The sequence below is a fragment of the Furipterus horrens genome, unplaced genomic scaffold (genome assembly GCF_987537825.1).
Source record: "Furipterus horrens unplaced genomic scaffold, mFurHor1.1.pri manual_scaffold_2, whole genome shotgun sequence".
Classification (NCBI taxonomy): domain Eukaryota; kingdom Metazoa; phylum Chordata; class Mammalia; order Chiroptera; family Furipteridae; genus Furipterus; species Furipterus horrens.
The window spans coordinates 81,234,354-81,293,898 of NW_028327172.1; the positions used below are offsets into that span (position 1 = coordinate 81,234,354).

General features: G+C 39.9%; 3 protein-coding genes across 4 annotated transcripts; all 3 read left to right on the forward strand.

Annotated features, from left to right (window-relative positions):
* The first annotated feature begins 2,056 nt into the window (after positions 1 to 2,056).
* On the forward strand, positions 2,057 to 35,359 carry HOATZ (HOATZ cilia and flagella associated protein). Its single transcript, XM_090267338.1, has 6 exons — positions 2,057 to 2,282; positions 3,327 to 3,365; positions 3,842 to 3,900; positions 29,426 to 29,485; positions 30,072 to 30,124; positions 35,209 to 35,359. The coding sequence occupies exons 1-6, from the start codon at positions 2,057 to 2,059 to the stop codon at positions 35,357 to 35,359; spliced, it is 588 nt and encodes a 195-aa protein (XP_090123464.1).
* Positions 35,360 to 35,612: 253 nt separating this feature from the next.
* On the forward strand, positions 35,613 to 58,562 carry LAYN (layilin). 2 transcript variants are annotated; one of them, XM_090265909.1, is made up of 7 exons: positions 35,613 to 35,817; positions 39,034 to 39,331; positions 45,329 to 45,486; positions 53,001 to 53,033; positions 53,650 to 53,733; positions 55,188 to 55,290; positions 57,040 to 58,562. In XM_090265909.1, exons 1-7 carry the CDS (start codon positions 35,733 to 35,735, stop codon positions 57,401 to 57,403), a joined length of 1,125 nt encoding a protein of 374 aa, XP_090122035.1. In that variant the 5' UTR covers positions 35,613 to 35,732; the 3' UTR covers positions 57,404 to 58,562. The 2 variants fall into 2 exon arrangements, with proteins under 2 accessions (XP_090122035.1, XP_090122034.1); XM_090265908.1 differs by lacking the exon at positions 53,001 to 53,033.
* LOC150018906 (small nuclear ribonucleoprotein Sm D3) lies at positions 48,874 to 49,750 on the forward strand. The gene has a single exon (XM_090265907.1). It carries the CDS (start codon positions 48,983 to 48,985, stop codon positions 49,361 to 49,363), a length of 381 nt encoding a protein of 126 aa, XP_090122033.1. The 5' UTR covers positions 48,874 to 48,982; the 3' UTR covers positions 49,364 to 49,750.
* Positions 58,563 to 59,545: the final 983 nt, after the last annotated feature.

The following is a 59,545-nucleotide window of genomic DNA, read 5'->3' on the forward strand; positions in this document are numbered from 1 at the left end:
CTCCGGAGACCCTCGCCCCGGGCCTCGCGCCCAGGCACTGCGGGCGTCGTCCCGGGTGAAGAGTAGAGCCGATGTGGGTCCCGATCCCTGGCCCGCCGGCTGGGGACACGGCGTCGGCGCTGCGGACCGTCCGGGAGCTGCAGCCCGCGGGCGCCCGGTGCTCGGTTTGTAGGCAGTGTAATTAGCTGATTGTACTCTAGCGCTTGCAATCACTAACTCCACTGCCATCAAAACAAGGCACGGCATCACCCGCCGCCCCGCCGGCAGGAGGACGCTCGGCCGCCAACGGCCCACCTGAGGCGTTTGAGAGGAGAAAGCTGCGCTTCGAGATCCGATGCGTCAGTATTTGATGGGCCTCGCGCTGCCTCCGGAGCGCGTTGTCCAAGTGCGAGTAACCCCTGCAAATTTTCCGGCGGGCTGATGCCTCTAGATACACTTAAACTGCGCCCCTCTGTACGAGTAAAAGCAAGATTGTGCAGTCTCATGTAAGGAAAGCGAAATATGTGGGATTTAACGGCTTTAATGGTAACACACAGACTTTTAAACTGCTGGAAGGAGCCCCTATGTAACGTTTAATGCCGCATAGCTGTGATTCATCTTGCCTATTTTTCGTTATTTAGTAAGGCACTCACAAACCCACCAGCTAAGGTGAGCTACAGTGGAATCAATGATTTGCCTGTCGCGATGCATGGGGGCGCCTACCTGACACTGCAGTTTGTGATGAGTAAACTTTTTCTCCTGTGAGTCTAGTTACTAGGCAGTGTAGTTAGCTGATTGCTAATAGTACCAATCACTAACCACACGGCCAGGTAAAAAGATTTGAGAATTCATCCAAATGAGCTGCCCGTGTACGTCAGTGTTTGGGGGAGGCAGAATTGGAACACGCTAATATATCCGATGCCTATTTATCAATAGCTCAGACCAAAAAAATCAACATTTTAGCTGCTAAATAATGTTTGTAACATATATGTACTTCTACATATAAATTTTCAGTATTTCTTCAGACTCTTAGAACAATTTCAGATAGATTGGGGAATCTGATTTTCTTCTTACCTGATCTATGTCATTGTATAGACTTGTGACTATCAACTTTTGAACTATCTTTTCTATAAGGCTGTATTAATATTTTTAAAGAATAAAGTCCCATAACATAAACTGTGGTTATTACTATGTGTTCATTTCCTAAGTCGCCGCCTGTATGAGGATCATCTCAATTCCTGCCACAGTCATTAGTTTTCCTATAGCTGAAATGGTTAAATAGTTCCTGGATTAACAAAATCTCTCAGGAAAGCTATTCACAAACACTTGTTAATATTTTTATAAGACTGCATTAACAAAATTTTTCCTAAAATATTTTTCATGGAAGGATTGCCACTCCCCAAACGTATCCCTTCTTTCAAGTAATCATTTACATTGTTGCAGTCTAGGCAGCTTTTAGAGGGACCCACTGGTAAATGCAGTTACAATATAAATCCAGCTTCTTTCCTAAGATTTGTCTTAAAGGATTGGGGCGGGGCGGGGGGTGTTATAACATAAACTATATACATGGGTACCCATCGGCTCAGTTCAGACCTCTAGCTCCCAATAGGATGCTAACTGCCCTATTTAATTCACCAACCAAAGTGGGCCCAGAATTTCCCCCTAGGGGATGCTAAACTATGGCAATCTGGTGTGGAAGGGGGGTTGGGGCTGTGGGGCTAAGGAATTGAAAGCTTTATTCCGATATCTTTTGGGGGATGGAAACTAGAGAATGGGGAAGGTAGGTAGAAGGCTGACTGAAATAGAGCTGAAGTGCTTCACCACTGACTTCAACAAGACAAGACACGCCCCCAAATTGATGTTTTGACTCCCCAGTCTGGACTCCAAGGCTAAGACTGGTCTCAAAGCCTGTGATCACTGCAGAAGTGGGATTCAGAGAACCCACCAACGCGCGCTAGACCCCAACACGTACGGAGGAAACTGAGGGCTTCAGGCCCGGAATTGCCAACTTGACGGTTCTCCAAGGGGCGGGGCTGGTAGAGGAGCCAAGGAGCTTGGAGAAGCGTCCTCAGTTGCCATGGAAACGAGGCCCGGCTCAAACCCTAGCAGCGGAAAGGAGTCCTGTGAAATTTGTCCCCAGGGTGTACTGGTGTTCTGCGGCTCTTCAGAACAGGACACCAATTTGGCCAAGCAGTTCTGGATCGCAGCGTCAATGTATCCTCCTAACGAATCCCAGCTGGTCCTGTCCGGAAGTAGCGCTCAGCGTCTGCCCGTGGCCGGGTTCTCTAAGAGCAGTGCGCCTGGTGAGTAGCTGCCTCCTGTTGACCATTTCTACCTCCACCATGACCAACACTGAAGATACTAGAGCCCTTCCCGGGAGAAACTGTCAAACATAATTCTTTTAAAAATTTATTTTTTCAATTACGGTTGACATTCAATATTATAGTAGTTTCAGTTGTACAACATCGTGATTAGACATTTATATAACTTATGAAGTGGTCCCCCCACCCCCAAGTAAGTCTAGCACCCATCATACATACCTATTACAATATTATCGACTACATTCCTTGTGCTGTACTTTACATCCTGTGACTATTTTTTATAACTAGCAATTTGTAGTTGTCAATTCCTTCACCTTTTTCATCATTCCCTTAACCCCCTCCCATCTGGCAATCATCAGTTTGTTCTCTGTATCTATGAGTTGGTTTCTATTGTTTTTGTTCATTTGTTTTGTGTTTTAGGCTCCACATGTAAGTGATGTCATATGGTACTTGTCTTTCTCCGTCTGACTTATTTCACTTAGCATAATACTCTCTAGGTCCACCCATGTTGTCGCAAATGGCAATATTTCATTCTTTTTTATGGTTAATATACCATTACATATATGTACCACATCTTCTTTATTCATTTAGCTATCAAACCTAATTCTAAAATAAGAATCTTTCATTTGAAATGTCTAAAACCCTATACAAATACTTCTTAAAACTTCTCAGCAATCCCTCTACTCAAAAAAGGATCAGTGGTATCTTTGTTACATCTAAAAGTATATCTTAAAGTATCCCTTAGGCAATGCACCTACTTGATCAAAGGGACTAATCTGGGGAAATGTTATATCTTAGCTGAAAGGGTATTAAGAATAATTATTTACATAATTGAGTCTAAGCATGCAATCCCTAGAAAAAGTTGAAGGCAGAGTCAAAATTAGGAACCAAGTTCCCTGGCCTGTCAGACCTTAGTAAGGTCTAAAATGTGAAAACTGTTATTATGAAATTTTCATAGCTATAAAAAGCTCAAATACTTTTAGTGCTGTGGTTTTCCAATGATTTCTATTCTTTTGTAATTTTTAGAGAAAAGTTACTTGCAGTCTTTTTTCCTTGAGAAAAACAGTAAGTACCAAGTTTTATGCCTTTCAACATCCTGTTTCCCAGATTCTTCAGAAAATGGATAGTAAGTATAAGGATACAACTTTATGCTTTTGCATAACTTTCTAAATTGTATACCAAAATCCTGCCTCTGGAACCACCCTATTTATTTGGAGGAAAATGCCTAAATTCCTATAACATACTGAATAGAAATGTGGAAATTGGAATCTCTGATACTGCAAATATGGTCTTTTTAGAGACCTTTTTTGTCGATGGACTCAGGCTTTCTTATCTTCTAAAGAGATTAGAGGTTCCCTGCAGCCATAGCTAATTAATTCCATCTGGTTTATTGAATCTGGTTTGTAAAGTTTTAAGACACAGTACATATTTTGTTTATCTTCCTACTGTACATATTACCTTTCAATCTTTATGCAAATTTGATATTATTGTAAAATCATGATAAAATTACTTCAGATTGAATCTGACTTTATTTTCTTTAGAGGCTATAGATGTCATTGGTGAAAACCTAAAGACTGATAAGGAAAAGTTTCTCCAAAAGGTAGGCCAACATTTCAGAAGGTCATCTGATTTTCATTAAACTTTCTAAGTAATCCCAATTATTCTTTTTAAACATATGTATATAAAAATTTCCTTTTTCTGGTATGTCTGCTTGAGCAAATGGAAAACCTTTATTAGAATTTTAATTGAAGATTAAGAAATTCTATTACATTTTGGCTATTCTCAGTCTCTGCAAAAGCCCAAAAATATATAGAAACAACAGAATTAGAGGGAAATGGAGAAAAATGGGTTCACATACTTTCATCCAGTAAAGGCCCCAAACCACATACAATGTTCTAAGAGCAGAAATATTGTAAGATTAGGAAAAATTGAATATAACTGACCATCTTAATAGGTCAAAATTAAATTATCAGGGTACTGAGTCGGCCTTCTAGAGCGATTTTCATTAAGGGCTGAAACTAAACACATTGATGGTGTCAAATCAACTGAATACATCTATTTTCAGCAATATCCTTTGTTTGCTTTTCATGATACAAGTACAGTCTTTAACTCAGCAATTAATGTGGTGATTTATAGAAATATTTTGTTAATGGATAAATTCCATTTCTGTAACTGTTCCTGTCCTATAAAGGCGAAGACAGAGGATTCACTTTGGTTTAAATGTCTTTAATCATTGCACATATTGGCAAACTCTGAAAGACTTATCGGGAATTCTGCATAAATTACAGAACAATGCATTTGAATTTGCTGATTCCTCCAAACAAATTAGGTAATTAGAAATACTTCATCAGCATTTTTACTCTCATGAGTCTATTAAGTGTTATATATTTATACCAGGACTTAAAGGGAAGGAAAGAGCCTAATTTTCAGTGAGGCAAAAATCATTAAAAATCAACTTCATCAGTACTTTTGGAGTTAAAGTTTTATTTAATTTCATTTTTTAAAGTATATTTTATTGATTATGTTGTTACAGTAGTTCCAATTTTTTCCCCTTTGCTTCCCTCTGCCCAGTAACCGCCTTCCCTCCAGCAATCCCATCCCCCTTAGTTCATGTCCACGGGTCGTGCATACAAGTTCTTTGGCTTCACCCTTTCCTATATTATTCTTAACTTCCCCCTGTCTATTTAGTACCCATCGATTATGCTTCTTAGTCCCTGCACTGTTTCCCCATTTCTCCCCCTCACTACTCCCAGCTGATAACCCTCCAAATGATCCCCATACCTATGATTCTGTTCCTATTCTGATTTGCTTATTTGGATTTTGTTGTTATATTTTAGATTCAGTTGTTGATAGTTGTGACTTTGTTGTCATCTTAGTGTTCATAGTTTTGATCTTCTTTTACTTAAGTAAGTCCCTTTGACATTTCATATAATAATGGCTTGGTGATGATGAGCTCCTTTAGCTTTACCTTGTCTGGGAAGCACTTCATCTACCCTTCCATTCTAAATGATAGCCTTGCTGGATAGAGTAATCCTGGTTGCAGGTTGCCTTTTATCACATTGAATATTGCCTCCCAGTCCCTTCCTGCCTGCAAAGTGTCCTCTGAGAAATCAGCTGATAGTCCTATTAGGCATGCCCCTGTAGGCAACTCTCCACCTCTCTCTTGCTGCCCCCAGGACTCTCTCTTTATCTTTCACCTTTGGCATCTCAGTCATGATGCGTCCTGGTGTAGTACCCTCTGGGTCCAGCTCACCCGGGACCCTCTGTGCTTCCTGGACCTGTATGTCCATCTCCTTCGCAAAATTTGGGAAGTTTTCCTCACTTTTTTCAATTCTTGCTTCCTCATTCTGCACTGGTTGACTGTTTTTTTTCTTCCTTATGTTCCAAATCATTGATTTGAATCCCAGTCTCCTTCCCTTCACAATTGGTTTTGTATGGATTTTCCTTCATTTCACTTAGCATAGCCTTCACTTCTTCTCTTATGGGTTTGCCATACTCAAGCATATCTGTCAAGCCTGTGAGCATCTTTATCACCAGTGTTTTGAATTCTGCATCTGTTAGGTTGTCTATCTCCTCATCTGTGAGGTTGGCTATCTATCTCCTCATGGCTTAGTTCTCCCACTGGAACCTTGATCCATTTCCCCTTTTGGGCCATACTTCTCTGTCTCCTCATTCTGACAGGTTCCTGTGTTTGTTTGCCTCCGCGTCTCAGGTAGAGCTGTTGCTCCTGTTATGTTGTAAGGGGCGGAGCCTTAGGGGTTTGTCAGTGCAGGGCGACCTGTTTCACCACGTTGTAGTGCAGTATGTGGGGGAGGAGTCCGAAAGGGAACAATGCCACCTGCCCAGCACTTGTGCCTTTTTCAGGCACCTCTCCCACTTCCTTACTGGACTGGCACCCCTCCGGCTGCTGCCCTGACCGTCGTTTCCAGAGTGGGTGGGTCTGTGGACATTCTAGAACTGTGGGGGCCCTTTAAACAAGCAGACCCTGCTGAGAGGCCAGTAGCTTCTGCCTCCACCCCAACCCCCACTGGTTTGCACAGTCAGAAGCAATGAGGCTTGATTTTCCCCAGTGCTGGGACCATGGGCTGCGAGGTCCAGTGAGGAGCTTGGAATGCTCCCCAGGTGTCCTTCCTGACTTTTAAAAATGTGTTATTGTGCTTTCTGTTGGCCTGCCACTTCTGCCACTACTGCCGCCACCGCACTGCCTCCTCTCCGCCCTGGCTCTGCCCCTCCTACCTGTCTGGATGAGTATTTCTTCTTTATATCTTTGTTTGTTGGACTTCCATGCAGTTTGATTTTCTGGAACTTCTGGTTGTTTCTAGTTTTGAGGTAGTTGATTTTCTTCTTAGTTGTGGAGGAAGACACAGTGTGCCTGTCTACACCTCCATCTTAGCCGGAAGTCTCTAATTTCATTTTTTGAAGGGATTAGAAACAAAAAGTTAAACTTATCAAATTTTTTATCTTTTGTCAAACAGTTAGGAAATATGGAATGGATTATAGGCAGATATTCTGCTGACTATTACATCAGTAGTCTTAGAACTCATTACTTTGCCTCAGGTTCTTCTATTAACCTATGAACTGCTTAATTCCACAGATATTTATTGAAAACCTGCTGTGTGTCAAGGGCTGTATTAGATGCTTGGAATGCAAAGATAAGAATGTGGTTCCTGATCTCAAGGAGTTTACAGCTTAGTGGGGGAGATAGCCAATTAAAGTCAAGAATTATGAGACATTATTATGATAGATGTATGCGCATAATACTACGGGAGCATACTGAAGGATACTGAAACAAGCTTAAAGAATCAAGAACTCTTCTCAAAGGAGCTGGGTTTCAAAGAATGTATAGAGTTGACCAGACGAAGACTATGCAAAGCAATTCTCCACACTGCGCGAGTTCTCTTCCTAAATCCCACATCCAGTTATGCTGCTCTCCTACTATATTAGTCTGCTGGGGCTGCCATAACAAAATAGTACAGACTGTGTGGCTTAAACAACAGAATTTTATTTTCTCATAGTTCTGGAGGCTGGAAGTCTGAGCTCAAAGTGCCATCAGAGTTGGTTTCTGACGAAGCCTCTTTGCCTGTCTTATAGATGGCCACCTTGTCACTGTGTCCTCATGTGGCAGAGGGAGAGCACTGATGTCTTTTTATCTTCTTATAAGGGCACTGGTCTTATATTAGGGCCTCACCTTGATAACTTCACTTAACCATATTACCTCAAAATACAGTTACACTGGGAGGTTAGGGCTTCAGCATAGGGATTTGAGAAGGATACATTTCAGGCCACACACATACTGTCATTTTTTCCCCATGGCTCTCCATTTATGCAGGATCAAGACAAGACCTTCCAACGTGGCATTCAAGTTTCTTTCCAATCTGACCATGACCCAACTAACTGCTTCTACCACTCTCTTCCTTCCCTTATACCCCTCCCCACCCCCAATGTAACCTACTGTCTATAGTTGGTTCTCAACCACTAGGCTAGGCCACATTGTGTACCCCTCCCCATATGTGCTACCAAAGTTGAAAGGGTAAAGTATGTTTTTGCTAAATATAGACATACACATTATTCTGTGATATATGCCAAATTGTACATTAAGTCAAGTGGGTACTGCAATGCAGTATAGATGAAGATTATGTTTTTGAGAGTAGAAGAGGCCTTACAAAATAGCAAACCAGCAGGAAAGAAAGGCAATGTTATTGAAACTGTGCCTCATGAGTATATAGGAGAGTTTAGGCAGTTATATTCAAACAATGCCATGCGTAAAAAGCAACCAAGAGAATCCTGCAATAACTGAATACTCTTTAGATATCCTCAGATATTACTGTGAAGTAGTGTTCCTAACAGCCAATTTAGTAAGTCCAGGCCATGTACTAATATACTACTATGCTAAGCAGTTTACATCTACTCATATTCTCCTTAAAATAGTCTCACGATGCTTATCCCCATTTAATCAAACAAAACTTAAATGATTTTCCAAAGTTCCTACAGCTGGGAATTGACAGAGCCTAGATTCAAAGCCTGTATCCTAACCTCAGAGCCCATGTGACTCATTGTGTTGTAATGACTGCTGACCGTGGCATTGTTCAGGTACGAGGCCAAATATTCTAAAATTCAATACTGCAGTTTGAACGCAAGTATGAGAAACATCTTTGCCAGCCCTCGGGGACTATAAGCTGTTTCTTCAACCTGCAATGCACTTTTATGTCTCTGTCTATAATGCTCCTCCCTGTTTATCTTCAAGACTGAGCTCACATGCTACCTTCCCTGAGGTGATCTAGAGTCTAGCAGATGAACAGCTTCCTTCTCTGTGCTCCCATAACAAGTCTCACATACCTCTCTCCTAGTATTTATGACAGTTTCTTATCTGTCTTACAGGGAATGGGGTATGATTCTGTCTTTCCCACTAGATTACAAGCACCATAGCACAGTAGGCTTTGGAGATAAAGTGGGTTTGGAGGTCTAACTCTGCCACTTACTATTTGTGTGACTTTGAGCAACCTATTAAACACCTGTGAGGCTCAGCTTCATCAGATAAAAAAGGAGGAATGGTAAAAATATCTACCTCATAAAGCTGATATAAGATATAAAGCACCTGACCATAGTTTGCCCTCAACAAATGTTAATTTTCTTCTCCTCTATGAGTGCAGAGGTCATTTCTTACTTGCTTAACCTCCATGCCTTTCCAGTTACTGAAATTCAAATATTTTTTGATTGAGTAAATAAATGCATACTTGAATTAATGAACAAGTGAATGTATGTTCTCTATAATGATACTTCCCTTTTGTTTAGCCTTTCCACATATATCCATCTAGTAAATTTTCCAGGCTGATAATTTTTGCAAGAATACTCCCAAAAGCTAACTCATTTGCAGGTCTGCTTTAGAACCATTTTCAGCACTTCTCTTCTCGGTTTTGCTTTTATCTCATGGCTCTACATATAAGGAGAGGAAAGGTGACTCCCTGTAATTATTAAAACATAGAATCAATTTGTGGGTCCCACTGTTTTTCTAAGTCTATAGTACTCTCTGCATTACTACCACCACTATTTTAGAATTTTTAGCTTGATGGCAGAAAACAAATGAGAGTAATTCTTTTTAACTAATAAAACATTTACAATAATCTATTTAATTTAAGAGAATCTTCTACGTGTTTTGAACACATATGATAAATAAATTTCTGGAATAATTTTCATTTTAAAATGAGAAAAGATATTTCCCATCAATTCTCTTAATGGTTTTTTTCTTCCACTAACTCCTTAAAATTAATGAAAATCTAAAAATTTAGTTTCCATCTCTCCTAAAAGTACATTATAGCTTTCTCTCCTCAACTGATATTGATTTTTCAGTTGTTGAAATTTTTTTGAAACTTTAATATTACTCTCCATTTTGGAGTATTTTCCAGGTATACATTATAAATGCTTTTGGTTAGTGGACAAAATGTTATTAATCATAACTTCTATTTCTGTGATGGATAGCCATGGCAGAAAATCAAAAACAATTGAGTCTGTCAAGACTAGATGGCTTACTCTGTCCATAAAGGAAAACTTATAGCACTATACTGGACCATTATTCTTCCTCTGAGAGTTCTAAAGTAGTCTGAAAATATTATAATAAATGAATAGTCAGCTCATTCTTTGAAATCATAAAACTAATTTGCTTTCTAGTTTTGCCACCTTTCAGAAATCTCTTTAGATGATTATCTCTATGAAAAGAATTATAAATGATATATTTGTTGGGAGAAGGAAAAATCAGAGCAGTATTTTAAGGCATATTTATAGATGACATATTTGAAAATGTGCATCTGGAATCAAAGTTTTAACGTGAGTGAATATAAAATATTTTTACAAGGAAATTATGCAATCTGCATATCAACATCTCAGATAAACCTTTTATTGGGAATGGGTTATTAATCTGTCCTATCACACAACCTATACAACCCATACTGACCATAGTGTAAGTCTAAATCAGAAATGAGTTTGCTATATGTCACTGTCATGAACCAGAAACAAATTGTACTATGATAAGGACATTCTTAGAAGAAGAAGAATCTAAGAAGGTTGATAAGGTGTATTTTTAGGCACTGAATCATGAAAATGGATATAAAACTTTAATGTTGTCCTACACTTTCAATGTACAATAGTAAGAGGGATACGTAGAATCACTCTAAGTCGGTGTCCTAAAGCCAAACCAGAGATGTAGGAAACTCGGGTAAAGAAAATCCTCTTTGGGGTCAAATTCATCAGGATGGGCTTCCCAGACAAACCTAAATTTTCTCAGTGACAGTGTTATCTGGATTTTTTTTTAATTTTATTTTATTTTAGTTTAGTTTTGCTATAACACCTTGATGTAATATTAACAGAGTTCCTTTTCTCCCATAAAAGAAGTATCGTGAGGAAGTGGTGGATTTCTTCACCAACAAAATCTATTTAGTCATTTAAATTCTTGTTCCTAATTTATCAAAGAATTCAAGTGGAAGAATCATAAAAATAGACTGCATTCACAATAACAAGCAAATGGTAGTTAAAAGATTATATAGTATAATATTAATTACTCTTTTATACCATCTACAGTATCACTTTGTTTTTAAACATATCTAATCTTGGAGAACATGTTCAGTTGACAGATGAGGTTCCCCTCTTAACCTTCTTTAGTAACACCTGTAGTTCATGAAAACATACTTGGGGAAAGGAGTAAGATTTGGGGTCAAATAACTGAATTCATTGCCCCAGACAGACCCAGCCCCAGCGTTGGATAAGGCCATGACCCCAGATGCATCTCTTCCTTTTTTCCCCAAAGATCTGTATACTTTATCTTCTAGACAGATTCACCTTAAGAACTATATTAAAACCCTAAGGTGCAATTGGACAAGGACCCATACTAATTATCTATTTGCAATGATTGAATGAAACTATTAAATACAGAATTAAGTGTGGGGGGGGGGGATCATAGCCCTGACTGCTGTGGCTCAGTCTGTTTGACATCATCCCACAAACTGAAAGGTCACTAGTTTGATTCCCAGTTAGGACACAAGCCTGGATTGCGGGCCAGGTCTCTGGTTGGAGGCATTAAAGAGGCAACCAGTTAGTTTCTCCCATACATTGCTGTTTCTCTCCCTTTCTCCCTCCCTTTCCCTCTCTCTAAAAATTAATAAATAAAATCATAAAAAGGATCATGTATTATTTTTTCTAATCCTCACCTGAGGATATATCCATTATTTCTAGAGTGAGAGGAAGGGAGACAGAGAGAAACATCAATGTGAGAGAGAAACATCAATTGGTTGCCTCCCATGCATATCCTGACTGGGGATAAAATCTGTAAACGTTTTGTGGTAGAGAGACAATGCTCTAACCAACTGAGCCACCCAGCCAGGACAGGACCATGTATTTTTAAAATAAATGCAAAACTATTAATTTAATTTCACAGTTACATAAGCCTTGTTGTTCAAATTAGTAAATATCTTAAAAGCAGCAGGGCAAATCAAATAGAACTTATTAAAGAACTGGATTATTCTGCGGATCATATGACTCAGAAAAGAACCATGACATACCTGAAATCTAAAATATAACTGCCTTTTTCCCCTTTGTCTCTATCAAAGGCAAGATGAAAAATCTTGGGCAAGTTATAGTGTAGCCAGATAGTAAAGTTAAACAATTTATGTACCTATGTTTACTTCACCATTTTATCATTTTTCTGTGATAAGGTATGTTAGTCACCTGAAGTGCAGTCAAGAATGCCCTCAGAACTGGAGGTGATGCTGTCATTTGTCTCTTTGGCTCTTCAGATTTCACAGTTCCCCAAGCCACTGTGTTGGTAAAATTTGCACATTTCACTTACTATCTACAATGTATTTGTGATTCCAAAATCCATACTCATGGTGCTTTCATGATCAATGATGGACATTCATGGAACAGTGAAAATTTTGAGTTGCCCAAACACACACATTTCTGGCTGAGGATGAACAAGCTGTTGATGTTGTGCCGTCTTGTTTCAGCTCTCATACTGCAAACAGGTTTCCTTTGTGCAGTTCATTTAGTGCCACATTTTTAGGTTGTTGTTTTTTAAATAATTTTGCTATTTAAAAAAGTCTCCAAGTGCTCAATTGCTGTCTAATGTCCCAAAGTGCAAAAAATCATGATGTGTCTTATGGGAAAAATACATGCATTAGATAAGCTTTGTTCAGACATGAGTTATAAGTGATGTTGGCCTTGACATGAGTTCAATATTGATAAATCAACAATGTATTTTAAATAAGGTGTCTTTAAAGATAAACACACATAAGACACAGTTATATGTTGATCCATTGATGAAATGTACCCAAAAGCAGGCAGGAACCTAGGATCAATGGTTCAGCATTTGCTAATTCAGTGTTGGCAGCCACTTTATCAACCATAGCTACCGTGAATGAGAATTGACTGTACTCGAATTGGTTAAATTGTATTTTAATATACAAAGTCTTTCACTAGCTACTTCTTGCCACACCTCCCCAGCCTCATTTACCACCATTCTCCTTTAAGTGCAGTTCACACTGTAACCATTTTGAACCATCTGTAGTTTCAAGAACCCACATAGGTGTTTCATACTTCTGTGACATTGAGCCACCCATTTCTTCTACCTGGAAATGCCTTTCTCCCATTCTTCCCATTTAGCTAATGCCTCCTTTTACTTAAAAACTAGTCAATGTTCACATCCAAGTCTTTTCTTACCCTTACATATTCCCCAGTGTGAACAAATACCCCTTCCTCTGTGCTTCCCTAGGACCCTGTACTTTGCCCTGCCAAAATCATGACATATTGTGCTGTGGGGTAATTGATGTACTTCTCCTGCAGGCTCTATGTTCCTTAATGAAAAGGATCATGACTTCTTTGACTTTGTCATCACAGGGCCTGACAAATAGTAGCTGATCTCCTAACATGTCATCACAGGACCTGACAAATAGTAGCTGATCTCCTAACCTATCAAAAATGCTTACAAATGAATGAATGGATGATTTAACTTATCTGGACCAGGATCCTGCATGACAGCCTAGTTCCTTGACCTAGATGTTATATAAGGTACTCGTTTCATAGGAGGACAGTTCAAAATAAGATTGACCAAGGCTCAGAGGCCTCACAGACTCATAGGTACTAAACGCACATGTAGTCAGTTGTACAAAAGGATGTGCAAGCAACAGACAAGAGTGAAAATACAGTCTGTAGATAACAGAATAAAGTCACAGCAGATGATCATTGTTAAAGAAATGAAACCAGGAAAAGGCAATAGTTAGAAATTTAAGGTCATGCATGGTTCCAAGTTTCAACCACACATAAGAGAAACCTTGATATAGTACTTAGGATACAGGGTCAGGAGTGGAAAATAAGGCAGGACCACCGTCTCAGAGTAGCTGGGATACTAGACAAGGAAACACAACAAGGAATTAAACACAGGGGACAAGACAATATTCCATATGCTACAACTTTGGTACAAGTGAGAGACTTGGCTATATGAAAGGAAGCAAAGTACTAGAAGTGTATACTCTTCCCCCAAACTACAGTCACATCGCTAAACAATTGTGTTATTCCCTGAAAACTACTTTAGAGCCATTAATATATAAGACAAACAAATTGACATGACTGTGGTAATTTTTGGTGGGGGGACAGAGCAAGCCAAAAAATATTATTCAAAAATCATTCTACAAAGAGTTGATTCTGTTACTGAGATAAATTCCTTTGAATAATTTTTTAAAGGCATATTGTCATTGTAATAGTAATTCAGTAATTTATTTTTAAAAAACCTTGAAGTTATTTAAGACAGTACAATAGTCCCCCCTTATCCACAGAAGATGTGTTCCAAGACCCCCGGTGGATGCCTGAAACCACAAATAGTACTGCGCTCTATCTATACTGTTTTTTTCCTATACATGCATACCTATCATAAAGACTAATTTAAAAATTAGGAACAGTAAGAGATTAGCAGCAATAATTATAATTATTAATAAAACAGAACATTTATAACTATACTGTAAGAAAACATGTGAATGTGGTCTCTCTCAATATATCTTTTTTTGGAAGAGGCAACTGGATCAAAATATATTATTGTACTATCCTTATCTGTCTTGTGATTTTGTGAAATGATACAATGCCTATGCGATGAGATAAACTGAGGTGAATGATATAAGCATTATGCTAATATAAGGCATTAGGTATTAGGCTACTATAAGGGTTACTTGAATACAAGTACTGCAACACCATGACAGTCAATTTGATAACTGAGACAGCTAAGTAACGGGTGGGTACCGTATTTATCATGGGTACACTGGACAAAGGGATGATTCGTGTCCTAGGTGGGACAGATTGGGAGGGTATGAGTTTTAATTGCGACACTCAGAACTGCATCCAATTTAAAACTTCTGAGTTGTTTATTTCTGGGATTTCTATTTAATATTTTCAGAATAAGGTTGACCACAGGTAACTGAAACCATGGAAAGCAAAATCGCAAGTAAGAGGTGGGACTACTGTATATCTAAACTTTGAAAGTTTTATTATAAAGGATAAATTTTTAAAGCACTGAATAAGTAAAAACAAAGAAAAAAGATTTGCTAGGCACTGGAACACAACGATGAACAAAAAATAAATCCTGTTGTAAATATACAAACTCTGTCTTCATATGAAATTTACAATCTAATCAGGGAGAGAGGTTTTTATGAAATAATTATATATGATGTTAGAAGAACATTTAATAAGGCAGTATTAATCCAAATCAAGGAAATCAGGGAGGATTTCTGCAAACATTAATCTAAGATTGGAAAGAGGCATGGGCATTAATTAGGCCAGAAAGAAGGGGTGGAGGGACCACTGAAAGAGCATTCCAGGCCACAGAGACAGCTACGCCAAGACCTTGTGCTTCAAAAAGGGTTTCAGAAGCTGAAGGCCAGTGTGGTAATGTGAAGTTAGGCAATAGGAAGGACAATGAGAAGCCATTGAAGGGTTTTAGGTAAGGGGATGATAATATCAGATTTGTTTGAAACCGTTCAGGAGACTAATATGGAGAACAGTTGACAGTGGCAGAGCAGAAGAGGGGAAACCGGAGCAGAGGCATTGCAATCATCTAGTGGGGAGGTGATTGCGGCTCAGCTTAGGAAAAAGTAGATAGATTTGAGAATAGTTAGCAACTAAAATAACTAAGGCTTGAGATACATATTGGATACAGAAGATGAGGCATAGCAAGGTATGAAAGATATTTGATAGCTCATAGTGTTCTGGATTGCTTAACAGAATGGATGGTGCCATTTTCTGAAACAAGGAACATTAAATGGAGGTCAGGTGTTGAAGTTTTTGTGGAGGAAGTTAGGGGTTAAAAGTTCAGTTTAGACTTACTGAGTTTGAGGTACCTTTGGGATAAGCAAAGATATGTCAATTTGAGCTGTCAAATAGACCTGTGAATATATGGGCTAGAGAAGCATGAGCCACAGATGAGATACTGATCTGGATGGGGAATCCCCCACCCCCTCCTTCCCACATCCTAAAACGCAAGACGGGAAAGATGAAGTCAGTCCCATTCACCCATTTATCATATCTATGTAACTGTCGACATGATGAAACCTTAATTATTTGTTTGCTAAGGACAAGTCTTGATGATTATTGTACACTGAATCATCAGTACTATGTAAATCAGTCATATATAGAAGTATCCTTCAAAAGCTGAGCTACCAGAAGCCATCAAGCAAACTCCTTTTGGGCTGGCAGTTTGAGCAAAGGAGCAGGGATCATGCATCAGTAAAGTCCAAGAGAGACCTTTGTGTGTGGGGTACTGGAAAACAGCTTCTCACATTTGGATACAATAGAACAAAACAGTGGGAAACGTGAATGTCTGGTTAACTGGACTGGTGGTCTCTGCCATGCCCCGCCTGCCCACTGAGCCATGGATCTTCATTCATTCACAATTCTTCGAATGCAGATGAATCTATCTTGCTCCCAAACAATTGCCTGCATAGACTCCTGTCAGATTAGTTTATTTAATCCCTGTCTGTAAATACAAATTGACTATGTTCACTTCCACAATCTGCTAGCCTTTTTATATTAAAATCTTTTAAACTTCAAAAAAAAAAGTATTCTTCATATATATTATCTATAGTTTATTGAATTTTAAAATGTTATGCTTATCTTATATTCACATTTTTCTCAACATTAATATTCAAATATCACTTATTGCTTTTTTAAAAAAAATAAGTGACTTTTAAAGCAACATTAAAGCAGTTTTTTAAATCACATGCTTTTAGTTTTATGGATTTGGTTTTTTTAAAGTTTAATCTTTATTGTACTTTTTTCCATTAACATTTTGTTCCTTTATACCATCCTCCCCTCAACAATCACCACACTGTTGTCCATGTCCATGAGTCCTTTCTCTTTTCTACTTAATCCTTCCACTCTGTAACCCCGCCCTCCCGCCAGTTAGCTGTCATCTGCTCTCCATCTATGAATCTGTCTCTGTTTTGCTTATTGGTTGAATTTATTCAATAGAGTCCACATATGAGTGGAATTTGTGTTTCTCTGAATGCCTTATTTCACTTACCATAATGTCCAGGTCCATCCATACTGCCACAAGAGTAAAATTTTCTTCTTTTTTACGGCCAAATAGTATTCCCTTGTGTAAATGTCCCATGGTTGTTTTATCCACTCACCTATTGATGGGCACTTGAGCTGCTTCCATATCTTGACAATTGTAAATAATGCTGCAATGAACACAGGGACACTTACGTCCTTTCCAGTTAGTGTCTTGGGTTCCTTCAGATATATTCCCAGAAGTGGGATAACTGGGTTAAAAGGCAGGTCCATTTTTAATTTTAAAGTATCTCCACACTGCTTTCCACAGTGGCTGCACCAGTCTGCATTCTCACCAACTGTGCAGAAGGGTTCCACTTTCTCCACATCCTCACCAGCACTTGCTGTTTGTTGATTTATTGATGATGGCCATTCTGACAGTGTGAGATGGTATCTCGTTGTGGTTTTAATTTGCATTTCTCTGATAATTAGTGACATTGAGCATCTTTTTATATATCTATTGGCCATCTCCTCTTTGGAGAAGTGTCTCCTCAGGTCCTTTGCCCTATTTTTTAATTGGGTTGTTTGTATTTTCGGTGTTGAGTTTTGTGAGTGCTTTGTAAATTTTGGATATTAACCCCTTATCAGATGTATCAGTGGATATGTTTTCCCATTCTGTGGATTGTCTTTTTATTTTGTTGATGTTTTCCTTTGCTGTGCAATGCATTTGTATTGTGTAAATGTTTTAAAACAAGAACTATGTTTTTCAAGTAATTGTTATTGGTTTTCCATTCTATATTGTAACAGAACCAAGAAAATACACATTTTTCTTCTTTAAAACAGATACATTCATATTTTATTGAAACCTACTTTTAAGAAAAATCTATCGGCTCGCTCTTATGTAATGACTAATGTTTTTCTTGTTTTAGTAAGCTGTCATTTTTTAAATGAAAATCATTTATGTCAAAACTGGGAAATGAGCCAGGATCAAGCAATTTCCAGGAAGTATGGGAAGGTGCTTAGATATGCACTTTTCCCCTGCAAGTTAGCATTCTTCCTCTCTCTGATTAATAATCCTCTAACATCTTTCATCCACTCCCATAAATGACTATGTTAGGTCCACCTTCTAAAAATCAGATTAGTGTTAGAGAAAGTGTTTTCACTTATTATTCTGGCTATCTTTAAAGTACATAGCAGACCATTTGAGGTCTAACAGTTCTGTCTTATTATAATAAATATAAATTTACTATATGGAAATTATAGAATTTACATAGCATATTTCCACTAATAGACACAGGGGATGGCAGTAAATTCATAGAGTATATTCATAGTTGAAGCATTCCATTATCAGAATCAACAAGTTAAGAGGTGCTTACTGCCTTTTGGAATTAAGCCCAAAGTGAGACTTTTTACTAATACATAGGTTTACCGTAAGCTAAGAAAAATTCTCACCTTCCTCATGATTGCATTTGTAACATACAATTGAAACCGAACTTACTAAGAATTAAGACTCTGTGTAGAACAAAAACTAAAATTCCCTAATGATCCTATGGGACATTTAATTCTCAATCATTGGCATAGATTTAAATTTTAAATTCTGAAGCCTCAAGGAAAAAATATCAGGTAATGTTCTCAACCTCTCTAAAACCCCAGAAACTTGATTCTGCTTAGGTAATTTTCTAAATTTAGAATGTAATTTCCATTTTATAGTTAATTGCTACTCAAAAATCTTATCATAGATATTTAGTTTACATTAAATAAGATCTTAGAAAGCTCATCAGTTTATAAGTACCCTTGTAATTCAACTATTCTTCACCCATTTTTAATATTATTTTCTTTTTCAATTACATTTGCCATTCAATATAATGATCATTTCAGGTGTACCACATATTGATTAGACATTTATACAACTCATGAAGTGATCCCCTCAGTAAGTCCAGTACCCACCTCACACCATACACAGTTATTACAATATTATTGACTACATTCCCTATGCTGTACTTTACATCCCCATGACTATTTCATAATTGCCAATTTGTACTTCTTAATCCCCTCACATTTTTTACCCAGTCCCCCAACCCCCTCTCCTCTGGCAATCATCAGTTTGTTCTCTATGAGTTTGTTTCTGTTTTGTTTGCTTATTTCTTAGATTCCACATATAAGTGAAATTATGTGGCATCTGTCTTTCTCTGTCTGACTTATTTCACTTAGCATGATACCTTCGTCTATTGATGAACACTTGGGTTGCTTCCATATCTTGGCTATTGTAACTAATGCTGCAATGAACATAGGGATGGATATATTTTTTTAAAGTAGCGTTTTGGATTTCTTCATATAAATACCCAGAAGTGGGATTGCTGGGTCATATGGTAGTTGTATTTTTAACTTTTGAGGATCCTCCATACTGTTTTCCATAGTAGCTGCACCAATTTGCCATCTCACCAACCAGTGCACAAGCGTTCCCGTTTCTCCATATCTTTGCCAACACTTGTGTGTTGATGTATTGATGATAACCATTCCAACAGGTGTGTGAGGTGATACTTCATGGTGGTTTTAATTTGCATTTATCTGATGTTTAGTGAGATTGAGCATCTTTTCATATATTTATTGGCCATCTGTATATACTCTTTGGAGAAATGTCTGTTTAGGTCCTCTGCCCATTTTTAAATCAGCTTGTTTGGTTTTTCTTGTTTTTTGTTTGTTGTTTTTGTTTTGTTTTTGTGGTGTGAAGTTGTGTGAGTTCTTTATATATTTTGGTTATTAACCCCTTATTGGATGGATCATTGGCAAATATCTTCTTCTATTCAGTAGGTTGTCTTTTTGTTTTGTTGATGGTTTTCTCAGCTGTGCAAAAACTTTTTAGTTTAATATAGTTCCATTTGTTTATTTTTTCTTTTGTTTCCCTTGCCCAAGGAGACATATCCAAAAAAAAATATTACTAAGTGCGATGTCAAATAGTTTGCTGTCCATGTTTTCTTCTAGTTTTATGGTTTTAGGTCTTACATTTCAGTCTTTAATTCATTTTTGAGTTTATTCTTTTATATAGTATAAAAAAGTGATCAAGTTTTATCTTTTCCAACACCATGTATGAATATAATGTCTTTACCCCTTTGTATGTTCTTTCCTCTGTCATAGTGTAATTGACTGTATAGGTGTGGGTTTTTTTCTGGCCTATCTGAATTCTGTTCCATTGATCTAAGTGTCTGTTTTTATGCCAGTACCATGCTGTTTTGATTACTACAATCTTGTTGTATAGCATGATACCTCTAACTTTCTTCTTCTTCATCAAAATTGCTTTGGCTATTCAGGATAAATTTTACAATTATATATTCTAGTTCTGTGAAAAATGTCATTGGTATTTTGATAGGGATTACACTGATTCTATAAATTGTTTTGGTTAGCATGGATAGTTTAACAATGCTATTTTTTCCTATCCATGAGCATGTTATATGCCTCCTTTTATTTGTATATTCTTCAATTTCTTTATTCAATGTCTTATTATTTTCCAAGTACCAGTCTTTTACCTCCTTGCTTAAATTTATTCCTAGGTATTTTTAAATACACTTATAAATGGAGTTGATTTCTTAATTTACTTTCTGATAGTTCGTTACTTACTGCTAACTTACTGAAGCCAAAACAGTATGAGAAATGAAAAATAGTACAGCAAGTAGACCGAATTCAATCCAAAGCAAACTCAATTGATGGGCTGAATGGTGACTAAAATTGAAATGATTAATATGGCACTAATTTTCATAAATATTCTAGATCTGGTTTGCTTGTTTATTTTGTTTTTGGGTTTGAGTAAATGGATGGGCCTGTTTATTTCTTTGTTTTTTTTTTAATATTTCTTTTATTTTTCATTTAAAGTTGACATACAAAACTGTATTAGTTTCAAGTGTACAACTGAGTACAAACATCAATATAATTTATGAACTGATCACCCCAATAAGTAAAGCATCGATCTGACATCTTAGATAGACACCACGATGCTATTGACTATATTACTTATGCTATATATTACATCCCCATGACTATGTTGTAAATAACCAATTGCACTTTTTAATCCCTTCACCATTTTCACCCAGGCCCTCAAATCCCCTACCCCTCTGGCATCCATTAAAATGTTCTCTGTATCTACGAGTCTGTTTTTGTTTTTGTTTGTTCATTTATTTGTTCTTTAGATTCCGCAGATAAGTGAAATCATATAGTGTTTGTCTTTGTTGTCACGAATGGAAAGATTTTATTCTTTTTATGGCTGAGTAATATTCCATTGCAAACATGTACCACATCTTCTTTATTTGCTTGTCTATTGATGGGCACTTACATTGCTTCCATATATTGACTACTTTAAATACTGCTGCAATGAACATATGGATGCGTATGTCTTCTTGATTTAGTGTTTTGGGTTTGTTTGCATAAATACCCAAAAGTGGAATTGCTGAGTCCTACTTTGTCTCTTGTTACAGTCTTTGTTTTAAAGTCTTATTTTTTCTGGCATAAGTATTGCTATCCCAGCTTTTCTTTTTTTTTTTTTTCCATTTTTATTTTCATGAACTATCTTTTTCCATCCCTTCACTTTCAGTCTCTATGTGTATTTTAATCTGAAGTGAGTTTCTTGTAGACAGCATATATATGGGTCTTGTTTTCTTATCCATTCAGACACACCATGTTTTTTTATTGGAGCATTTAATACATTTGCATTTAAAGTAATTGTTGATATATATGTATTTATTGACATTTTATTATCCATATTTTTATCTTTGTTTTTCTTCTTTTAAAAAAAGACCCTTCAACCTTTCTTGTAATACTGGTTTTTATTGTGGTGAACTCCTTTAGCTTTTTCTTGTCTGGGAAGCTCTTTATCTGTTTTTTGGTTCTAAATAGTAACCTTGCTGAGTAGAGTAATGGTTGTAGGGCCCTGCTTTCCATCACTTGGAGTATTTCTTGCCAATGCTTTTTGGCCTGCAAAGTTTCTATTGAGAAATCAGCTGACAGTTTTATGGGAGCTCCCTTGCAGGTACCTGAGTGATTTTCTCTTGCCGTTATTAAGAATCCCTCTTCGTCTCTATACTTTGCCATTTCAATTATGATGTGTCTTGGTGTGGGCCTCTTTGGTTTTATCCTGTTTGGGACTCTCTTCTCTTCCTGGACTTGTGTGTCTATTTCCTTCACCAGGTTAAGAAAGTTTTCTTTCATTTTTTCAAATAAGTTTTCAATTCCTTGCTCACTTACTCTATCTCTTTTCCTTCTAGCACCCCCATGATGCAAATGTTGATATGCTTGAAGTTGTCTCAGAAGCCTTTTAAACTATCCTCATTGCTTTTTATTCTTTTTGTTGTCATTGTTGTTCTGATTGTGTAATTTTTGCTACTTCATCTTCCCAATTGCTAATTCAATCCTCTGCCTTCACTAATCTACTGCTAATTTCTTCTAGTATATTTTCATTTCAGTTATTATATTCTTTATTTCTGACTGGTCCTTTTTTATTTTTCCTATCTCTTTGCTGAAGCTTTCAGTGAGCTGATCTATTCTTCCCCTAAGTTTGTTGAGCATCCTTTTAACTAGTATTTTGAACTCTGCATCTGGTATATTGCTTGTCTCCATTTTGTTTAGTTCTTTTTCTCCATTTTGTTTTAGTTCTTTTGCCCTGTTCTTTCATTTGGGACATGTTTCCTTGTCTCCTCATTTTGGCTGCCTCTCTGTATTTATTTCTATATATTAGGTAGAGTTGCTACATCTTCCAGTCTTGGTAGAGTGGCCTAATGTAGTAGGTGTCCTAGGAGACCCAGTGGTGCAGGCTCCCTGGCCACCCCATCAGGGCACTCCAAATGCACCCCCCCCCCCCTGTGTGGGCTGTGTTCACCCTCCTATTGTAATTGAGCCTTGATTGCTGTTGACATATTGAAGGGATGGATTGACCCCTTCCCCAGGCTGATCAGCTTCGAGGACCAGCTGACAAAGCAGAGAAGGTGCTGTGCAGGGGCCTACCCCACAGAGCAGAACCAACTTATCAGGGTTCTGGTGCCTGCTGAGTTCACCTCTGAAGTGTGATGGTCATAGAAGTGGTTGGGTGGTGCTTCAACATGGCCTGAAGCTGTCCACTGGGTGTGCTAGCTCTGTGACCTTCTGAAGGTACAGGCCAAAGTAAGCCGCTCCCTGTGCCCTGTCCTGAGTCACCCGGCATGAGCTACAAAGTGATTTACCACTTGTTCTGGGCTTGGTGGTGCCCAGGTGAGGCCAAGCTATTAACTAAGGTCAGCTGCTGCTAATGCTGGGTTTGGGGCCACTTAGCCTAAGGTATGTGGCACACTGGTGCCAGATGCTACTTATTTGAGAGATATTAGGAAAGTCTGAAGCATGAGCCTAGACAGGCCCTTTGTATGGAAAAGCCACTGAAAGCACCTTGAGTGAGCCCACAAGTTGGGGATGGGAGGGTTGTCTCAGGGAATCACCAGGGCAGGACAAACAGTGTAAGCCAGATTGATGGAAACTTAAGATATCTTGCCTGCCTGCGGCTCTGTGCAGAGAGCGCTCAGCAAAGAAACAACAGCTTCTGCCAGCACTTCTATCTGGGAGAAAGCTGCCCCTGCAGCCCTTGCCTCAAAGCCAGACAATTCAGTTGCTCCACATATGTCCCTGGAGCCTTTCCAGGTGCTGTCCCAATGCTGGAGCTTAGAGCAAGTTAGCCTGAGTAAGTTCACTTGCCAGGTTCTTTAAAAGGAATATCTGGGACTCCAGAAGTCCCCATCTCACTCAACCACAGTCCCCAGTGGTTTTCACAGCCAGATGTTATGGGGTCTTCAGGGCACTGGAATCCTGGGCTGGTCAGCCTTGTGTGGGGCTGAGACCCCTTGATCTCAGAGGGGACCTCTGCAGCCAAGATATTCCTCTCAATTTTTAATTGTCAAACATGGGTGTGGGACCAGCCTATTCTGCATCTCCACCCCTCCTAAAGTCTCTATATGGCTTCTTCTGTATAACCTTAGCTATAGGACTTCTGAGATAGACTTCAGGTGGTTCTCAGTGATGGTGGTTCTGTAGTTGAGTCATCATTTTGATGTGGCATGGGAGGATGTAAGTATTGTGTTTACCTACTCTGCCATCTTGACCGAAACTATTTTTTATTTCTTGAAATAGTTTATTAAGTATTTTTGTTTCTAAAATTCATCCATCTCACCTACATTCTCAAGTTTATTAATATAAAATATTTATAATGTTTTTAATAATCTTTCGATCTTTGCTGTAGCTCTAGTTATTACCCCTTTACATTTCTAATCATTTGTTTCTTTTTTAAAGTAATTATGCCAATGGATTATCAATTTTAAGACTCTTTTCAAAAAAGCCAACATGTGGCTTTATTATCCTCTATCATGTTTCTGGATTTTATATTATTAGTTATTGACTTTTATTACTTATTCCTTCAATTTTAGGTTAGTTCTTATTTTCCTTCTTTCTTCTCTTTTCACTTGTTTATTAATTTTTCATTTTGTCTCTTTTCAAATATTACCATTTATAGGTATACATGTTTCTCAAAGTATAATTAGTTGCAGCTCATAAGCTTATTCAATTTTAAGTATTTATAAATTTATATTTTGATTTATAACTTGTCCCATGAATTATTTTTAAGTATTTTTGAGAGGCTATTTTATTTTTTTTCTATTTGTGTTTGTTTTATTTATTTTCTACAGTTCATTTTTATTGTATTTTTAAAGTACACTTCTTAGTTTTCTAAAGTATGAAGTCTTCTTAAATTATCTTTTTTTTATTTCTACATTGAGGTCAGAAACAGTTCCTATCTTCTATTAGATTAAGTTTACAGAGCCATTTCTGTGTCAAGGTCCTCAATATGATGCCATTTAACTATCCTACCCTGTGTACCTCTATCCCAGTCAAGCTGGGCTTATTACCAGCTTTAAGCACCTTTAAGCTCATTTCTAACTCCATATCTTCTATTATTTTTAATTGGACTCATATCTTCTTTTCATCACTGAGCATGTTTTTTGTATTATAATAACTAAACTAGCCCACTGCTTCCTTCCCTAGCTGCCTTTCTCCCTTTGATTCATTATTTTTAAATCCTTAGGTTATTTATTATGGAGCTTCTTTAAGGTTCTAAAAATTTTACATGTTATAAAATTTTAAACTTAAATGAAGATTCAGCAATGGATTTGTGTAAGTATTATCTTCCTTTATGTGCTTTCTTTCACATTTTCTGATATTTGTGCCATGAACATATATTACATATATTCAATGGAAGGAATAAAGAATTTTTAAATTTTTCCATTTTAATTAATATATTTCCTCCAGTGCTTCTTAATCTGTTTTCTTCATGTCTTTTTGCTTTCAGACCATCTGCTCCTCTCACTATATAATAATAATATTTTTGAGAACTAACTATATAGCATATAAACTATAAGCCCTTTACTCACTATGTCATTTAACTCACAGAAAACTCTGTCAGAGCAGCATTAAATTACCTCTATTACAGTTAGGAAGCTGAAGCTGAGACATGTAAGTGACTTTTTCAAGGTCACATGTCTAAAATATAGGGACAGCAGTTTAAACCTGGGTGCATCTGACAATAGAGACAAGGTGCTTAACTACTAAATAATACTGGTTCCAAGAGTTTCTAGACTCTAAGTATTGAGATGGTTGCCAAGTAACTAAGAAAAAAGAGCTGATTTTGGAATCAATTCAATACTTCTGTAAGATATTTCAAACTAATTCAGTGAATTAATTTTTAAACTATGGCAATCAAAAGAAAATTTCTGTTGATAATGTAGATAGATAATCAGAGAAATAAACGCTACCATGTACTATTTTTGATTAATATTTTAGTCAAAAGATGTCAAATCATAAGACAAGGAAAAATGCATTTTTCATATGAGAACCAGGTCTTAAGAAGAAAGGACCTTTCTTTTAAGTCTTGTGTGTATTAAGAGCTTCTTTTATACCTGAAGATTAGCTGAGGAGAAAGTTTATGATACACAGGAGAATTTTTGGACAGAGGAATTTTCACTACATAATTCGGGGCAAATAATATTTTAGATATCACTATTTCTCCTTTTTGCTTCAAACTCTATTCACCAATTCACCTCTAGGTCAAAGGTTGAATCATCAGAAATCCTCATGCCTGTATAAAGGAGGTGGACAATCCATCCTTTTCTCCTTTTCCCCCACTCTTCCACATTTTGAAAGAATCACCATCATCACCATCAACATCACCACAGTATAGTAGCTACCATTTATTAACTATCCACCACATGCCATGCATTATGTTAAGCAATGTTTGTGTTATCCCCAGTTTTCACAACAACTTTTCTTATAGATGAGAAGTCCAAAATTCAGAGGAGTGGTTCTTCTAATCCATGGGTTAGCGACTACAGGTGGAAGGAGGAAAGGAAGAGCCAGGAGGAATGATGAAGATATTACTTGCCATTGATCACACAGTAGAACTGGGATTCAAACCCAAATGGATTTGACTTCAGTAGTCTATGTTTCTACTCAAGCTATTAGGCTTTGAATAGTCAAAAAAGAAAACTAAGCAGTGTAATTCTTGAAGTGACACTAAAGTCCATTATTCTTCTAGGAGGCATTAAATTTATAAATTATCATATTCTAATTTCCTGTAATCAACTTTTGTTCAATAATTTATTTTTTCAAAAATTGTATATAGATATAAATAATATAAGAAAATATTCAATATTATTATAAGTATAAATTCTCACTCCATTTTTGTATTATTTTTCAAATTAATACAATAGAACATCTTATAAAGTTCCACTAACAGACTCAACAAAAACACTATGATTTTAAATGAGAATTCTTTTGTTGTTAGGAAATTAATAAGTAAATTATTTATCCCTACTAGTATGGAAATTTTAAGGATTTTCTCTTGCCACTGAATTTATTTAGTTATTCTGGCAGAGATTTCTTATACTAGTCAGCAATGACACAGTTGTTTAGAGTAGTTTTATTATTCTTTCCCAGGAAACATGTGCAGGAAGTAGAAATCAAATCATATTTGAAAGCTATGTTTCTGGTGCATTATATTTATTATATTACAAAACTTATTAGACACTAAAATCCATTATAATAAAAAAGGACCTGAAATAAAAAATAAATTTTTTATTCTTATTTTAGAATCTTGTAACTGAATATTTGTCTGCTTTTATATTAGAAGCGTTATAACAACGTAACTTGCCTATGGCTACACAGAAAATAATGATGTACTTTTGTTCATAGGGATTTTAAGAATTAAACTCTCCCTGTTTAATAACACTTTGAAACACCTCCCCCCTTCGGCTAATAATTATGTATTAAACAGTGTAATGATTTCACTCATGCATCATAACTCAATCAATTCAAATTCAATTCAACAAAAAAATCATTGAATATAACATACTAGGTACTGCTAAGCTCTAAGGAAGTATAAAAAGGTGAGTAAGACTCTGAAGGAGATACAGTAGCAACTATGAGATAAAGCAGGGGAAGTATGATCAAAACCATAAGAAAAATACATAGTGCTGTGTAATCACTGTATGGGAGCAATTGATTCTAATTGAGTACATGTGCAATGGAAAAGTTGAAAATGAAACTACACTTAATACCTATATTGAAAATAACCCTGGTCTTTATCTACAGACATTATTTTATTCAGTCCACAGCAAGCTAACAAGTATTATGAAATTTAGCTTAGTTTTTAAAATACCTGAATTTATTTTCTTTCAATAACTATGATATATGATGCCTAATATTCAAATAAAAAGTAGAAATCTTGTCCCAAAATAAATAAAACTTTGTAGGCTCATAAAAGATAAGATTAAGACCACTTGAGCAGAATGATGCAAAGCCAAAGCACCGGTATTCCGGGTCTGGCTGCTGATTACTCCTTGCGCGGGTTCCTCCTCTCCTGTGTCTCAACGCATGCCTGAGGGTTGTAGCTTCTCTTGCAGGTATCAGGGCTGAAGAAATCATATTGAGGAATCACTTAGCAACACAGCAGTTTCTGGGGCTTTGCACCCCCTGTTTTCTCTGCCTCAAAAGCTTTCTTTTCTCTCCTGTCTCTATTGTTACCTGGTGACCTCCACTTTCAAATCCAAGCTTGGACATCACCTCCTCTGGGACATCTTCTCTGAGTCCCCTGACAGATACTCTAGTCTGATCTAAGGATCCCTCTTCAGTTCTCCAACTGCACACTATACTAACCCCACCGTAGTACATTGGAACTATTTGCTTTTTCTCCACAAGTCTGCAATCACTCTGCAGGCAGGAATTGTGTTTTGTTCAGCCCCTTGCACAGTAATGTGACATCATAGATGCTCATTATGGATTGAAATGGGTCCCTCAGAAAAAGCTGTGTTGAAGTCCTAACCTCTGGTGCCTCAAAATGTGACCTTATTTGGAAATGGAGTCATTGTAAAGTGAGTTAAGAGGTTAATACTGGAGTAGGGTGGGCCCCTAATCCAATATGACTGGTGTCCTAATAAGATGGCCATGTGAAGAGAGAAACACACAGGAAGAAATCAATGTGACAATGTAGGCAGAGACTGGAGTTGCACAGCTGCAAGGCAGGGAATGCCACAAACTGCCGGCAAACCACTGGAAGACAGGAAGAGCTAAGGAAGGATTCTCCCACAGGTTTCAGAGGGGGCGTGGCCCTGCAGACACCTTGATTTGGACTTCTAGCATATAGAACTGTGAGACAATAAATACATTGTTTTAAGCTACCCAGTTTGATACTTTATTACAGCAATCCTCTGAAGATAGTTCAGTGCTAAATAAATTTGAATGGACCAATCAATGACTTAGAATTTTTACCTGGTGACCACAAATCTATGTCTATGCTCAGTTATGTCTTACTTCTAGTCTTTTTAAATCATTTTTTGTTTTTAATTTTCAGTTGACATACAATGTTACATTAGTTTCCAGAGTACACCCAGTGATTAAACATTATATAACTTAATAAGTGATCATCCCGATAAATTTCATACCCATATGACACCATACATAGTTGTTATAATAGAATATTGACTATATTTTCTGTGCTGTACTTTACATTGCCATGATTATTCTGTTACTAGAATGAGCCCTGTTGTCATGATCTTAGGTGGTAGCATGTTGTCTGAGCTTGCTGATTTTGTATCTTGCTACCATTTAATGGAAATTTAGTGTGGTGGTCAATAGCTTGGGTTTCATTGTCAAATACATCTAGTATTAAATCCAGTTCTGCAATTAATAGCTTGGGTAAGCTATTTATCCTTAGTAAGCTTCAGATTCCTCATCTGTAAAATGGGATAAGTCATCAAACTTATGAGTTATTATAAGAAAATAATGATAAAATTTATATAAAATTCTTAGCATAGTTCATTTATTAAAATCTTAATAAAAGTTAATTAGTAGATACCTATGAAACTGCCTTTTATTTGGGATCAAAATCAAAATATTTTGCAGAGCAACATCCTCTGTAATAAAAACTGCACTGTATTACAAACAAAAAGTATAAATCGATCATTGAAAATGTATTTTTTAATTCAGCACCAAATACAAAAGTTTATTAATAAGTCAAAAGACTCACTCACCTTTTTTTTTTCCCCCTCTTTAAACAGGCTAAAAGGAGAGATGAGATTCTCCAACTCTTAAGAAAACAAAGAGAAGAAAGGATTTCGGTGAGACTGATAGTGAGGCATTTAGATAAATCTATCTGGCAGGGGCAGGGGTGCACTATGGGAAAATTCTCAGAATTAACCCCTTAAATCTAGATACACATGGTCCAGAGCCATTTATATACTACAGGGGGGCACGGTGTAGACATCAGATAATCTGGCAATCCTTGGTAAATCAAAGACATCTCCAGAGTGCGCCAGTTCTGCTGGCAGATAAGTGAGGTGTTATTGTCATTGAGCGTATTATCTCACAGTGTAAAGCTGTTGTATATCAACATGGGCTACTGCAGTGCTACTATTTGTTTTACCACGATTGATCTTACTTAGATTATGCAAAACAACTGCTAAACTAAGAGTAACAAACATAATAAAAACAATAAACACCCTGTAAACTTATGAATGTACAAATGCACTCTCCTGAATGAACCCCAGATCCCTAATCTGGAACATTTCTTACCCCACAGCCTCCAGATGGAAGAAGCTAGATTGTATACATTCTGTAATAATTTTACCTCAGATTTTTTTTCAATTAAATTTCAGTCAGCACAAGAAGTAAGACGTTCCTTTTTGATTTTTTTGTTTTGTTTAGAAAGAACTGGTCTCCCTTCCTTACAAACCAAAGACCAAAGTACACAAAACAAAGTAAGTTTACTTCTGTCAAATATTCTCATTTTTCTATTTTCCCCATAAAGAAGCACTTCTTTTTTCTTATTCACTTTGTCCCTTACACTCAAATCTTCTAAAAACCCTCCCGCTGATTTAGGGATTTCTTGCCTTGAATAAATTCTCCCCTCGTCTATATTAAAGCCTGTGAAATATGCAAGCATAAATTGGTGTAAACAGGAAAGTAAATCAACTTTGCAACTCTGTACATATTCCCTTTCACTCCTTTCTCAACCTGGGTTATTGTATTCACCTGCTGTCGCCCTCTCAGGTCCCTTCTTCCCTACCCACACCTAGTGCCACCATCTTTAGCAGCAATTCAGCAGGTCTTCTAGATTAGCAATGCTGATATCACCAATGGCATACCTGAAGTTGTTAAATCTAAATTCATGCAGCAAAGGCTTTACCCTCCCAGTGACTGGGTTAATAGCCTTATCCCGGAAATAATGTTAGAGCAGGACCAGGCACATGGTTTAAAGGAAACCAACTACCAGTAGTTAATCATTAATTTAAAAATCTCTAAGTTTTTGTATTATGACTGAAAACCAATGTGACTAACTCAACATTAATTTGACAAGTATTTATTTGCATGCTACCTTCAGGGAAGAACAGTTAGAAAGTAATTTGTTACTATATCATTGATAATGAGACTAACTGCTTTCAGTATTATCAAATGTTATTAAAGAAAAATTAATATATCTACACTAATTTTTAAAACTTTGAAAAAAATGAAAAAAAAATCCTTCAATCACCTGGCCATATTGTTTACACAATGCTCAGCAACTTACTCTCATTTTATCCAGATGATTAAACTTAACTTCTAAGGATAAAGCAAAACTAGTCCAATCAAAAGATTCACTTACCTGATTCAAATAATGGATGAAGACTGATACATGAATAGCATCAACAGATATCGCTGGGGGCCTTTGATTTCTGTGCATATTTTTGCAGGACTGATCAGAACATTTCTGCTACTACCCACGTGAACCTACCAAAGAGTAAAACATTATTTCACAGCTTAAACAGATTAATTCTCTTAATAATTTAAATACTTACTTAATTTCTTTTGTATATCAGCTTGCTAATTCTCCCTCCTCTGTCCTGAAGCCTTGAATTTCATTCCATTTCACTGTCATATCTTCTTCCTCTGAGCTTCTTATACTGTTACCATCTTTTAGAAATTGATCAAGCACTACTTTGTGCTCATTTTTTTTATAATAATTCTACTCTTATTATCTCTTGAGTTGTTATTTAACTTTTCACATATCTTTAACTTATCTATGACTGTATAGAAAGCTCCATTAGAAGCCAGGTCAACCAAAGTGCCTAGCACACTGCGCACATGTAGGAATTCAGAAAATATTTATAACAAAAAAAAATTTAGTTCAAAAATATGTGGTTTTAGCTAATTTAGAAAGTGGTGTTTTATACTGTGTATTAGTATATAAACTTTTAATTTTGAAATATTTTACACACATTGTAAAATACTTTAGTTTTGCCCTCTTTTGCCTCCTTCCACCCTTTCCTGTCTGCCGAAAACCCCCGTAGGTACACAGATACACCCTTACTGTCCCTTCTCCAACAGAGCTCAAGATAATCCAAGTCCCCTTCTATCAGAAAGAAAGAACTAGGAAGTGTGTCACAGAGCAAGATTTTAGTAGCAAAAGTGTTTATTATCCACCCCCAGGAATATTTGCATTATAAAGAGGGCTGACTGGAAGGAACAATGGGTAATTCAAAGAAATCAATCACCTGTGATGAAATCTCCCAAGTTTTACCCTTGTGTGAGCAAAACATATTTAGGGTTAGGAGGTTTTCTCCCATGCCCTCCAAATCACAGTTTACATTAAAGTAAGTGCGTCTCTTGCATATAACTTTATACTTGGTTGCAAAACCTAATGCATAGTCAGAATCCAAGAGAGTAAATCTTTATTGGAGAAGCTTTCAAAACCTGTTTCCATGCTACTTTGTGTTCACAACTACAGAGTTCTGTGTTTTGGAACTAATTTATGCTACTGCCAACAGAAAAGTGATTCCAGAGTCAAATAAAAGAGACAAAGAAGAAGTCAAAGACTTGAACTAATTTGACGGACACATGGTAGAGGATGGCTCACTTAGATCTTCACTTTTGAAACAACCTGCTCATACACCAAGGTCATTCGTGTCATTAGTTAAAACAGACAAAGAAATAAACGTTAAGTATGTAGATTTCTAGGAATCTTGCCAGTTATTGGATGCTTGCATCTATGTTACTTATTGAATAATACTATACTGTATTTGACAGCACACAGTAACTATCTCATCTTTTACATTCTCAAACTTCTGTTTATCTTATTTTCATTTGTTATTTCCAGAATTGCTAGATTTGATCTAAATTATGAATATCTGATAAAAAGAAACAGGGCTTTATGTGTCCCAACTTGTAGGCCACCAGTAAAAACAGTAAGGAAATAGGAAAGAAAGGGCAGTCCTACAATATCTTATTGCTGTTAAAGAAAAAAATCTCTTTTCCAAAATTTGCTTTATTCATTTTCTGGAACATTGTCTGAAGTCAGAAATGAATTGCTACTAGTTCTGTGACTAGCTGGCTTAGCATTCCTATGTGTAACACACATGGACATCCTAGTGCCAACCTCCCTCCCTTTTACAAGTTATTCCCTTTGGTGTATGTTGGGAAAGAAAAGGTTAAGTATGTCTCCCATCTGCATTGTCCAGCTGGCATTCCTGCTCAGAATTGTACGGTCTCCTCCAGTGCTCACAGCTCTATTTATGACCACCATTCACTTTGCTTGGCCTCCACCTGCAGCTCCTGGACATAACCTCCATTAGATGTGGCTCCTACTCCACAGCACCAATGTAACTTAATCCCAGGGACACAACAAGCTGCAGAAAACAGGCTTTAAATCGGGGTGGGGGTTGGGGGGCAGCCTTCAGGGGAAGGGTAAACTTCAGGATTCTGTCACTAAAAGACATAGAGAATGGATATTAGTGGAAAACTAGTAGTTTCTGCCACACTATTTGAAGAAAAATTGTTTTAAACAGAAGGAAGGTAGTCTGGCCTAGAAAAAAAAGGAAGTTTAGAAAGTTATAAAATGGGAATCTCATCTCAGTACTATTACGAATAAAAGGTACCCTATCAGGGTGATGTGTTTGCCAGATAAATCTCTATAGTGAAGAAGGATATAGCAGGCTATCAAAGCCTAAACTTTTAAATCACGGAACTAATTCCCTTTGTTCTGATTCCATGCTCACAGAGGAATCTTCTTTTAACGTGCTTAGCAGACCAATGCAAACATCGGTTTACCTGATGATCATATTTCTAAATGTGTGAATATATTACTCTCTTAGATTGTGTTTGAGCTCGTCAAACTAAGGATTGGACCCTGGACCAAGATAATTATACCAAGAAAAATTTCACTTTGTGAGCTTTCTTGGCAATCAGCCTTCCTCTGGTAACACGTCTCTTTATTACCAGGCATAATGCTTAGGTATTACTGCAACAATACTGTGTGACAACATGTTCTAAAACAGCACTTATACTTGCTCACACATCTGTAGGCCACTAAGGGTTTTGGCTGATCTAGGCTTGGCCAGACAGCTGTGCTTCAGGCTACAGCACCTAGGGCAGGTCTGTTTTTCACTACATGTACATTGATTGAGGCAACTGTGCTCCTTGTATCTTCTTTGAGATATACATGGACCAGGGGACATCTGAGCTATGTCCTCTCAGAGAGTGGCAGAGAAGCACAAAAACAAATAAAAACATATGAGGCCTTTTCGAGTCTGGGCTCAGAAACTTCTGGTTCATTCTGTTGGCCAAACAAGTCACATGATCAAACACAAAGACAAGAGGTAGGGAAATATGCTCTGCTCCTTTAATAAGAGGAACTACAAAGTCATATAGTAAAGTGTATGGATATAGGATGATGTGAAGAATTGGGGTCCTTACTGCAATCCACCACATTACGTTGATTGCATACTTTAGCCAAGTCTATCTGGATGAGCACCAAGGCATGAAAGGGAAAACTCGGGGCATAACTTAATTGACTGGACCAAGGTAACATCTTCTCTAAGTTGTAATAGATGTTGTTAAGTACCCAGCTATGTACACACTTGAATATTTATTTGCCTTATCAACCCTTCACAAAACTCAAGGTAACTTTTAGTGTTACCAAGATTTAATTGAAATTTAGGTGCGCACGCGCACACACACACACACACACACACAATCTTGAAGACCACACAGATGTTAAGTGAAGAAAAGCAGGACTGGAAACAATATCAGATGCCAACTCAAGGGCTGATTTTCACTATAGCAACTCTCCCTTTGATTGTTTGGATAATCAGGAATTTTTAGAATATATGTTGGATTTGAGATACGCTAATTCGAACAGAAAGCCTGGCTGTAAATGAACTTGCCATAAGTTCCTGCTAAAGCTACTGTTTTATGGTGTAGTAGAGCTTTCTTATATTATCAGCTGCTACTGAAACAGGCCTCTCCACCTTCCCCATTTCTCCACCTGTGGTCATGCCTGTTTGTCTAGAATTGCAGTGGTTTGAGCTGAGACCAAAACCCAGAAGTCAGTAGCCCAGATGGAACTTCTGCTATGCTTCACAGAGGGGGAAAAGCAAGGAAATCAGGCCCACCTTCTGTCTCTTAGTACCTTAGTTTGGGGGCATGAGGCTCACATTATTATTGTCTGAATATATTTGAAAACCTTTTGCTTACTATAAGAAGCAAATGTAAAACACAACTACTGTGAGAGTTCAAAGGAGGAACACTAGATTAATGAGGAAAGCTTTTCCAGAGGACTTGGGGTCCCTCTAGCACAACTCCAGGGCTGAACAATCATCCCAACATGAGTCTTGCAGAAAGCAGAACAATATTATTTTCCTGCTGAATTTAGAGTCACCCTTTGGCCTCTGGTGGAGCTACTCTCCTCTCGCCAGAGCTCCACTTAGCCTCCCTCTCTGGACGCTGTCCACACTGTCCCATAACGTGTCTGGCTAGTGTTTCCTTCAGCGTCTGTTCTCTGCATCCACTGCTCCTTTCTTGGGAGCAGCCCTGAACGCCTGCACTTGCACTCCTCTACCCAGCCCCATGGAGGTCTTAGTGCCTTGCCTCTCCCATTGACCGATTCTGCCCGGCCTAGAGTGCCCAGTGAATTCAACTATGCTCCCAGCAGTAGGGGCGAGATGCGATTCAGTTTTTAGGCACAGTGCCCTCTTCATCAGATTTCAGAGAAGCCAGACTAGGGTTTTCCCCAGCCCTGAGCCCTAGGCAGATGCAGGATCTTCTTGGGAAGCTCCCTCCCCTCCTCTGGACGCTCCCCTCGGCCGGCCGAGTGTCTGGCGCCCATTTCGGGGCAGAAGGCAATGGGGGCGGGCCAGCCAGAGGGGCTGCCCTCCCTCCAGTGACGTCCCAGGGGGCGGAGGAGAGACTCTGGCTCTGCGCCCTCATCGCCTGTCCGGGTGTTGGGTCTGTGGGTCTTCCGGAGATGCTGCTGCCGCGGTTGCAGTGGTGCACGCGGCGGAAGGTCCACCCGCGGTAGCGCCCGAGTGTCCGGGGGCGCACTAGAGCCGGGCCATGCAACTGAGAGCGGCGCCGCAGGCGGTCCTGCTGGCAGTGCTGCTGGCTGGGCTCCAGGGCACGACGGGGCGCCTGCTAAGTGGTAAGTGAGCTGCTGTGGAATCTGGTTCCCTGGCGGGTTCGGCTGATGCACCCAATGCACCCCCTACACCCAAGTCGCTGCTGTCCTCGGAGCTGCCCTGCCTCTTCTCTGGCCCTCCGCGGAATAGGGGTGGGGGTGGGGGGGGTGGCGCCCCGACCCTACTGGTGGACCCAGCACTTCGGCGCACAGGGAAGCAATCGCCCTGCAGCTGAGACCCACGCGGATTCCCTGAATATCCTGGATCGCTCGAAGTCCGTTCCCGGCCCAGGGTCACGGGAATTCGGGGGACGTAGACTAGGTGGGCAGAGAGCAAAGCTGCCCTAACAGGCGCCCCTTCTTTGAGCGCAGCGGCAGCAAACCCCGGGACCCTCATGCAGGTCGGGCTCCCCCACTCCCTTGTTTTGCGCCCTGGGGACGTCTTCTGGCCCCAGAGATGGCGGGTACAATAGGGATTCTGGATCGGCAGTGCCTGTTACTCCTAGTCTTTTGGGAGGAGACAGAGGGATGGCTGAGTCCAGCACTTGGAATAAAAGCGCTTAGAGATCGGAAAGAAACCTAGTTTGCGGGGGACAAGCCCCGCCTGACTCCAATAAATGACTCTCTGCTATCTTCTTCCTGTCGTGTCTCTGCAGCCTCGGACTTGGACCTCAGAGGAGGTACAGCGCTTTGGCTTCTCGCCTCTTCCATTCATTCTGCATGCTGGGGCGTGGGGGGAGGGGGGGGCTCTTTTCTTTCTCAGGTAGGCCTCGCAGGCGACAGGCTGGCCGAGAGGGAGAGAGGAGAATGAAAACCTGCACCCCGTTTTCGTGCTTGAACAGTTGATTGAAAAAATCTAAAGCTGGTTTCACGATGGGGTGGAGTGCAAGAAGGGTAACTGAATTGGGCTGCTTGGGTACTGCCTTTTTTAGTGAGAGACTGAAGTCCTCCCACCCTCCCCCTTCCTGGAAATAAGAGAAAGACACTTCCTGAAGGCAGGGGAACCACATGTGCTCCTGGGCATCCTTCCAGCTGGGCTCTCTTTTGGCACTCACCAGCTGACTTGGGATGTATGGCCAGGCTGGACCATACCGGAAATGCCTTTGAGGTGTTATGTTTTCCCTTGATAATCCAACAGTGTTTAGTGGGGACTACCAGTAAATTCAACTCAAACTTAGGTGTTGCTGGTGACCAGTTTGGGTGGTCCTGGGGCTCATGCATTTGTCCTCTTGCTGGCTCATTTGGAGCCATCTCTAAGGACTCACAGAGGCTGGGCTGGCCCAGTCTTCTCCCCAGGCAGGAGCCCAGCCACAGACTCTCTGTCCAGTGGTGCCAATTTCTCTAGAACACCTCTTTAGTGAAAATGTCCCATGTCCTAGGCCTCCTATTTCGCTGGTGGGCCAGTCCTATTAAAGTCTATTTAGCAATAGCAGAATGACACAGAAAGGAAGAAGATGCAAAACTCTTAAAACTTGTTATTGAGAATTTCTTTACCAAAGCAATGAAAGGGGAAATAGAAAATAAGAAATCACAGGAGCTTTCTGGATAATCTATATGTGCTCTGTTCATGTTCGCACTGTATTCTAGACAGGATTGAGAATAATGAATGCTGTCTGGCTCCCCGCACAGCTGCAAAACAAGTTAGGAACATGAGAACCTTCCATGGGGGCTGGGAAGAGGTTCCCAAACCAAAATCCTTTATCTCTTGCTTTGTGACAGCAATTCACACCCACATCCCACGATGTGGCTCTCTGCTGCAAGGGATTCCCCTTGTTGAAGTTTGGTTTTCACTTTGTACATCTGGATCTGGAAACATATGCTGTCTGCTCCTATGGGCTGGGAACTGGCATTTGTTTCCATATTCCCAGCACTTATCACAGTGCTAGACACAGACTGTACACTCAATACATGATGATTAAACAAAGGAATAATGAGGCTAAAGTTTCAGGTGCACCAAAGCTTCAGGCACCCAGACACAAACTAGGGTGGTGTGTAATGGTGAACAATTTGTTATTGCTCCTCAGTAGAACCTCATCTATTTGTCTAAGATGATCTTCCGCCTGTCATGTGTCAGTCAGGTGAAACACATTACATGGGCTCCCAGTGCAACCTGAGCCTGGGGTGGAGTAGGGAGTGGGCAATACAGCTCACTGGTTGCCAGCATGACTTTGTAATGAGATCTGGGCTCTGACTTAGGGAGTGCTGCTGATAGCTATGTGACAGCCAAATTACTTAATTTCTCTAAGCCTCAATTTTCTCATCTGTAAAATGGAACATAAACAATATCTATATTAGGGGCTTACTATGAGAGGTCAGTGAGATAAATAATGTATGTAAATGTGAAAAACCTTAGCATAGTTCATGGCACATAGTGGGAGTTCAGTAAACATTAATTGTCTTTAGCGAAGATCAGTAGCAGAAAACCACACAGATCTGAGGCTCATAGCTTCTGCTTATACCACAGACTGTGTGAATTATCATTCCTGTCACTAGGAAGAGGGCTCCAAGGTAGAGAAGCCCATGCCCAATTCCAGAATATCCCTCTTACCTGAAGGAAGCACCAAAAGAGATAATTCATTCAAAGCCACACTAATGGCATGAGAGTACTTTTTGTGCCTCTGGCCTTCCCGGTGTTTCAGTCAAGTCTTACAAGGCTCTCAGGAGCCTGGCACACGGCTTGGGCTAAAATTCTCATAGCCACATAGAACAGTACCCTACACATAGGTATTCACCTACCTCTCTTTTGTTTTCTTATTTAATTTTTTTTTTTAATTGGAGAGAGGGGAAGGGAGGAAGAGAGAGAGAGAAAGAGAAATACCCATGTGAGAGAGAAATATTGATCGGTTGCCTTTCATATATGCTCCAACCAGTAACCAAACCTGCAACCCAGGCATGTGCCCTGACTGGGAATCAAACCCACGACTTTAGTTTACAGAAGGATGCTCCAACCAACCAAGTCCCACCAGCTAGGGTCATCTACTTCTCTTTTAAAGGTTAGTCAAAAAATGTATGCTGTTATAAATCTGTAATGGAACAAACAAAACACGGAGTTGCTACACAATATAGTTTAACTGACTGCGTCTCCATGCTGGAAGGGGTATTAATTCACCCTGAGAACCCTAACTGACATTATAACAGTCCACTGATGAGGAATCAGAATTCCTGCCCCAGGGAGGCTTCATCCACATGCCCTGGTATATGTGGGCAGCACTGAAATGGGTTGGCTTCTTTTTTCTCTAGGGCAGCCTGTCTGCCGGGGAGGAACACAGAGGCCTTGTTATAAAGTCATTTACTTCCATGATGCTTCTCGAAGACTGAACTTTGAGGAAGCCAGAGCAGCTTGCCAGAGGGATGGGGGCCAGCTAGTCAGCATCAAGTCTGAAGATGAACAGAGACTGATAGAAAAGTTCATCGAAAACCTCCTGGCATCTGATGGTGATTTCTGGATTGGGCTCAGGAGGCATGAGGAGAAACAAAGCAACAGCACAGCCTGCCAGGACCTTTACTCTTGGACTGATGGCAGCATATCAACATTCAGGTGAGTGTGTGGAACCCACAGCAGCTAACTCATTTGACCTAACTAAAAAAAAAAAAAAAAAAAATGCAGGCTAGATCCATTGTGCCAGGTTAGTGAGGGACAGGAGAAGGCCGGCCCAGGCAGCACCAGAGTAACACTGACCAGATTGATGTGGTGAAGGTGGTGGAGCAGCCTTGACCTGGGCTCAACTCATACCCAAAGAGCTCTGTTCAGGAGGGTGTAGCCCAGAAGCATTGTTTCTGTGGCATGCAATACTTCGAGTCAATGTTCTGGCTATCCGAATTTTTGGACTAGAATTCCAGTGAGAGATGGAAGGTCTGTGGGGCTAAGACTTAAGATAGGATTCTAGGCCACAGGGTATCAGAATGGTGCACAAGAAATCAGAGCCAAGATCCAATTCTATGGATTGGCCAAGAGAGGGCTTAAGGAAGGCTGCAGTGTGTAGAGCCCTCCTACAGCATCAGGACTCACTCACTTCACACCTGACTCTGGCACCATGGCATTGCCATCGCCTTTACCCACCCCAAGAAATACAGTCACATGGACAAACATCAAAAATATAAAATTAAAAGACAGACACAAGACTGGAAAAGTGTTGTAACAAATTTAACAAAGAGTATCTTTTTATGAATTTATCTAAGTCAATAAAATGCTTAAAGTTTACATAAGTTAATAAAACTGCAAAAGGTAAAAAGGCAAAGGACCTAAGCAGATATTTCAGAAAATACAAAATCTGAATGGTAAACAATCATATGAAAAAAGAGTTTAAACTCATTACCAATCAAAAGAATTTAAATTGAAATATATATTTTTTACCTATTACATTTAAGACAGCATTTTAGCATCTATCAAAGTACCCTTTATGCTGATCAGATCCACATCTTCATCTAAGTTTCAGGAGGACTTCCTTTGGGATTCTTATGGGCATCTCTTCCTAGGAGAAACTTTAAAAAGAAGGTTAACAAGATGATCTGCATTCCCCACCACTGCAGCTGGTCCCACAGCCACAACGGACACTTATTCATCTCTCTCCTACCATCCAGTCCAATTCCCCTCTCCCTCTGCTTAGGGAATGTGAGGCCCTAGTCATCTTGCACTCCTCAGGCTGCACTTTTCCATTTACCATCAAAACTGAGCACATGAGTACCAGCAGGTACCCAAGTAGATAACCTGGGTGCCAGACATATCTCCCTCTGCCCATAATGTGTAACAGCAGACGCCCTTCCTCCTCATGACTAGGGTCAGTCACCCCCTGTAAAGCTAATGGGTCCTCTTCTTGCCTGCTGGTCCCTAGACACAAGGATCCCAGAGTGCTCAAGTGGCAGCCATAGCTCATAGTTCAAAAAGACTCTTGCTATATCTTGTAATGGGTACCCTTTGGGTACCAGGACCTTTAAACTCGTAGATCCCAGCATTGCAGAGACAAGAAGTACAAATTCCCCAAGTGACAGTAATCAGAAATACTCCTGCTTCCACCCCTAGGCTCCCAAACCCATGTATTCTTACTCATGGGGACACAGGGTGACCCTAAGGTCATTGATTCAAAGTGTACACTGCATCTTGGAGGATGATGTCCTGTTCACACGAAGTATTGCGTCTAAGCTCATGCTTCAGCTGCGTTTTCAATAGCTCTTTTATCACTCTGTCAAGCTGGCAGCTTCAGGATAGTGCAACATATGACAGAACCAGCAAATCCTATGGCCAGGTGCCTACTCCTACTCTTCCTTTGCTATAAAGTAGGTCCCTTGGTCTGAGAGATGTTGCTCGAAATCCTGTGTTGGCAGATCAAATACTGTGTAAGCCTTTGGGTAGTGATGCTGACTAAGGCCCTGAGGCAGGAAAAGCAAACCCATATCCAGATTGTGTGCCTATTCCTGTCAAAGTGAATCACTGGAAGGAGTCCAATGTTGACAGCTTACTACCAAGTGCCAGACTGGTCTCTGAGGGTTGATGTTTTTTCAGAGACTTAGTGTTGGTCTCTATTGCTGGAAGGTTGGATGTTTGGCAATCACCAGATCATCCTTGGAGAGTGGGGACCTATACTGTTGAGGCCAGGCATAGCTTCCATCCCTGCCACCGTGCCTACTCTGGTATCTATTGTGCGAGCACTAGGGCAGCTGCTCACAGGCTGGCTGACATCGACTGGCTGAGCCATTTTGTCCTCGTTGTTTAGAGCTTTCTGGTAGGCTTTAACATATGACTTTATGCCTATTCTCATATGGCTATTCACATCACTCTATCCAATAGTTCCTCATTCCCAGTTTTTTTACTTTTTCTTCTTTTAGAAAGATTTTTTTCTCCTTAGCAGTTGGCCAAGCTCTCTGTTCTATCCCTGAGCCCTTTTATATTCTAACTTCCAATAACTACCAAGTCAGCTCTAGACATTGGGAGGATGTCCCTTTAACACTTGATTTTTCAGAGCCACCTCTGAGCGGGACACAATGCAGCTGTTGCCCAGTTGGTGTTGTCCTCCTATACGTGGCTGACCTCTCCACAAACCAGGCTTGGGCTGCTTCTCTCAGCTAGTCATAAGGGATCCCTTATACAGCTGTAGGTGTCAGCAGAAGAAGAGGCTCTGCTACAAGAGTGGTAGATGTCATGGAAGTCTGCTGTACCTATCCTTTGGTCCTACTCACACAATGCCCTTCAGTCCTATATATACCTGTTCTATCTTATAATGGATTAAATCCAGGCGTGGCAACCTGTGACTGTATGTCTGACAGTACCTCATTCATGGTGGGCAAGTAGGAGTGAATGGTCTCCTGGTGTTTCCACATAGTAGCAATGCAGGTGATTCTTCCTCAGCTATCGATGACATGGCCTTGCTACAGAATCCTAGAGGTCTGTATTGTGATTCTCCCACTGGGGCTTGTCACAAATTCTATATGGCATTATTCTTCCCACCACTGATGCCCCTAATAGGGTCCATTTGATCATATTGTCCACGTGGCAAGTCTGTTTGCACCACAGCCTACACCTGCTTCAGTGTCCTCTTCTGCCCTGGACCACACTCCAAGCCATCAGGCCTTTGTGTCAGCTGGTATATGGGCCAGAGCCTTATTCCCAGGTACGAAATATCTTACCTCTAGAATCCAAAGAGGCTGACTAGGTGCCATGCTTCCTTCTTCAAGTTATTGCAAGATGCTTTAAATTACTGCAAGAAATCCTTTAATTTGAAAGCAATGTTTTGGCATTCCCTAGATCAACAGGCACCTACACATTTTCATGAAGTGGCAGGTCCCTGAATCTTCACAGGGTTTATCTCCAACCCTTGGGGCACACAAATCTTACTAAGAAGGCCTCCGATATACTAGCTGCTTCTTGCTCATTGGTTCAATTGGAATGATGCCAGCAATATAGTGGTCCAGTGTGATTTTCTGCAAGATGTCTAGGCAGTCCGGGTCTCTTCACACCATATTAGGACAGAGGGCAGAAAAATTAGTATAGTCTTGAGGGAAGACAATAAATGTATACTATGTTCCATTCCAAATATCTGCAAACTGTTTTTGATTCTTTTTGTGATAAAGATGGAAAAGAATGTGTTCACCAGATCTGCATACTAGGTACCAAGGGCATGTTAATGCGCTCTAGCAAAGATACTACCTATGGCATAGCAGCTGCAATTGAGGCTTCTGTTTGGTTCAGTTTACACCACTCCAGTCAGAGAAGGAAAACTCTGATTCCAAAAAACCTCCGCTGCCTTGCGGCATACCTCTTCAGGGGAAAGGCTAAGGGAGTAAACCCCGACAGAAAATCCGGAGCCGGAGTCCCTAAGGCGGTTTGACGTTGTAGTCAATACCGGCAACTCCTGCGGCGCACCTGAAGCCAAGCTGTATTGACTCAGTCTTTCCCTTGGATCCTTCAGCTGCGAAGAGAGGGGGGGGTCTGCTGCATGGGCAACAGCAGACCCTCCATATCACCCTGCCCAGGCTCTGTAGCTTCAGCTTCACTGGAGAGGACACTCCAGCTTCATCGCAAGATGTCGATTCAACACGGGAGGAGACAGATACCGTGTCACTCCCGAGTCGGACTGCACAGCCATTCTCGGTGGTGCAGATAGACTCTTAAGAAGCTACACCATCGTCTCTCGAGACGGACGGCTGCCGATGACGATGACACCACTCCAGTATTATCCTTCAGGATCTTCTTGTTTTTTGTTTTTGTTTTTGTTTTTGTTTTGTTTTTTCAGGAACCAGACTAATGAATTTAACAGAGATGTGATGGGGAATACACAGTTGCATTCCCTAGGTCTTTAGGAATGGCACTACTTTCTGTCATCTTTCCCTGGATAAGATATTGTTTTTATTTACTATCTTGAAGAAGGGAGGGAAGAGTGCAGATTCAGAGGCTTCCACTTGACCTTCTCCACTAGTATAGCTCTTACCCTATAGACTTTCAATTTATATATTTGGGGACTGGGGAATAACCACAGGATGAGTCCCACTGTGAACTAGCTGATCCTGGACCAGAATTCCACTTGATACCTGGGTTCAATAGGCTACCACTCTAATGGGTAGCTTTGATAACACTTCAGGTCTTTGGATATTGATGTCAATTTGCACCTTGTGCCCAATAGTCTTCATAATAGTTGAGTATTCCTCTTTTCCAAGCATACGGTTACTTGAGTAAGTGGCCATAAATCTGTTTGGGAGAACAGGGGAATTTATTACCACTTGCACATGCCATGGTATTGCAGCATCCTTGGAATCTAGCCTCTTCTTCTGTCAGTGAGTTCCAAGCCTGAAAACTGGCTCAAGTCTGGAAACCAGGTGCCAGGTATAATATTGCATATATTCTATCATCTGTGAAATGAAATAACATACAGCCATAAGGCCAGTGGGAGGAGAATAGGCAACGAAGTATAGGAGGCCCATCAACAGAGTCGGAGAATGTCCTGGAGGTTACTAATGAGGTGTGGCCCCAGACAGGGCCCCCAGCTGTGCAGGCAGAGTGTCCAAGCAATGTTGCAAGGTCAGATGTTGTCTAAGCACATAAAACCCTGTGGGTACAGCAAAGAATCTTCCTTTTGGTTAATGGCAACACAGCACCCAGGCAGAGCCATAATGGATGCTATGAGGAGACCTGTCTCTTAGCTGTTTCCTAAGGAGGGGCTCTGACAACAGTTGGCAGAGCAGCAGGGCCCAGCTAACAATCTGAGCATCAGGGCAAGGTCTGAATACTGAAAACAAACAGCTCAGATGGGTTATCAGGCAGACTAGATCCCAGCCCTGGCATAATACATGGGGTGGGTGCTCACAGCACTTAGACTGTCTATGGAATGCAAAACCTGGCACCCACATATCCAACTGAGCAGCAGCATGCAATTCCAAGTACCACTGTATGATGGAGCTGAGGCTACTAATGCATCCCACCCAGCAGCCAGGGAGACAAAGATGAGAAATCTAGCAGTGGAGGCTGATCGATGGGCCTGATGAACTAGAAACCACTGAAAAAGGCTACATGGGCCTTCTACTCTTTCTTGGCCCTGCACCCTCAACCTGCTGTGATGGCCCTCTACACTTTGGAAAGTCTTCCCAGGGCTAGGAAAGCTCTCATAACCAATTAAAAAGTGGGAGGAGGTGGGAGCAGGACAAGGTCTGGATGAGATAAGTCATGCCTCTTCTCAATGCATCTGATTTCTAAAAAGAAGAAAAACAAACCCAGTTATCAAAAAGCAAGAAAGAAATAAGATCGTCCAGACTGACACTGCTAGCTGCTTTTTCTAATAATTACTTTGCAGACATTATAGGATAATATGTTCCTCCCTTCCTGCCAAGAGTTTGTGGCAAATGTCAGATGATTGATTGAGCTGTTCATATTAGAAAGCATGCAACTGTTCTTACTGGCAGTACGTACTTCAATTCCTCCCTCTCTCTGTATCTTTTTCTGAAGCAGAATCTTAAGTTCATGGTCAGTGGAATTTAATGGGAAAACAAAGGCTTTGAAGTCTTGTGGATCCTTCTCCAGTTGTCTCCACTGTTGACCCCTTTCCTACAGGAACTGGTACGTGGATGAACCTTCCTGTGGCAGTGAGGTCTGCGTGGTCATGTACCATCAGCCATCAGCACCCAACGGCGTCGGGGGCCCTTATATGTTCCAGTGGAATGATGACCGATGCAACATGAAGAACAATTTCATTTGCAAATATTCCAAGGGTAATGAATCCTCTCTCAAGTTATGAGGCTGAGTCTCAATTTCCTGTCTCATTTTATAAGCAGCTGTTAGTTCCAGGCACTTGCTATGTGGTCTCTGAGAAAGCTTGTTGCCAATGCCAGCAATGTTAAAACTGGGAAATCTTGTAAAGGGAAATAGAGTGACCCTTCCTCACTGAGGAGTAATTCTAGCAAAGGAGAGGGGTATCAGATGCTAAGAGAAGGGAATGAAGAAAAGAAAGGGCCTAATTTATGTATAATGAAGCAAGAATTATAAGAACTTCAGGAAACAAAAAAGCCCTCTAAGTAGACAGTTACAAATTCTTATTCTTTCCACATGTGATGTTGGCTGTAGGATCTTGGAATAAAGAAGAAATATGAAAGGAAACTGGCCTTTGTTCCAGTCTTCTATGAGCACTGTGAGATTATTTGTCAGGGCTTTAAGGAAATCAAATAATGACCAGAGGCTGTAGATAATAAGATACACCTATTTCACTGGTATTGGACAAAGAACAGACACATTGATGAGCTCAAACTCCCAGGCCACCCTTTATATAAACCTTTCAAATACAACTGGCATTTGCTTCTAGAGCTGTTAAGGGTATAAAGTATATGAGAATGTAGTCTCATTCTGCTGGAGTTTCCCAAACTCCTCCACTGTAACTGACTTAGATCTAAACTGGACATGATCTTTGTTCTGTCCCTGATGTTTCTCCCCTCTGCAAAGCCGACTGCTTGGGTCCAATTCAGCATTTTTTCCTGAAAGGAGTACCATGACTTGCTATATCTAGTTGGTTACTAAATAATTCTTTTTTAAATTATTTGCATTGACTATGCTTTTGCTACAACTTTTGCTACTAAAAGGTTTCTTTCCTTTCTTCCCACCCCATCAAGGGACTTTTATTCCCCAGAGACCTGGCCCTCCCCAGCATACAGAGTTGTCTTAGGTAGGGTGATTGCAAAGACAGATGCTGTCCTAGCAGGTCATCTTTCAGGGCAATGACAGCAAGAGAGAGATATTAAAGAGAATAATTAAATAAATGAAATATGATAACATTTCAGTGGAGGTTATATGGGAATGCTTCGTACTATTTTTGCAAATGTTCATAAATCTGAAATTACTTCAAAATAATAAATTTTAAAAAATAATTTCCTAAGATGGAGGCTTAGACGGACGCGCTAGGTCTCCCTCTACAACTAGAGAGGAATACAACTACTTCAAAACAAAGGATAACTAGAAATTCCAGAAAATAAAACTACACGGAAGCCCAACATATGAAGTTATAAACCAGCGGCGCCCTTTGGGCAGGTAAGGGGAGCGAAAGGGGGCGGTGCTGTTTGCAGTCGCACCTGGGACAGCGGCGGGGAGAACAACCCCGGCTGCAGTCGAACCCCCGGCAGCTCGCGACCCCAACGCTGGGGAAAGCAGCCACCACATCACCTTGAACAGTGAGGCCCAGGGGGGCGGGAGGACGGATCCCGGTCTCCTAGCGGAATAACTGTGTGAATCCATCTTGGACCCCCGCCCCCAAAGAAAGCGCCACAGGGCTGCGAAATAGGTCGCGGACAGGCACCGGTCGCTGGATTGTGACGACAAAGCACCACGGCACAGCAAGAAAGGCTGCCGAACGGCGCTGGTCGCTGGGTCATTACGAGTACACAGGCACTGCCCCCTACAGCCGGCCCAAGAAAACAAAACGCATCTGTCAAAATGAGGCAGACAACTATAGAAATCCCGGTGGCACAGCTCACCAGGCAACAGATGGAGAACCTGACAGATGAACAGATAAGAAACCTGTCAGATGCTCAGTTCTGGGCCATTGTTATCAGGTGGCTTACAGAATTCACAAAAGATCTGGAAAAAGATGAGAAAGAAGCGAAAAACACTCATAACGAAAGGAACAAAACCACATACGAGACAGATGGTGAGGAATCCAGAGTTCATTTCAACAAACTGGAATATGGAGAAGGAACAAGCAGTCAACCAATGCAGCGAGAGGAAATGGGAAGCAACGATGAGAGGATCAGAAACCTCTGGGACAGCTATAAAAGGCCCAACATAAGAATCATTGGTTTGCCAGAGAATGAGGAAGATGAACTAGAACTTGAAAAATTGAGTGAAAATATAATAAAGGAGAACTTCCCAGACTTGGGGAAGGGAATAGACATGCAGGTCCAGGAAGCAAGGAGAGTTCCCAAGAGACTGGACCCAGGGAGAACCACTCCAAGACACATTATAATCAAAATGTCAAAAATTAAGGATAAAGAGAGAATCTTAAAAGCAGCAAGAGAGAAGAAAAGAATTATGTACAAAGGGGTCCCAATTAGACTATCAGCTGACTTCTCAAGGGAAACACTACAGGCAAGAAGGGACTGGCAAGAAATATTCAAAGTAATGAAAATCCAAAACCTACAACCACGAATACTCTATCCAGCGAAATTGTCATTCAGAATAGAAGGACAGAGAAAGTGTTTCCAGGACAAAATAAAACTGAAAGAGTTCATTAGATCCAAACCACTGTTATATGAGATGTTAAAGGGACTGGTTTAGAAAAAGGAGGATCAAGACAATGAAATCTAAAATGAAAACTGCATCACAAGAAACAACAGAAGCTAGGGAATTGAAACAAAGGCAAACTAAACAGGCAACGAGAGTGGAAATAGAACTATAGGTACGGGGAACATATTGGGGGGAGGTCAACAGGGAGGGGGAATGGGGAGAGGGAGGGAGATGATATAGGAATTAAGGATCATGGTAGGAGGGAATGGAATAGACAGAGGTTGAGAAGAACTGTATGCACAACTAATGGACATGATCTAAAAGGGGGGGACAACTGGAGGGAGGGGGGCCACCGGGTGGAGGGGAGCAGAGGGAAGGGAAATTGGCACAAATGTAATATTATAATCAATAAAACACATTAAAAAAAAAATAATTTCCTCTGGGAAACCTTCCAGGGACCCTCAAAACTAGATTAGGTGTTCCTCTTATGAGAATCATAGCACCTCACAGACACAGTACTTTCACTGCCTTTTTATGTTTGTCCCCTTCACTACATGGTTGGCATGAGGACTGGAAACACGTGTTTGACTAATTAACCCCAGACTTTGATGGATTAGGGGAAGGTCATCCAATATGGATAGTACACCATCCATTATGCCAGAGTGGCAAAGGACTGATTGAATAACATCTAAAACTAGATTTGACCCCATGACCATGTAGAGTAAGTAAGTGGCATACTAGCCAGATCTGAACAGTTGATTACTTCTGGCATATGCTAAAGGCACAGGAAGATTCAGTGAAAATCAGAGACAAGTCATCGGAGGCAGTACATTGTGGATATATTGCACAACTGAAGGAAAAGCTGTGTTAATATACTGATTACTGGAGAGCGGGACCGCCATTCGCCAGCCTCAGGCTTTCGTAGGGGTTTGAGTTGCTGCTACCGCTGCTCCATCGGGAAAGAAGAGCCGACCGAAGCCGAACTCTCTTACTGCCAAGATGTCTATTGGTGTGCCGATTAAAGTCCTGCATGAAGCTGAAGGTCACATTGTGACGTGTGAGACAAACACCGGTGAGGTGTATCGTGGGAAGCTCATTGAGGCGGAAGACAACATGAACTGCCAGATGTCCAACATCACAGTCACGTATAGAGATGGCCGAGTGGCACAGCTGGAGCAGGTGTATATACGTGGGAGCAAGATCCGCTTTCTGATTTTGCCTGACATGCTGAAAAATGCACCGATGTTAAAGAGCATGAAGAATAAAAACCAAGGCTCAGGGGCTGGTCGGGGAAAAGCTGCCATTTTGAAGGCTCAAGTGGCTGCAAGAGGAAGAGGACGTGGAATGGGACGTGGAAACATCTTCCAGAAGCGAAGATAAATGTATCTGTTGAACAGAACTTTTTCCTTATTTTTTTCTTTCAAGTTATCTAGATGGAGTGGAGTATGTGCCTGTGTGCATGTCCTCAGTATTCTTTTTTGTATCATCACCCAAGGATTTTTTTTTTTTTTTCATTGCTTTTAGAGAGAGGGGAAGGGAGGCTGAAAGAGAGGGAGAGAGACATTGATGTGAGACAGAAACATCGATTGGTTGTCCTTTGTGCGTGCCATGATCGAACCTGTGACTCTTCAGTTTGCGAGATGACGTCCAACCGAAGTACACAGGCCAGGGCTCTCGTAGGTTTTCTTTTGACATCTTTCTCTTTAGCTCAAGGGAGATGTCCAACTAAATAAATATGGTTGGTGTTTTTTTCTTTTTGAAAAAATACAGATTGTGTGTTCATTTTGGAAAAAAAAATATATATATACTGATTACTGCAGATTTACACAGTGGAAGGACAGGAAAATGAATAGATCATGTCATGTTATTGAAGATACCTAGTATTGTAATATAACATCACAAAATCAATATTTATTAATATTATTCTGTATTTCCATATTTTATGGCCAAACTGCAGAGTGTAAGAGCCTTAGAGGGATGGGACCATTTTTCATTTGCCTTTATCTCCATTACCTAGCACAGAGTTTGTCTTTTTGTGATTTTACTTTTCATTTGAATTCATTTTATTTTATTTTATTTTTTATTTATTGATCTGAGAGAGACAGAGACAGAGAAACATCGAAATGTTGTTCTACTCATTTATGCATTCATTGGTTGATTTTTTTTTTCAGATTTAATGTGTTTTATTGATTAAAATATTACATTTGTGCCAATTTCCCTTCCCTCTGCTCCCCTCCACCCGGTGGCCCCCCTCCCTCCAGTTGTCCCCCCCTTTTAGATTATGTCCATTAGTTGTGCATACAGTTCCTCCCAACCTCTCTCCGTCTATTCCATTCCCTCCTACCATGATCCCCAATTCCTATATCATCTCCCTCCCTCTCCCCACTCCCCCTCCCTGTTGACCTCCCCCCAATATGCTTCCCTTACCCACAGTTCCTTTTCCACTCTCGTTGCCTGTTTCGTTTGCCTTTGTTTCATCTCCCTAGCTTCTGTTTTTTAAACCAGTCCCTTTAACATCTCATATAACAGTGGTTTGGATCTAATGAACTCTTTCAGTTTTATTTTGTCCTGGAAACACTTTCTCTGTCCTTCTATTCTGAATGACAATTTCACTGGATAGAGTATTCGTGGTTGTAGGTTTTGGATTTTCATTACTTTGAATATTTCTTGCCAGTCCCTTCTTGCCTGTAGGGTTTCCCTTGAGAAGTCAGCTGATAGTCTAATTGGGACCCCTTTGTACATAATTCTTTTCTTCTCTCTTGCTGCTTTTAAGATTCTCTCTTTATCTTTAATTTTTGACATTTTGATTATAATGTGTCTTGGAGTGGTTCTCCCTGGGTCCAGTCTCTTGGGAACTCTCCTTGCTTCCTGGACCTGCATGTCTATTCCCTTCCCCAAGTCTGGGAAGTTCTCCTTTATTATATTTTCACTCAATTTTTCAAGTTCTAGTTCATCTTCCTCATTCTCTGGCAAACCAATGATTCTTATGTTGGGCCTTTTATAGCTGTCCTAGAGGTTTCTGATCCTCTCATCGTTGCTTCCCATTTCCTCTCGCTGCATTGGTTGACTGCTTGTTCCTTCTCCATATTCCAGTTTGTTGAAATGAACTCTGGATTCCTCACCATCTGTCTCGTATGTGGTTTTGTTCCTTTCGTTATGAAAGTTTTTCGCTTCTTTCATATCTTTTTCCTGCTCTTTTGTGAATTCTGTAAGCCACCTGATAACAATGGCCCAGAACTGAGCCTCTGACAGGTTTCTTATCTGTTCATCTGTCAGGTTCTCTATCTGCTGTCTGGTGAGTTGTGCCACCGGGATTTCTATAGTTGTCTGCCACATTTTGACAGATGCGTTTTGTTTTCCTGGGCCGGCTGTCCGGGGCGGTGCCTGTGCACCCGTCACAAATTAGCGACCGGTGTCTGTCTGCGACCTATTTCGCAGCCCTGTGGTGCTTTCTGTGGGGGCGGGGGTCCAAGATGGATTCACACAGTTATTCAGCTAGGAGACCGGGATCCGTCCTCCTGCCCCCCTGGGCCTCACTGTTCAAGGCGATGCGGAGGCCGCTCTCCCCAGCGCCGGAGTCGTGCACGCCAGGGGCTTGATTGGAGTCCCGCACGCCAGGGGCTTGATTGCCTCCGGGATTTTTCGCCGCCCCGCCCGCCGCTCCGCAAACAGCTTTGCCTTCTTTAACTCTTACCTGCCCAAATGGCACCGCTGGTTTATAACTTCATGTGTTGGGCTTCTGTGTAGTTTTATTTTCTGGAATTTCTAGTTATCCTTTGTTTTGAAGTAGTTGTATTCCTCTATAGTTGTAGAGGGAGACCTAGCGTGTCCTTCTAAGCCTCCATCTTGGCCGGAAGTCCAATCCATTGGTTGATTTTTGTATGTGCCCTGACGGATCATCAAACCTGCAACCTTAGTGTGTCAGAAACCTGCTCTAACTGATTAGCTATCCAGCCAGGGCCCGTTTGATTCAAATCCCAGTTCAGCTACCACCTAACAGCTGAGAGATTTGGAGGAGTTATGTTATCACCCTGTACATCAGTTTCCTTCAGTTTCCTCATGTACAAAATCAGAATAATAATAGCACCTACCTCAAAAGGCTGTTAACAGGATAAATTGTGTTTGTTTTTAGAAAACACTCAGAACATGATGATGTTTCTATCATATAACATGCACTATGTACCTTTATTAAAATAAATTAATGGAGTGTATCACCTCTACAAACTTATGAACTTATGAGAAGATGATTAAAAGTTTTTTTCTCTGAATAGCTTTGACATCCTGGCCTTAGGACTGTGAATTCTAAAATCTTGCCAGTGGGGACCCAATCTCTATGAATCCCAGGGCATCTGATTAGCATAAGAGAGTGACTGCCAATACAAGAGGCTGACACACTCCTAGCCAAAAGTGAAAACATTTGTTACAGGTTATCTGTGCAACCTGACTTTCCCAAGGCTCTCTGAAATACTTAAAATAACTCAGGGTTCTAGATCACCAGTCTCTACCGAGGGGCTTACCAGTGGTCTACCAGCCCAGCTACTTCTACTGCTTATAGATCAGTGTTTGTTGCTCTTTCTAAAACATTTCAATAGGAATTGTTAAAATGTCTTGGATTGCTTTAAAATAATTTGGGCCTGAGTGTAGTAGGGGAGGAGTAGGGATTATTGTTGAAACTAGATTAACCATATGTTGATAAGAGTTGCAGTGAGTGATGGTACATGAAGGTTCATTATACCAGTCTTTCTATTTTTGTGTATATTTGGAAATTCTCATATTTAAAAATTTCAAAATACTCTTTAAAAAAGAAAATGGTGCCCAAGCAAAGATGGGGGAAGGCTAGTCTTTGTGCACAAGTGATCCTTTTGACTTACTAACTCCATTCTTGGCACCTAGTAACATTAAGATAGTTTATTGGATGACTGAATAAGCAAATAAATGGAATCCATGATCTGGCTAATTTCACTCAGATGACATGGAAATTTAGTTATTATTTTTATTTTGTTTCTTTTTGCTATAGAGGAACCAACAGCTCCTTCTATGGGGCCAAGAGGTAAGCCTGTCTTTTGAGATTTGGGTTAATTTGGGCTATTTCACAGCCCTTCTTCATAGGTTTAGAGTCATGTGATCTTTAGACCAGATTATTCAACAGAAAGATTACTGGTGTTAACCCAGAACATTTAAACAGGTATATACCACATAGAGCCATAATAAATAATTCATTAATCTCACTTCCTAGCATTGTCTATTTCTCTCAAAACTGAAAAGGAACAGCTGCAAATTCGGTTTGAGATGTTACTTGTCATTATTGACAATGTGTAAGCAATAACTCAATCTGATTAAACAAGTGAGCCCAACTGATCATTGATGGTCCTAGAAGTGACTCATCAACTCCTCACCTAAGTACCGCGGCACTGAATGTGCCTTGATGCGAGCCACCTCCCGGTTGTTTCAGTATATGATTCAGTACGTGAATCTCACCAGCAAGATAAAGACAAGTAAATCTCTACACCAGCAAATTCTACCCTTTGTTTTTCTATGTTTATAAATGGCACTGGTCAAATTGCTATTGCCTTTTGACACCCCACCTTGAACCTGGTAGGACCTCAGAGGATATCTGGATTATGATGCCTTTCTTCATATTCTGAAGTCCATGTGTCTGTCTCCAGGTGAAAGAACAGATCCAGCCACACCCTTATTTCCAGTAGACACAGAGAAAGAAGATGCCAAAGAAACCTTTAAAGAAAACGAAGGTATATACAGAACTCTACTGGAAAAAATAGATAATGGGACTCTCTTGACCACAAATTATCCACAGTTAACATTTTATACTTTCTTCTTTCCACTGCTACTTAACAATGGAACTAGACAGGGCATTTGTGACTTTCCAAAACGGCATTAAAAATTAGATTTTATCAGTGAAATATGCAAATCTTAAGCTATTTTAAGACAATTGGGGAGATTAGACTACATGGGCTGAAAAATCTGCATGAAGATAGAGCCTTAGGGCAGAGACTGAGAAAATGGATGTAGAGAAATAAGAGCATAAAGACCCAGACCATCATGCATTAACATCCATTATTAATATTCATTTGTGAAACAAATAGAAGAAATGGGCAAAAACATTTTAGAAGTTAAATCATAAAAGATGAAAGGATATGGGGTGATAAATTGGAGTATTAATGGACTTTCAACCTTGACTCTCACCTTGAGTTTTAAGAGGGAAATTGGTTTTTTGTCACTGGACAACTTTTAAAAACCACATAATAGCTCTGTGCTTCAATTTAATCATTTACATAATGTAAGTGGTAATAGTTTTCTCACCTAAGAAATTCCAAAGATTTAGAGCCCCTCCCAGGAATCCCAATAATCAAATTTGTTATTCTATGAGAGATAATGTGCATATGTGAAAATATTTTGATGAAAGTACACAGTGCTATGCAGAGATGGGTGGAACTTTTATTGCTCTTTGTTATTACGGTAATACTTAAAGTGGGTTTTATTTTGGACTTGCGTGTGTGTGTGTGTGTGTGTGTGTGTGTGTGTGTGTATGTGTGTGTTTGGTTGTCAGGTTTGCAGTCTTATAGTAAAACAAAGCAACAGTCTCTGGATGGATAGGAGGAAAGGGGTCAGTCCCCAATCATCGATTCCTCCCCAAGCCCCTTGAGAGAAAATTCCCTGACAGAAGATCCCTCCACAATCACTGCTCATGGGGGCCCAAGTGAATCCAGTCAGTCTTAGTCTGAAACACTGGGAAGGTTCTGCAGTCTGATTCATGTGCTCCATAGCACTTGCTCTTTCCTGGTGATAACTCAGACTGCTGGCTTGCTTCTTTTTCCATCCCTCTCCCTCTCCGCACCTTGGGAACTACTATTTCCCATTTCCGTCTTTAGAGTCAAAGACATCAATGCTGCCCAAGCAGTCTCTTCTTCATTAAGGGAGAGAAGGAACAAGAAGAGAGAATATCTTTCATCTGAAAAAAGAATTAGTTAAAACTTCCCTTCTGATATTTTTACATGAGGCCCCAAAATTTAAACTTCTTTCCTCTGTTACCTAGAATAATAGGACAGGTAGAAAATGCTCATTTTTTTGAAACTAGATGCTCTTTGGCATACTCTGTGTTGATTACATTGATTTTGCTTCTTAAGCCTGTTTTGAAACACATAAAAACATCACTAAAGCTGATAATGTGCATTGTTCTTTTCAGAAGCAGCCTGGAATCTTGCCTACATCCTAATCCCCTGCATTCCCCTTCTCCTCCTTCTTGGGATCACCACAGTTGTATGTTGGGTTTGGATCTGCAGGAGGAGGCAAGTAAAACCTTCATCGTCTAAACCTTTGTGGTGTCTTATGAACTCTGAGATTTGGACATTGCCCTGTTTACTTAATTAAAAGCCATGGCAGCTCCAAGAGAGTAAATTCTTGGCCATGCTCAATGCAGTGACAAGTACTAAGCATTTGTGCTTAGTTGTGATTGAGAGTGATCTTGCATTCTTTAATTTTTTTTAATGACTTGAGGGGTGAAACTGTGTTAGTCTATATCCACGCATCAGTCAGCAAAGTGCTCCTATAAATGCATGCTCTCACTCCAAAGTTTTTTGTTGGGTTAGTGAAGGAATGAATAGTGAGCCACATGAAAAACATCTCTTTCAAAGCATTCTGGCAAACATCTGAAACTAAATCACTTTATTCAAAATGAAATAGCCATATACTTTTGACTTTTCTTTCAATTAAATACACAATTGTAGATTGCTACAAAATAACCATACTAATAGGGCAACACTATTTACAGATGATGTGCCACCCTTTTTGAGATGCTCAAAGCTCCTCTCAGCTCCCTTTTTATTCTACATTATCATGGTGCACTCAAGAAGGCTGGTATGCCCACTTTATAATAGGAAAACAAGATTTGACACCCTTTGATGACCAATTAAAGATGAATTAGTAGGATTCCAGTGTAGAACCTACTTCATTTAATGACAACTTCCTTATAGAATTATAAGAATTAAAGCAGTTAATACATACAGAATGGGCATATAGTAAGCATTCAAGAATATTAGCTCTTACTATGATCATTTTATTAGTTGATTCCTTTTAATCTGAAAATAGAATTCAGTTCAAAAATTTTTACCACTGCTTACTCTGCAGTTGACTCCTGATTTCCCTTCCTTACTCTATCGATTTTCAACACAGGAGGAGACAGATACCGTGTCACTCCCAAGTCAGACTGCACAGCCATTCTCGGCAGTGCAGATAGACTCTTAAGAAGCTACACCATCGTCTCTCGAGACAGATGGCTGCCGACGACGACTCTATCTATTTAGCACCTCACCAGATTTGGGGATTGTGACTCTGCAGCTGTAGTCTTTTTCAGAGGTTTTTTACCTTTTTCTGTGCCACATACCCCTGTAGCTGTCTGGTGAAGACTATGGACTTCTTCCCAGAACAATATTTTTAAATGCATAAAATAAAATACATTGAATTGCAAGGGAAGCAATTATACTAATATGTAGTTTAGCAAAATATTTCCAAAAAATGAATGATACAGTAATACATGTACTTCTTTATGAATGCTTCTTTATTTAGTGGTGGGTGTAATTATAATTATAAAGTAAAGATGAGAGTAAAATGTTTATCTACTATAACTGTGATATGATATAAAAATATCTGATTACTGTTGTTGATCAAATTCAAGATATACTAATTCTATTCTGATTTATTGCCTACAGCTAGAATTAAAGGCCATGCTAAATTTCACTTAGAGAAGAGCTTTTTTTTTTTTAATGTATTATTTTTTCCCATTCAGTTCTATTCATGGATTCTCTGGGGGGGCTCTGGGGACCCCAGGATAAGTGCCTCTGTCCTATAGACAATCGCTTTGAACATAACATTTCCTGTTTTGTGATCCCACCCCACTCTGAAGCCCCGACATGGTAAGTCTAGCCAGGTGAGAAGTGCAGCTAGTGATTGCCCAGGATGAGCTCCTCCCTCCCGCCAGGAGGCCCAGGGACACTCTTAATCCCCGGGTCTAAAATGCTCAGTGCTGGTTTCTTTCCTAGGAAACAGGAGCAGCCGGGCCCCGGCACAAAGGATCAGCACACCATTTGGCCCTCTCCTCACCAAGGGAACAGCCCGGACTTAGAGGTTTACAACATCATACGAAAACAAAGTGAAGCTGATTTAGCCGAGACCCGGCCAGACCTGAAGAACATTTCATTCCGAGTGTGTTCGGGAAAAGCCACTCCCGATGACATGTCTTGTGACTATGACAACATGGCTGTGAACCCATCGGAAAGCGGATTCATCACTCTAGCGAGCTCAGAGAGTGGCTTTGTGACCAATGGCATTTACCAGCTCTCTCCTGAACGAATGGGGAGAAGCAAGGAGTGTGGATGGGTGGAAAATGAAATATATGGTTATTAGGACACCTGAAACACACTTAAGCTTACAAGAACAGGGAAGAAAAGAGAAGCAAAAGTCTTCTATTTCCTATAAGGAAAACACTCAGAAGGCCTATGAAAATGCCTTTACCAAGTCCTCGGGGGTGAGCATGTGGTCCCCAGTAGCCCCTATTGAATCCCCAAGCTGTGGCTATATCCCTTCATCTCGGCCTCTTACCCAGCTTTATCTATGAGAAAGCACCTTGCCCAGGGTCTAGACATAGTAGAAAATAAACGTCAGTTGATTGGTTATAGCTGACGTGCAAGGGACAGAACTTTCATTGGCAGGAATGAGGTTGTGACTATGGGACTTCAGACACCAATCCCAGGTTCCATTTTTCTTTCCAGCCCATGTAATCACAAAGAGGCAGAAACTACAGACGATTTCAAAGCTTATATGTGCTAGCATCGGGCTGGCCTGCACCTCAGCAGTGCTTGTATCTTTTTTTCAAAGAATCAAATCAAATCAAAAGCAGGAAGCAGAATATTAGTCAGTCTGTGTCTACAGCCCTTCCTCTGCATGTGGCCTCGTGGGACCTTTTTTTCTTTCTCCTGACATCCCAAGTTGGAAATACTTCTAGGCTAATGTGTGTTCCCAACCCTGACACTGCACGTTGTTCTGTTGGTGTGTTTGTTTTAGTGCAGCATCAACACAATGTTACTACTAATAATAACGACAATGATTCTTCTCTTTTGTTTTAGGAACCTGTTTCCGATATTTTTGGACTCAAATCCAGAGAGAGGTTTCATGGCCTCACATCAGTCCTGTACCATTTGAAGGTCTGAAGGCCAGTATTTAAATCACCAACAACCTCCCTCTATCAATTTAACAATTCTATTCTTTTAACCATTCTTCATATGTATTGTTTTTAAAGAATTTATAACTTTATGTCATATGTGGAGCCCCAAACAAGATAAAGTGAACTAGTCTGGGTCAGAGCTGCATCAAATGCAGTGGATTGTAATCACTGCCCAATGACCTGTCCTGCTGGGTGGGACAGGGAACTGGGTGGATACAAAAACATAATTTATGCCTGCTTCAGGGAAGTGCATTTTGTGATGTTACTTCATTTCAAGCAAAAACAGTGACCACATGGTCTGAAGAAGTAATTCATTGCTCTAAAATATCGAAGTTACACATCTTGGCTCTGTGATCTATCCCTTTATTCTCCCCTGTGACCGTCGACTCTGGCCACTAATGGCTGTAAACCCAAGAAGGGTAGAGATCCTATCTGCCCTGTCAGCATTGTACCTCCTACACCCAGGACAGCACCTTGCACAGAATAGACAATCAATACTTGTTGAATGGATGAACAATTCATCTTTCAGTCTGATCTAAATAGCCTAAATATTTCAAAAGTTTGTAGGACCTGTTTTTCACACTCCACCTGGTGAGAGAGGTACTTGAGTTATTCTAGTTTGAAAAGCACTACCACTGTGGAGGAAGAAGGAAGAGTAGTGACAAGTAAACAAGGCTGATGAATTGTTAACAGCTTGCTTTAATTATGTCACTAAAACTTGAAATGAGGACCTGCTCTTAAGGTTATAATCTGAGTGACCCCTTCAGCATCTTCTCATTGTTGTTTGTGTGCTGAGATCCACAGATTTCTTCCTTCTGGGTTTGCACACAGCCAGTCTTACCCTGCATTTAAATTATTCAGTTTCTTTTCCTCCTCAGATTAGCCTGAATTCATCCAACTCCATTACTATCTCTAGTAATTGCACTTCACTATTTTAACAAACTTTTATCAAACGTTTCTGTTCAAATTGAACATTGAGTTTATCTAGTTATCATTTAAAATTTTAATAAACCCATCTCATCATTTAAAAACAATAGTTCCCAGGCTTTTTTTCCCCACTATGACACACACAAGAGATGAAATGTGTATATCAAATAATTCTTTGGGTCTATCAACTTAAAAAGAATGTATTGAATACCTACTCTGTGCCATACACTGTCTTAGATGTAACACACAGGCCAAGGCTTGGATAAGTTGGGTTGTACAATAAGTTACACACTTTTCTGAACATGCTAGCGAGAAACCTCATTTTTTTCTCATGTCATTCATTTATTCATTTATTCACAAGTTTAATTACACCTACTTTGTGTCAGGAAACATGCTAA

What these genes read in the sequence shown, in the direction of transcription:
- HOATZ (XM_090267338.1), top strand. Translation starts at nt 2,057, where the DNA reads ATGGAAACGAGGCCCGGCTCAAACCCTAGCAGCGGAAAGGAGTCCTGT. An exon ending in TTTTTTCCTTGAGAAAAACA is followed by an intron (nt 3,366 to 3,841) that starts GTAAGTACCAAG and finishes TATTTTCTTTAG; the next exon opens with AGGCTATAGATGTCATTGGT. An exon ending in ACCAAAGTACACAAAACAAA is followed by an intron (nt 30,125 to 35,208) that starts GTAAGTTTACTT and finishes TCTTGGGAGCAG; the next exon opens with CCCTGAACGCCTGCACTTGC.
- LAYN (XM_090265909.1), top strand. Translation starts at nt 35,733, where the DNA reads ATGCAACTGAGAGCGGCGCCGCAGGCGGTCCTGCTGGCAGTGCTGCTG. An exon ending in GGCAGCATATCAACATTCAG is followed by an intron (nt 39,332 to 45,328) that starts GTGAGTGTGTGG and finishes CCTTTCCTACAG; the next exon opens with GAACTGGTACGTGGATGAAC. An exon ending in GTTTGGATCTGCAGGAGGAG is followed by an intron (nt 55,291 to 57,039) that starts GCAAGTAAAACC and finishes TTTCTTTCCTAG; the next exon opens with GAAACAGGAGCAGCCGGGCC.
- LOC150018906 (XM_090265907.1), top strand. Translation starts at nt 48,983, where the DNA reads ATGTCTATTGGTGTGCCGATTAAAGTCCTGCATGAAGCTGAAGGTCAC.